Below are 71,687 nucleotides of genomic sequence, written 5' to 3'. Positions count from 1 at the left end.
GTATACGAAAAATATACAATGTGCATGAAAAAAAGTACTCCCTCCATCCCAAAATTCTTTTCTTAGATTTGTCTAGATACCTTTTTTTGCGGGAAATATTCCGATCTATTCATCTTCAATCATGACAGTACAACGAATACCAAAAATGATAAAAATTACATCCAGATCCGTAGACCACCTAGCGACGACTACAAGCACTGAAGCGAGCTGAAGGCGCGCCGCCGTCATCGCCCCTCCATCGTCAGAGTCGGGCACAACTTGTTGTAGTAGACAGTCGGAAAGTCGTCGTGCTAAAGCCCCATAGGACCAGCGCACCAGAACAGCAATCGCCGCAGATGAAGAATAACATAGATCGGAAGGATCCAATCCGAAGACACACGAACGTAGACGAACACCAACGAGATCCGAGCAAATCCACCAAAGATAGATCCGCCGGAGACACACCTCCACACGCCCATCAACGATGCTAGACGCAGCACTGGAACGGGGGCTAGGCGGGGAGACCTTTATTCCATCTTCAGAAAGCCGCCGCTGTTTCGTCTTCTGGGCAGAACACAAACCCTAACAAAATTGAAAGAAACGACTAAAAACGAATCCCTCCCGCCGGCCTTGGCAGGATCCACCGCGCCTCCATGGCCCTAGGGCCACCGGAGACGAGGCGGACCTGCGTCGGAGCCGGCGAGAGGCAGAAACCCTAGTTGCTTTCTTTAGGAGGAGGAAGAGGCGGCGGCTGTAGGGAGTCCGTGAGGGAATGGGTGCCACACTAGGATGATGACCAGTGGCTTTTCAGATTTGTCTAGATACCGATGTATCTAGTACTAAAATGTGATTTGATACATCTGTATTTAGGCAAATCTAAGATAAGAATTTTGGGACGGAGTGAGTAGATATAAAAGGGTTCAAAATTTTACTAATCATGTATTTGGAAAAATTTAAATGTGTTTATAAAAAATATTCCTGAAGTATAAAAAATTTATGGAAAAGTAGGCATCTAAAAATATATGTTCTAAAAATGTTAATCATGTATAAAAAATATTAAATGTGTATATATAAAATTTTAACCATGTATAAAAATGTATCAGATATAAGAAAATGTGCAATGTGTACAAAAAAATTAGACATCAAAACATATATTTGAAAAAATGTTAATCATATATATATAGAAATATTAAACCTATATTAATAAATATTTATATTTATACAAAAAATATACAATGTGTATGAAAACAATAGGCATCGATACATTTATTTAAAAAATATTAATTATGTATTTGAAAAATGCTAAACGTCTATTTTAAAAAATATTCTTAATGCGTACTAAAAATGTACAATGTGTAACAAGAAATGTATACATGTGTTGAAAAACAAAAGGGAAAAAACTAAAGAAAACCAAATAAAGAAACGGATGAAATCTGAAGAGAAAAAGGAAACAAGAAAACTGGAGTAAAACAATGCAAAAAAGAAACCCCAAAATCAAGAAAGAAACAAAGAATACTTGAGTTTGCTTAATTTATTTATTTTGAAAATACTTCCCTCCCTTTATTAGCTTTTGATAACTTTTACATCATTCAATAAGAGAGGGAGAATCTCCGGCAGTGCATTGTCCACCCACAGAGAAGAATGTGCTCTCATAGCTATACTAGCTAGCTCATGAGCTACTGAATTTGCTAAGCTATTACAATGATCAAAATAAGTTTGAGGGAATTCGCAAGCCAGATTGTAGCAATCATCAAAAATAGCTGCCGCTACTCCCATTGAGCGACCGCCATTATTCATCGTTTTCACCACCTCTAGATTATCTGAATTCAGCATCAGTTAATTGCATCCCATCATCTGTGCCAAATCTAGACCCCTCTTTAGAGCCATTGTTGTAGCCGACAGAGCATCAGCACAATGCTCAAGTTTCCAATTCCCTGCAGCTATAAAAGATCCGGAGGAGTCCCGTAGCACTGCTCCAGCCGCCCCTGTGAGAAGTTCCTGGTCGAACGCTGCGTGGACATTGAGCTTGATAAAATCAACAGGCGGCTTCATCCATCCCTCCGATTTAGCTACTGCATTTGGCGCCATGGAAGTTACGAAGTTTGCTGTAATGGCTTGAATTGATGACACCATGTTCACTGCACTCTGTGTGACCTTGTCGTAGACCACTCTCCTTCGTTCCCACCAAATGTACCAGGTAGTGATAGAGATTAGCTCATGTACATTAGCCTGGCCGATTAGTCCAATGTCCTTCACTGGGGTTTGCATTAGAAAATCAAAGACAGACTCACCTGCTCTATCCACACTGCATGCTTTCTTAATAAAATTTTCAAGTACCAGGAGGCGCCAAACTTCTGTTGCTCTCTTACATCTGAACAGGAGGTGTGTCACATCCTCAGCTCCACAGTTGCAGACTGGGCACTGTCCCGATACTTTGATGTGGCGGTTTGCTAGATTAACCCTACATGGAAGAGTCCCCCTGAGTGTTCTCCAAAGAAATACTTTCACCTTTGCAGGACATCGCAATTTCCAGATTTTGTCCCAGATTCCATTATGACCCATAGCTTCAACACCATTTATTCGTCTTAGTTTCCTTCCATGTTGATGGTTCCATTCCACGTGGTAAGCTGAGCGGACAGAGAAAAATCCACCTTTGTTATAACTCCATGCAACGAAAGCTTCCATTTCATGTACTGGTAATGGTATAGCCATGACCTGATGCACATCTACAGACCAAAAAGTCTGATTAATTAGCTCCTCATCCCGTTGCCTAGTGACCGGGTCGATGAGATCACCAACCTTTGAAATGATATTCTGTCCCCGGGGTGTGATGACTTTTCGGTCCGCCGAACCTGGTACCCAGGCATCCGACCAGATATTAATTTTTGTACCATCTCCCACCCTCCAAATATATCCATGTTTGAGTGTATTCACCCCTGACACTATGCTCTGCCAAGTAAATGAGGCACCCTTCTTTAGGTTTACATTGAGTAAATCACAGTCCGGAAAATATTTTGCTTTTATAATTGTTGCACATAGTGAGTCTGGATTGTCTACTAGCCTCCATTGCTTAGCCAACAACGCAAGGTTAAAACAATGGATGTCACGAAACCCCATACCTCCTTGCTATTTCGGCACACACAACTTCCACCAAGCCATCCAATGCATCTTTTTCTGGTCATCACTGTCACCCCACCAGTAATGCGACATTGCGTCAGTTATTCCTTTGCAAGTTTGTTTAGGAATTTTGAAGACGCCCATAACATATGATGGAATTGCCTGTATAACCAATTTAAGTAGAACCTCCTTTCCTCATGCCGACAACTGTCTTTCTTTCCATCCATTAATCCTTTTGTTCACTCTATCAAGAAGGAATTGAAAACAATCTGTTTTGTCCATGCCAACAATTGCTGGGAGGCCCAAGTATGTATCATTCAATGCCTCGGTTAATATATTGAGGGTTGAGCACATCTCAGCGCGAATAAGCACATCCGTGTTAGGGCTAAAGAAAATACTAGATTTCTCCACACTCACCAGCTGTCCTGATGCTGCGCAGTACGAATCAAGGATGCTTTTAAGGACCTGGGCATTCTGATTGTTTGCTTTCATGAGTATTAGTGAATCATCAGCAAATAACAAGTTTGAAATAGATGGTGCCTCACGACACACTTTGACTCCTTGTAGATCTCCCCTGTCCTCATGATGCGCCAAGAGTGCAGTTAGCCCTTCTGAACAAAACAAAAATAAATAGGGAGATAGTGGATCTCCTTGTCTCAGACCGCGTGTTGGCGAAAAGGATTCTGTTTCCTCAGTATTGTATCTAACACGATACTCCATAGTGGACACGCACTGCATAATCATCTTCACCCAATTAACATGAAATCCCATCTGCAACATAATTCCTTCCAAGAAAGCCCACTCGACTCGATCATAAGCTCTGTGCATATCTAGCTTGACCGCACATAGTCCCTCCTTCCCTGATCTTTTATTTTTAATTGTATGAAAACACTCATATGCCACAAGGAAATTATCAGTGATGAGCCTACCAGGAACAAATGCACTCTGTGTTGGACTAATAATTTCCGGGAGGATTACCTTTAGTCGGCCTGCAATCCTCTTGGAAATAACCTTGTAACTTCATTACAAAGGCTGATAGATCTGAATTGTGTTACCTTTTCTGGTGTGTTTATTTTTGGGATCATCACGATTGCGGTGTCATTCCAACCTTCCGGTATAGTGCAAGTATTCACTGCCAAGAAAACCTCCTCAAGGAGGTCATCTCCTAGCATTGGCCAAAATCGCTTATAGAAAACAGCGTGTAGCCCGTCTGGGCCTGGCGCTTTCAGGTCGCCTATATTAGACAGGGCTTTGCGCACCTCATCAGCAGTGTAAGGCGCCAGCAAGGTATTATTCATCTCTGGTGATACACACCGTTTAACTCGAGAAATTACATTCTGATCTACACCGTGCACTTCGGAAGTAAACAGTTTAGCAAAATAATCAGTAATGTGTTTGTTTAGATCTTCTGTACCTTGACGCCATACTCCAGTGTCATCCAACAATTTTCTAATGTGATTCCTTTTCTTCCTCGTAGTGGCTGCATTATGGAAAAAGTTAGAGTTTCGGTCACCATGTAACAGCCAGTTGGCGCGCCCTCTTTGGAGCAAATAGATTTCCTCCTGGTCCAGTAAGTTTTCAAACAAAACACGGATTTCCTTCTGCCTAGCTCTATTGTCAGCATTATTCAATCCACAACGAATATTTTCCAATTCCGTTTTCAACTTTTTGATCCTTCTCTTTGGCCCATGTAGCACCTCCTTATCCCATTGATGAAGATCTGATTTGACAGCACGAGTTCGGTCGGCTAACAATGGACCCAAGCCAGCAAGTTTGGCCCGATTCCATGTTGTATTCACAATCTCTTCCACTGTTTCCTCCTTCAACCACTTAGCTTCAAACTTTCGGCCTCCTGTCGTCTTGCTGAATTGAACACCCTCCTCGTACTCGGTGTCAAGTATAATTGGCCTATGATCCGAATGGACATGACTCTCATTGATCAACGCCACTTTCGGAAATTTGGTAGACAACTGCGAGTTACACACTGCCCGGTCCAATCTCTCCCTAATCTCTCCTCTCCTCCAAGTGTACAAGTCTCCCGTATAACCCATGTCCTCCAGTCCACACTCCACCAAGCAGTCCCGGAAAGCTTGCATCATATTGTTCGGTCAAGGATTACTTCCCTCCTTTTCACTTGCAATCAAAATCTCATTGAAGTCTCCTATTATAGCCCGCCGATGGTTACCCATCTTATGAAGATCACGTAAGCAGGTCCATGACAGGTGTCATTGGTCCCATGCTGGGAAGCCGTAAAACCCTGTTAATCTCCAATCTACCTCATCCCCCTCATAGAAACAACATCAATAAAAGAGGGCGAGGAGTAATTCAAAACCACTTTGTTAATGAAATTGCAAAACAGAACTAACCCTCTTGATCCACCATCACTTTCTTGCACATACATCTCACCGAAACCTAATTTACGCCGCACATCATCAGCTTTTTCCTTATTCATGTGAGTTTCCGAGAGGAAAATCACGTCCGCCCTCACTCGCTCCTGTAGCTCCAGGAGCTCACGAACTGTCGTGGCCAAGAGCAAGCTGCGGCAGTTCCAAGCGATGGTTTTCATTGCTCCCGGCGATCACCCTCGAGGGGTGTCGCCGATCCTGCTTCATTTGTCATGTTTAAGTTACTGTCCACCGCCTGGCCTTCACTTCCTCTCAGCTTCTTTCTGTTTGCGTTTTTTGGGGTGTACCCACAAGGGTGGATTTGTCTTCCTCCTCATCTGTTTCTCCTTCAAACATGCTAACTTTTTCTGCCACTGTCGCTGTTTCAGGGGTAGCTTCTGATCTAGATTCACAATAAGAAACAAGGGCCGTCCCTGGCACCAAATCAGATCCTGTTGTCATCTCAGAAGAAGCACCCGAATTACTATCCGCTGCTAACCTCTTCCCCAAAATATTTTCCGAGGCCATTGCCGTCCTCACATCCTGGCTATTAATAATTGGGCCAGATCCCCCTCCAGCCACAATTTCTAAACCTGCACTTGCATTATGTACAGAGTTATGCCTCCAACTAACATGAGTTGTTCCCTCATTGTTTGGATTAGCAGGGTGACTCTGGTCCATATTATTTGCATGTTCTCGACCAAGTCCTCTTCCAGGACCCCTACCACGGGTACTGTAGTTCTCATCTCCACTCCTCTGACGATCGCCTGAGTTTCGACCACCACGGCCCCCTCCTCTGCCTCTCCTTGTGGCAAGTAAAAAACTCCCCCATTCAAACTTACTCGCATCATGCTCTCTTGTGCCACATTCTTCGTGCCAGTGTCCCATCAAACCACAGGCATTGCAAAATGTTGGTAGTTTCTCAAATTTTACTAGATACTTCTCTGTTGCTCCACCCTTTGTTATACCAACGGCCCGAGTTAATTTTTTGTTTACATCAAGCTTAACTCTAGCCCTAATGAACTCCCCCACAAATCCATTTGGCAGAGTAACGCACCTCCTCAACTTTACCAATACGGCTAGCAAGATTCTTCAAAGCACTCTCGCTTTTCAGTACTCCATCTGGTAGTTTATGGATTTGACACCAGGTTTCCGGCCTATCCAATCTTACTTTCTCTGGATTTGAGAATCCATCATACTCGGCCAAAATCAAAGCAGCTCCACGGAAGTCCCATGGCCCTTGATGCATAGCCTTGTTCCAGTCCCCTAAACAATTGAATTGAATTGAGAACAAATTTGAATTAATCCTTCTCCAAACCACTGCTTGAGCAGAGTTTCATGCAGCTTTCATGTCCGCGATCAGCTCTGACTGAAGCTCTTGCCTGTCAGGAGGCGACCAAGGGCAAGCCACTTAGGTTTAATCTCCTGAGCATCTATCTCATCCTCCCACACCAGATCATCGGCCTCATCATCCTCAAGGTTGAGCCTTTCCAGGAGCTTTCCAGTATCCTCCACGGCCAGCCCTGCTAATCCGCTGCCCTCTTCTGAAGCCATGACCGAAAACACCACCGGGTCATGTGCTTATACAATTGCATCAAGCCCCGGCCGGGGTAACAGTTTAACTATAAGATACAAAACATACTCAATACCATCAACGTACAAGGTAAGTCTCTAACCCGTACTCCCTTGCCACACCCGCTGTCTTCTTGTTACTTGTACATCTCCTCACGTCGAGCACCCCCGAGTTTTCCATGAACCCTGCGACTATCTTCATATCTGGACCGGGGAATGCCACAAGTTTATTATGTAACCTAATATATATATCATGACGTAGCCACAAGTACGTCAGGAAGAAGACGAATCCTTGAGGAGGGCGATCGCGCGGCACACATCCACCATGGTGGGCCGCGCCGGCGGTGAGTGCTGAGTGCACGCGATCCCAAGGTCCATCAGCTCGATGACGACGTTGTTCGCTTGTGCCACCGACAACATCGCGTCCGTGGCCGCCAACCATGGTCGTGCGATGATGGCGGTGAGGTCATGAGGGTGGTGCCGCCTCACCCAGCCATGCAACGTGAGCCCCTCTTGGAAGAGCACATCGGTCGGGCGCTTCCGGGTGATCATCTCTAGTAGCATCACGCCAAAGCTGTACACGTCGCCTTCTGTCGAAGGATGGCCTCCTAGTCCGTACTCTAAAATCATGCAACAAAAACGTCATGAAATGTTAAGAGAAGAATGTTGATCAATGCACACTACTCATGTGCTATTTTGATTCGATTGTCATGTAAATTACCTGGTGCGATGTAGCCCACGGAGCCTTGCAACAATCCGGCAGTGGAGTTGCAGGGATCAGCAGAGCCTGTGTTGTCGTCGTCCCCCATGTCCTTGACCAGCCGCGCGATGCCGAAGTCGGCCACGACGGCCATCATGTCGTCATCTAGGAGCACGTTGCTGGGCTTAAGGTCGCAGTGTACGACGCGGACGGGTGCGTAGTGATGCAGGTAGGTGAGCCCCTCGGCTATGTCGCCGGCGATGGCAACCAGCCATGCGAGGTCCATGCCACGTCCGGGGCCGCCGTCACGCGGGTAGAGGTGGCTCTCGAGGCTACCATTTGTCATCAGCGGGAGCACGATGGCGTGGAAGTCCGGCTGGGTGCACGTGGTGACCACGCGCACCAGGTTCCTGTGCCGCGTCCGCCTCAGCACACCGCACTCCCGCTTGAAGCTCCGGGAGACCTCGCCGCCTCCGTTCTTTGGGTCGAGCACCTTGACGGCGACACGCGTGCCGTCACGGAGCGTCCCCTCGTACACGCGCCCGAACCGCCCCCCGCCGATCAGCCTCGACTGCTCGAACCCGCCAGTCGCCTCGTAGAGCTCCCGTTGAGAGATCCTCGGGTAGTCCCCCCTCGTGTTGGGTTCGCATGGTAGCAGCGGTGAGCGCCGCCTGTCTCGTCCCACGGCGCGGCACACGGCCAGCCCAATGATTGCCATCGTGAAGCTCGCGACTATGCCGACGACGAGCAACACCACTTGCCGGTTATGGAGATGGTTGCGCTTCGCGCCGCTGCACCTTGCCAACCCAGGCGTCATCGACGCTGTCCCCGCACACAGTCTGTCATTGCCGAGGAACGCGTCCGCCCGAAACCCTGCAAAGGCCCCGCCGCTCGGCACCTCGCCCGAGAAGTCGTTGTATGAAAAGTTAACACGCACCAGCGACGCCACCTTCTCCAAGGATTGAGGGAGGGTCCCCGTGAGGCCATTGCAGGACACGTCGAGGTACTTGAGCTCGATGCAGCTGCCGAGCTGTGACGGGATCGTGCCGGAGAGCTTGTTTGAGGACAGGTTAAGCAATTGCAGCCTAACCATCTCGCCCAGGGTCACGGGGATCGCGCCAGACAGCAGGTTGCCGGCAAGGTTGAGGTTGAGCAGTCCGCTCAGCCTAGACAAGCCAGCTGGGATCTGGCCTTGCAACATGTTGTAGGAGAGGTCAAGATTTTGCATCATCACACACTGCACTATGCTCGGAGGAATGGCGCCGGTGAGCCGGTTCTGCGAAAAATTGACGTGCCCGAGCCATGGGATCATGCCTAGGGACGACGGGATATCACCGGAGAGCAGGTTGTTTGAGAGGTGCAGCCGCTCGAGCTGCCGCATGTTGGTGATGCCCTGTGGGATGGAGCCGTTGAGGAGGTTATGTGAGAGGTTGAGGGTGTTGAGGTTAGTGAGGTTGGCGATGTTTGCCGGGATCGGGCCAAAGATTCTATTAAGTTGAAGGTGGAGCTGCATGAGGCCGGGAGAGAGGCGACCGATGACAGGTGGGATCGTGCCGGCAATGTTATTCCTAGCGATGCTGAGCTCCTTTAGGCCGGTGCAGTTGGTAAGTGAGGCGAAGAACGGCTCAAGGTTGGTATTGTTCCGCGAGTTCGCGAGGAAGTTGGACGATAGGTACAAATACTCGAGGCTCCTCATGCCGCTGAACATGTCATCCGACGGCAGCTCGCCGGTGAGGAAGTTCGTCTGTAGTAGCAGCCATTGGAGCTTCGTCGAGTTTGACAGCGAGCGGGGGATGCTGCCATTGAGTTTGTTGGACCACAACACAAGGGACGTCAGCTCGGGGAGTGGGCAATCCGCTCGGATGGGGATCTCGCCGTCTAGAAAGTTGGACGACATATCAATGTAGTTCAAGGCAGAGAGGTTGCAGAAGATAGCAGACGGGATATGCCCGGAGAGGTTGTTGTCGCCGAGATTGAGGTATAACAAGTGCTGAATACGCGAGAGCTCCACCGGAATCGATCCCTCCAACTGGTTTCTGTTGAGGCTGAGTTGCGTCAGCCGAGAAAGCTTCCCGAGCTCCTGCGGCACCACCCCGGAGAGGACGTTCTCGGAGAGATCGAGGATGCTGAGTCTCGAGAGGTTGCCGAGCTCCGGTGCGACCATCCCGGTGAGCGTGTTCGACGACACGTCTAGAAACTTGAGGCGGGATAGGTTGCCGAGCTCCGGAGGGACCGCCTGGGTGAGCATGTTCGACGACATGTTGAGAAACTTTAGGCAGGAGAGGTTGCCAAGCTCCGGCGGAACCGTCCCGGTGAGCGTGTTCGAGGACACGTCCAGAAACTTAAGGTAGGAGAGGTTGCCGAGCTCCGGCGGGACGCTTCCAGTGAAGTGGTTGCCAGAGAGGTTGAGCGTCCTGAGGTGGGAGAGGTTGCCAAGCGCGAACGAGACCTTGCCAGAGAGCTCTTGTTCACTTAGTATTAACTTGACAACATGATGCTCCGTGTCGCAAGCGACACCGGTCCAGTTGCATACGTCCGGCGAACCCCAGCCAGCGAGCGCTCCCTTGGGGTCGCCGGACACGCCGGCCTTGAAGACTAAAAGCACGGAGCGGTCATCCTCTTCCCCGACGAGAGCCGGGCTTGCGGTGTGGAGGGAGAGGAGAAATGTGAAGATGAGGACCGTGATTGGTCTGGCGGCCATGGCCATGAGAGCCCGCGCCGGGTAGCTTGGAGCTGGTGCTCGATCTCGGAATCAGATCGGAGCTAAGCAAAATGGGTTGGTGATGGTGAGTGCAAGGTTTGCTGCACAGCTCGGGTAGGGTTTTATAAAGGTTGGTGATCGAGCGCCGTGCCTAACTAATTAGGGTTTGGATACGATCTGCATGCATGGTTTTATAAAGGTATGTCATGTGGGGTCTGGTGGTTTGGATACGATCTCATGGGATATCTAATCCACGGATGAGACTAATTAGCGTACAAAAATGCTACAATTAGCGTCTCAACGGCTAATCATGCATGCATGTATGTGTATGCCTGCGTGCTCATGGTGATTCCATGGATATATGTAAGCTTAAACTCTACTCCCCTTCCCCCAAAATATAGGATTTTCTTATGGCCTTCTACGTATGACTTTGACTACGTACAAGTCTTATGGGGGTAGACTTGACTTATCAATGATATTCAGTATCTAAGAACTAACCCTAGTTAGTGGTTAGATGGTTAGGAGGACAGTGGTATTCCTAACATATTAGGGTTTAAATTCTAGTGCTCACATAATTTCTGGATTCATTTCAGGATCTCCAGCGATGCGCGTTCGGTGGGAGAAGAAGTTCTCAAGCTCTAGTAGGTGCTTGTAGGGGTAGGGTCTGCGTGTGTGTTCATAGAAATAAGTGTATGCATGCATATATGAGCGCATGTGTCTATACTGTGTTCTATAAAAAATGATATTCAGTATCTTACCGATGTTTATGCTTTCCTTTGAGATATGCAAAGGGGTAATGAAAAGATTGGATTATTGTTGATCCAGATTTTTCTGGCAACGTGATGTAAAGGAAAAAAGTAAAAAGTAACGAGCTAAGTGGGATAGATATCGAGGACCTCGAAATTAAGAATAAGTGCCTACCTACTACTTCCTTCGTTTTTATTTACTTTACATATTAGCTTTGTCTCGAGTCAAACTTTGCAAACGTTAACCTAGTTTATACAAAAAAAATATTACATCCACAATATCAAATCAATACCATTAAAATCATCATTGAATATATTTACATACCATGTATAGTATTTGTTACTGTGAAAGTTTAGATTATTTTCTAAAAACTTGGCCAAATGTTTATAAAGTTTGACTCTTAAGTCAGCTAATATGCGGGTAAGTAAAAATGGAGGGAGTAAATGGTTGTTTAAGATGCTTAATGATGGGTAGGGAGGGGGAGTGTTTGGCATGAGTTGCTTTGTAACAAATACCTCAAACCAAAAATTGTGTCCTAGGTGATGCAAAGCCGATAGATTCACTTTTTGGAAAGGCTTTTTCAAGGCGGATTTCTTTAGACGAGGTTCATTCTCGGTTGGTAATGGCTTTCAGACGAGATTATAGGAGGACACATGGCTAGTTGATGCGCCTCTTGGCATTAGTATCCAAGTCTTTACAATATTGTGTAGCGCAAAGATATTTCTATAGCTTCGGTACTACAAGTGAGCCCCTTGAATACCGAGTTTTGTAGGCTGTTCACTAGGTATAAGTGGACGACTTGGTTATATTTAGTTTGTAGATTAATGTCGATCGATTTGTATCAAGAACATGATGTGTTTCTCTGGTGTTTTCTTCGTCAAATCCATGTATGTTGACCTCATCAATGATGCTTCAGTTTTTGCAAGCAATATATTTGGAAGATCAATATGCTGATAAAAATTCCTTGTATGCTGACATCATCAACGCCGATCTAGTTTGTCGCAAGCAATACATTTGGAAGATCAAAATGCCATTAAAAACAAGATTTCCATGTGGTACTTGGACAGAAATGTGGTTCTCAGAAAATATAATCTAGGCAAACGGGGATGGAGGGCTCCAAGAAGTGTGAGCTTTTGTGATAATAAGGAGGAAATCGCTCAACACTTATTTTTGACATGTCCTTTTACCACCATACTCTGGCCTACCGTCCATGTGGCCTATAATTCACCCGCTTCAACAAGTATACCAAATTTGTTTGAAAACTGATTGGCCGGGGTTGCGCTTTAGTTTGGGCCATTTGGAATTGCCGGGCTGATTATTATTTTTAACATGTCAAAACTTCCAACGAAAATTGCAATTATCCTTGGAGCTACCAGGTGGATCCATATGTGGTGTTCCCTGCATCGTGTGGAGGCCATTGCATTTTGGTGTAGCCAATAAGAGATGGTTGCTTGGCTTATGTTCATCCGGCTTGGATGATGGTCCTGTAGTAGGATTTGTGAATGAGTCATGCAATCCTATTGTAGGCCGATTGTGGCACCACTTGTTTTTTCTTTTATTGCAAGACTGTACATATGTTTAACTTTGTTTTAATAAGATAGTTGTGTGCATCAACCTATGAAGAGGTTGGGAATATCCCTTTCCGAAGGAAAGAAAAAGTCTAATTAAGATTTGATCGTTAGATCATTATTTGTGTGGTTGGCACTCTACTACCTTTCCCTATCTTAATAACGAGGAGGGAATCATCTTTCGGACGAAAAAGAACATCGGAGAAATCAAATGCATCAGATATGAGTAATCTGATAGCGTTAGTTACCATCACATCAACCTTTGCTTATTGCTTCTCTGCCTGCAACAATCCCCAAAGTACCTTAATATGATGTGTCATGATAGCATGCATGGTCAATATTCCAATGTTGCGTCAGATACTAGGCTCAAAGTTTTTCTTTCGGTTAAGTTAATGATGCTTGGGTCACAATCTAAGTCTGAACAGATACGCACACAGATCACACTTTGGCATCATCAGGTAGAATTGTACTCCCTCCGTTTAGGTGTGTAAGTCACCTTACGAAAACCAAATAATCCCAAAACACTTAGGCACGGTACATTAGCTCCCTCCTCGTTTCTTGTTTTGTGACATATCAACCAATAAGAGATGTGGGCCGTGCATGCTTTCAATGACTTGAGACTACCAAACATGACATGCAGTATGGTTAGCTCATTGCATGCAATGCTATTAATTAGTAAAAAGACATTAAGTTTTCTCGTTTTCCTCTCCGCCTTGGTCACGGCGCACAACATAAGATGACTTACACACCTAGACGGAGGGAGTACATCTTATGTTAATATTCTGAAGCCCCTTTACTCCTGTACATTCAGGTCAAAATTGAAAAACTCCATAACTTTAGTAAAATGGTTGAGGTAACAATCTTTCTTGAGCAGAACCAGTGTGTGTTGACTGCTTTCTGCTACATATCCTGAATCTTTTTACGACCGCTTTCTGCTACATATCCTGAATCTTTTTACGACCGCTTTTTGGTACATATCCTGGATCTGACTTGTTAAAGCTAGCAAGCGTGTTAATGGAAAAGCCAACCGAATACTCTTTTGTGGTAAAGAGTATTGAAGTTCTTATCAAATCTACAACAACACTAAACAACATTACTGGTCGTGAAAGGAGACGATCAATCAAATCATCAGATGCAACAAACAGTGCCGAGCAAAGTTAATTAACTTGTTTATGTCAATTTGGTCGTGAAAGCACCGAAATAATGACCTGACTCGAGATCCTTTTGCTTTTATCTTTGATGAGTGATGATGGTCGGGCATGGCCGGCTAATGGACTCCAGCATGCATGCTTGCTAAGGGCATGACTGGAGGATTAACAACTCAAAGAATTCACAGGTAGTCGTTAGTAGGCAATCCCCAACCATCAGTAAACTAACTAATGTTCACCCTGTCTAAAAACAATAATTAGTAAACTAATGTTGTATTAACCACCGAGGGGTGAGATGAGAGAACACCAAATGCGCCACGAGGAATTAACACAGGACCGACTAATCAATCGAGCGCGTGCTTTGGTATTCCTTTTTCCCCTCGATTACTTTCTGTGTAGTAGTCATTGGTCAATTCTTTGGGTGTTAATTATTAACACGAGTTGGAAGACAGCTTTGTGGTCGTCGTTGACAACAATCGGTCATGGAAGATGACGTCTGTCGGCCCCATCACATATAGTAGCGTCACGCCGATGAATGCTCTTCAATTCCGTACCCAACACCCGGGGAAATTAGCAGTTTATCACACGATTAATGTAAGATTCATACATAATATATAGTACCATATCGATCATGAACAGTTGCATGCCACGTGACATAAGATGTGTCTATTCTACTTGCGGATACGTGCATATATGCACACTCTTGTATTGTACCACCTCTGTTTTTAACGTAACACGTTTTGGCAGTTCAAATTTGAATTGAACTGCCAAAACGTCTTACATTTAGAAATAAAGGGTGTGTGTATGAATGCATATGCATATGCACGCTTGCATGTGTGTGCACGTCACGTGCTAGGTGCGACGATGTAGCCAACTGAACTTTGCAACAATCCTGGTGGTGATGGAGCGCAGCAGAATCATCGCTAGTGTTGGTACTGGTTTCGGTTTCTGCCTTACAGGTTTCTTAAAGCTCACCTATGAAAATGTGCAAAGAAGTTAATGGTGAAAACAATGATTCTTCCAACAACAAATCCTTTTGACATGGGCAGTCACATATAGGCATCGTTTTCATGGTAAACGCTTTAATTTTCCTTGGTAAAGCGGTACTTGTGCGACTTGACATGTATACCTTATGGTCAGCGTGTATGATTGGGCTGAATTTTTTTGCTGTTTTTATGGGTACATTCCATGTTTATGATTTTCCTTAAATTTCCTGAATTTCATGGTCTCTCGAAGGACATATATACACATTTCAATTAATTTTGAACTTAGATGATGTTTGTGTAAAAAGAATCAGAGATAGGTTTGCATGTTTTTTTGACAATATAAATTTTCTAAGAAATTTGGCAGTTTCCTCCCAGTCTCCCAAACTCACATGGTGATCTCCCCGTGGTGCGAGAAGATCCCGGGCGGCCATGGAAATCTCCCTCGAGGGGATCAGAGCCCTGGGATACTTTCCCCTTACAACCAAATGAGGCCTAAGCGGGAGATGGTTCTTGCGTATGAAGCACAACCCACGATGAAGACAGGATCGATCTAGGCCGATGCCGCATAGAACCAGCCGACCAAGCCAATGGTTGAAACCAACCCGAGGATGGTCTCGACCATCCAAAGGTGGTTCCTTAGGAAAATGAAACACATTTTTTTCTTTAGAAATAACAGAAAACACAAAAATGATGAAGACTATGAGACGTTCTTTTTTTGTTGTTGAGAAACATGTGAGATGTTTCCTACTTGCCCCTTATTGAGGCAAGCTGCCGCTGAATCGCATAGGTAGAGCGATTGGGCCGACCCGTTTAGCTTTTCCAGCTTTCATATATTTTTTGAACCTTTCGGAGGGGTTGGTTTGGTTCAGTTCTTATTTTGTTTTGTTTTTTTCATGTTGTTTCTTTTCACATGTTTTCTTATTTTTCCTTTTCAAAAAACTTTTCTTTTTACAGAATGCTCAGGAATTTCAAGATTGTTGCTTTTTAAGAAAATGTTTGAGTTTTAGGAAATTTAAAAAATGTGCATGTTTTATAAAAATGCTTGCTTTTATAAAAAATACATTTCTCATTATTCAGAAAATTCAAAATTTGTTCATCTTTTCAAAAAAAATGTGTGCAAAATTTAAAACAGTTTTGTTTTAAAATATGTTCAAATATTTGGAAATAATGTTGCATTTTCAAACAATTGAAGACGTTCATGTTTAAAAAAAATCAGGAAATTGTTCGCTTTTCTATAAATGTTCATTTGAAAAAAATCATGTTTAAAAACAATAGAAGCTTAGATATTTTTCCAAAACTGACTGGAAAACCGCGCGCTACGGTGCTTATGAAAGGAAATGCAAAATAAGGCAGGTGGCTTCATGAGTTGGTGCTTTGATCCCTCTAGACTGGGGAGCTCCTTATTGGCGATTTCAGCGCCGGTCTGTTTCTCTTTCTAGCTCCACTATGCATGATAGTGGGCTAAATCTACTAGGCCCAACTGGTGTTTGATCGGTTGCGTGACTGTTTCGACTGAGACCTTTTTCCATTGTTTCGTTTGTCTCATTCCCTTCAGCATATTGTTTCCTTCTAATGCTTGTTTTAAAACGTCCATTCTACTTGAAGATGGTAATAAAACTAAGAAGTATATATCCAGTCAAGATAATTTGGAACTCGAATGCGTGGTTGACCGTTCGAAAAAAGTTCACCAGCATGCGAAAAAGTTTGCGAACGCCAAAAATATTCATGAATTAGGAAAATCATATATTCAAGAAATTTCATAAATTTGACAATTTCGCAAATTTCAAAAAATGTCACGAATTTAAAAATAATAATTTATTCAAAAAATTCCACGAATTCAAAAGTTTCGATTTTATTTCATTTTTTTTCAAACGTTTATTTTTTTTAAATAGTTAAGAAACTTGGAAAAAGTTCATGAGATTTAGGGAAAAAAAATGCAAAAAATGTTTATTTTCGAATTTGAAAAAAAGTTTAAGACCTGGGAAAGTCATAATTTGAGAAAAGATACAAAAATTTAAAAAAGTTAACGAATTTGAATTTTTTTCACAATAATTTGATTTTTTTGAGTAATTTGAAAAAGATTTCATGAATTTGGGGAAATTCCACAAATTTGCAAAAAAATCCAAATTTTTATAAAGTTCATGTATTGGGAAAAATGAAAAATGAAAAAAAGTAAACAAAAAGAGAAAAAAATGGACAAAACCCGAGTGAAATAAGAAAACCGGGAAACCAAAAACACATTAAAAAATGGTTGGGAAGCTTCTGGGAGGTTGCCAGGGTAAGACCCATGGATGAAGTTGACAACCCATACCCCTACCCATTCGGATCGGGTGCTCATGGGCGTGTGAACCCATGCGTCAGATTGCGGACTTGAAGTGAGGGAGTGTGCGCCAGTTGTAGATACCCTGTTTTTGGCGCATAAGGCGCCGAATAGGGTTTGGGCCCAGACTGTGAGGCAAGAGTCTGTCGGAGGAGGCCCATCCACGCAACTGGAGACCCAGTTTCTAGTCGCTGGAGGCCCAGCACGCACGCGTCGCGTCGTTACCGGATCCTGGCCTGGCCGGCCCGCCACGAAGGAAAGAAAACGCGCTTCTGCAGGGTCCTCTCCGCAAAATCGCCTTCCTCTTTCCCCGTCGTCTCCACCAACGCCCGTCCAAATCCAAACCCGAAGGAGGAAGAGAGGCTCGCTAGGGTTCCGCCTCCCGCCGGCCGGAGAGAGAGAGAGAGGATGACGACGGCGGCGCGGCCGACGTGGGCGCCGGCGAAGGGCGGGAACGAGCAGGGCGGCACGCGCATCTTCGGGCCCTCCGGGAAGTACTCCTCCCGCGACCTCGCCGCCCACACCTCCCTCAAGCCCAGGTAAAAATCCAGTCGTCAGTCTGCCCCGCGGTCCGACTCCGATTCCAATTCTGTGCCCCCGTGGCTCGAATCGCGCCCGTCTGGTTAGAGATTTCGCGCCCGCGCTTTAGTTGGAATTTGGGGTGGGGGAAAGGGTTCTAGGGTTCGTCGCTACTGGAGACCTGGGCTCCGTCCAGATCGGGGCGGCTGGCCTCGTCGATCTCGGTGCGGTAGAATTGCTCGGCGACATATGGCCATCGCTAGCTCCTGCCTCGGCGCAGGCTGGGGGTGGTTGTGTATCGCCAACTCCGTATAGTGGTTTCTTACCCTGCCCCGCTAATCGCTTGGAAATGGACGCAGCGTCTGCTATTCTGTGTGGGGTTGCCGGGGTTAGGTCGTTTTCTGTACAATCTGACAAGTAAAGGCACCACTTGTTTACTGCAACAACGGAATTAACTAACCAATATTTACATACATACTTGGCTTAAGAAAGTCTGGATGCGTGTGGAAACCTGCAAAGGTCAAACAGAATGTAGCCGTTTGCTATGTTGGTAGGTGGTACACAGAACAAAGCACCATTTTAGATGTTTGGAGCTGGGGAGCTTACTTAGCACCAAGTGTTAATGTTCTACAGCACTACCTGAATCATGTCTGCTGCTGCAGCGTATGGAGAATAAATTTAACCACCGTAAGCAAATGGTTCATCATGGTGCATATGTTCCTCATTTGGGGTCTATTACCTGTTAACAAGAACCAAGGACCAAGTGGAATTAATCCACTCAGGGATTAGGTTGATCCACTTGCTGTCACCTAAGCCCCACTCGTCTCGTCACCTCTTGTTGTGGATATGTTCCACTAGTAGGAGGAGATTCTTGCAGCCCCCGTGGAAAGAAGTGGATAAAAGTGGTTTGAGCAGGGCATATCCACACCATGCCGAAACCGAACAACCAAATTGATACCCACGGGGAACATATCCCGGCTGAGATGGACCACGTGGTTTGGGCGACGATCACCAGCAATCCACATAGGTTAAACCGTAACTAAGCAAGGCCTTATGTGGTTAAACAATTTGTTCAGCCTTCACATGATTGTTTTATTTATTGTCCCTGGTTAGGGTTCGTCTCGAGGGACTTGGGGTTTCAAGTCCTTACATTGGCTCCGGTTGTGGTTGGTGTTTTGCCAACTTAGTAGCTATATTGCTTCTGTTTAGGGCCTGAATAGGCCATTACAACCGGCTTTTCTCTGCCAATCTTTGCAAATAGTCTGCTACTTGGTTCAAGGTTGCCAGGATTAGGTCGATTTCTGTACAAACCCAGACACTTGTTTACTGCACCAGTATTAGTACTCCCTCCGTCCCAAAATTCTTGTCTTAGATTTGTCTAAATACGGATGTATCTAGTTACGTTTTAGTGTTAGATACATCTGTATGTAGACAATCTAAGACAAGAATTTTGGGACGGAGGGAGAAGTTAATTAACAATACTGAACACACCTGACCTAAATAAGTCCGGTTATGTGGAAAAACCTGGGAATATCAAACAAAATGTAGCTATTTATCACAAGGGCAACCAACTATTTGCATTTTGGAGCTGCAGTAGCTACTTAGCACCAAGTGTAACTTCAACGTTTAGCATAATCACCTGAATTTGTCTGCTGCTGCTGCTGCTGCTGCATCAAGAGAGTAAATCTATGAACAAATTGCTTACCATGGTTCATATATTTGGTTCCTCATCTGGGGTTTATTACCTGTTAAACAAAACTTAGAACACCATATATTGCCAAACTATTGCTTCAGCCTTACATGATTGTTTTTAGTTCTTGACACCGAATCCTTAACAAAATGGGCTGGCAGTTCTTTGATGTCTACATACTGACATTCCCGCTTTATGTGCAGAAAAGAGGGACAACAAACTCAAGAGGAGGTACAGAAGAGGAATCTTAGGGATGAACTTGAGGAGCGTGAACGCAAGCACTTCTCATCCAAGGATAAGTCCTATGTTGGTAATACCTCTGGATCCATCTGCTCTTTCTCCCTCATTTGGGCAGATAGTGCTTGCCATATCCTTTCTTCCGTGATTTTTATCTATTGTTGTTTTATTGTATCTTTGGAATTGTAATTGATTAGTTCAACCACTTCTTTCCCGCAGACGAGAGGGACCGGCGAAAAAGTTCAAGCCTGCTCTTAGAAGGTCGGTGACACTACTTTACCAAAGTATTTTTAGTGCCTAGCTTCAAGGCAGCATAATAATTTACTTGGTTCTTCTGGTAATCACAGGTTCAAAACGGGATGAGGATAAGATAGTTCCACGTGAAATTGATGCAGATGACTCTGATGTGGAACTCAAAAGTGATGATGAAAGGTCTGTTTAGTTCTTGCTCAGTAGGTTATTAATCACACCCGTTCAAAATGCTGATGAGACTCTTCTTTCTGTTACATTATATGGATGGGATCGATACATCTTCTATCTGCATGAATAAATTTGTATCCTAAATTGGGGCCGAAACTGTTCACTATGTGTTATCTACCATAAACTTTGGAATTGGGTGATACACATTCTTATGCTGTCTAGCATGCTTTTCATTGCAGTCGGATTATGTTTATGTTTACAGGAAAAACATATGGTAAAATAGCAAAGAAGAATAATGCAGCAATTGTCCTGATAGTTTTTGGGACAGAGCTGTTAAGCTGGGCCCACTTTTGTAGTTCAGTTGGTTATCTCAACTTATTTTATGTCTTACTCATCAAATTGAATCTTTTATTCAGCGACGATGATGACGACGACGATGACACTGAGGCACTAATGGCGGAGCTTGAAAGGATTAAAAAAGAAAGAGCTGAGGACAGGCTTAGAAAGGTTTGTTGTTTTCTTCTCTGCATTATCATTTTGAGGCGCTCTTTTTCTTTAGGTTTAGAGAATTAATGTGAAGTCATGTCTGTTTGCTGCAGGAGCGTCAGCAAGCAGAAGAAGAGGCCAAGATGAAGGAGGCTGAGCTGATGCGAGGAAACCCACTGATCAATATGAATAACTCCGGTTCCTTCAATGTGAAGAGAAGGTTAGGACAGTGATGCGTGTATCATATTATGTGCTTCTTTTATGTTGTGGTGCCCTTTTTTTTGAAAAAGAATGCCATGCTTTATGCCGAGCTTAATCCTGTTCATATATGTGTTTGTCGCAGGTGGGATGATGATGTTGTATTCAAGAACCAGGCTCGTGGAGAGACCAAGACACCGAAACGGTTCATCAACGATACCATCAGAAGTGATTTCCATCGCAAGTTTCTGCATAGGTACATGAAGTGATTTCCACAGTATGCATGCTGAAAGAGCCTGTGATGTTTCTGTATTCTGAAGATCGATTTGTATGACATAACTGTAACAGCCACGTTATCTTAATGTGATATCTTTACCCTGTTCCTAAGAGTAAAGAAAAGAACCCACTGCTTGTGTATTACTGATGCTTCGCTGAGACCTCAGGATGTTTCTACTGGTACATTGACCTGGAAAATATGTATGCTTGTCGTGTACTCAGTTTGTTTGACTGCCCAGCAGTGTCTTGGAAAGTTCATTGAGTGGTTGATACACCAATTTTCTTGTCGGCCTTCTCTTTGGGAAACTGATTTTAGCAACCAAAGTTCCTTCTCTATTTGATTGTTTTCTGGTTTGGCTAGATGGACAGTTAGTGAGAATTTACCCGAGCAAATTGGCAGGTTACCCTTTGCCTCTTTCTCATGGCATTGGAGTCGTTGTACTGCTCAGAGATTTATATCCTGGTTCTCCAATGTTGGCTGGCCACTTTTTTCATGGCTGGTCGGGAGGAGCTAGGGGACATTTATGTTCTCTCCTTGTTTATTTGGTCAGTCAGTTCTGCTTGCATGGTTGCATTTGCTGTATTCTTACTGTTCAGAATCTGCATAGAAGATATCTTGATTTTGTCGATTGATGTTGAGATAATGTTGCTTGTCATCGAATTCGAATGAAGTAGCTTATTTTCCTTTCTATTTCTTCTCTCCTCTACTTTGGATTTATTGTTTATTTGGTCTTTTATGTTGCATGCAAATTGAATTTCTATTTTCTTGCTGGCTCCTTAGGGGGAAATGATCTTACTTAGCCTGCAATTGAAGTTGTGTTTTTGGTTTGTGGTTCTCACTGTTTTATTAATGTCTAATGTCTAATTTGTGATTACTCTAGTAGTAGGGAGAGCTTTAGCCGAGCAAAATGGCAGGTTACCTTATGCCCCTGTTTCTCATGGCATCGGAGTCGTTGTGCTGCTTGGAGATCAATCACTCCCTGGTTTTCATGATGTTTGCTGGCCACTTTCCAGGGGCAGCTGAGTGAGGCTGGGTGAACATATTCTCTCTTTGGTTGAATTAGTCAGTTGGCCTCCTTGCTCTGCAGTTTTCTTATTTTCCAATGATGTGATCTGGTTTTGTCGGCCATGGCTGAACTTATCTGCTGGTTCTTTCTATTTTATCGGTTGATATTTTCAGATTGTGGCCTGTTTCTTATTGCTATCTACTCCCTCTGTTTCTAAATATTAGACTTTTTAGAGATTCCAGTATGGGCTACATACGGAGTAAAATGAGCGAATCTACAGTCTATATACATCCGAATGTAGTCCATATTAGAATCTCTAAAAGGTCTTATATTTAGGAACGGAGGGAGTACTACCTAGGCCTGCTCCTCCTGACCATGCTTTTCTTTTGATGATTTGGGTCTGTTCAACCCTTTGTTAGTTGGTTGATTTCTGATTAAACTAGACTGAAGTAGTGAGAGTTTAGCCGAGCAAAATGGCAGGTTACCCTATGCATCAGTTTCTCATGGCATTGGAGTTGTTGTGCTGCTCGGAGATCCATCACTCCCTGGTTCTCATGTTGTTTGCTGGCCACTTTCCTGGGGCCGGTGAGCGAGGCTGGGTGAACATAATCTCTCTTTGGTCGAATTAGTATGTGCGCTCTCCTTGCTCCTGCATGTTTAGAGTGATTGAGATCTGTTTTTGTTGGCCTTGGCTGACTCTGTTTTATGCTCCAGAGAAGATATATGATACTCCCTCCGTCCTATAATATAAGAGCGTTTTTTACACTAGTGTAGTGTCAAAAACACTCTTATATTATGGGACAGAGGGAGTACTTATCTGCTGATTCTTTTGATTTTGTTGGTTGATATATGTTCAGACAGTGGTTTGCTGTCTACAACTGGAGCTGCTATTCCTAACCTGCATTTCTTCTGTTTTTTAATGGTTTGTTTGACAGTTGGTTAATTTGTTGATCCCTTATTAGACTAGACTGTAGTAGGGTGGGAGGAAAATGGCAAACTACTCTTTGCTGGCGTTTCACATGGCATTGGAGTCGTGCTGCTGTTGGGAGGTCCATCACTCCTGGCCCTCCAGTGTCCATGCCCACTCTATGGGTTTGGTTGAGACTCGAGAGGGCCTAGGGTCATTGTGTTCAGTCGATTCTGCGTGTATTGGTGTTTGGCTCGAGATTGAGCAAAGGATCTCTGAGCTGGTAATTCTCTTGTTCTTGATGTTCAGATATAAGTTGCTTGTTATTCAATCCAATGTAGTGTATGTTATTTTTCTGGCCTGTGATCTTGAACTCTTGGCAAATAAGATTGAAAGGGCTTGGTGCTCCTCCTGTTACGGTATTTTGAGGACTGATTTTGGCAATATGTGAATCTATGGTCTTGGTTTTCTTTTGGGGAGAGCAACATTCTTATTATCTTGAGAAAAGAGGAAGCCCCTGTTTGATGGAGGGTTAAGGAAGGTTGCTGATGTATGCTGTGTCCCAGAAGAATTTTGTTGTATTGTCCATAGAAGAAATGAAGATGAATCAATGAACCCAGTTACAAGTGTAGGAGAGTAATAAATCGTAGATAACTCTTGTTTTTTTTCCGTTATTAATTGTTTTTGTCCGTTGAGATGTAAGTATCGTAATGTCAGCCGCTTCACAGGAAACTAGGTAAATGCACAGAATAGGGACGAGAGGAGATATGTACTGTACATCCAAGTCACGTCACAGCGACTGTAACTCTGGCCATGATGATGAAGAAGAAGAGATTACACGCGCACCTCACAAATACGCATCCTCTCGAACCCTGTACAGTCGCAGCGCAGCCGTCCACTTGAACCTTAGACTGTCAGCCACCGTATATATAACGGTGCCTACTCTCCGACGCCTTTTATCACCCACGTCTGCTGCGGCGGCAGTTAAGATCCATCAATCCACCGATGCAGGACGGCGACGCCGGATCCCTGCCGTGAGCCGGCGATCGCCTGACTGAGACTGACACACAGGCATAGTCAGCACACACATTGATTCATCCATCTCACTTCATCTTTTGTTCTCTTGTTCGGCCGGACTTGCGGATTTACTGCCAAGTTTGGCCTCGGGCCGCGCTGATAATCTGCAGTCGTGCATGGTGGACTCAGTCATCAACGACGTCTCCGTCAAATTGACCGAATCCGGCCGGGGTTATCTGATCTACGTACCTCTTCAGACGTGAAAGGTGAAATTCCCCCTGGCTCATCATTTACAAGGCGTACAGCATACGTGTCTATCTTCTTGCTGAAAACTGTTTCTTATATTGTCCTTCTTGGTTGCTAATATGTACTAGTCAAATCCATAGATCTCCTGTCTGTAAAAGGTGTGTGTGTGTGCTGAATTTCAGATCTTCGGAAAAAATTCCTGATTTTTACCAGCAAATGATAGTATGATATGATTGCTGGTGCAGTGGGGAATAGGTACACTGTAGTTTGGTGGTATCCTGCCCAAACCTTTTAGACTCGCTACAAACAGAAAGTGGAAACAGCCCCCCAGCCCAATATGATCTTCTAAATTTTGCTATGCTCATCATCAGCGTTTCTTGTATATATATGAACCTTTTTCCCTGTAAGATTAGGCCCTGCTCTGCCTGCATCATGCCTTACTGAAAATTGTTTCTTGATATCATTCTTGGTCGCAATAACCGTTATTCATAAGCTTCACATCATAATGTATACAATTATGTCTACATTGTGAGTTATCTTTTTAGTTGAAAACGTAGATGGCTATCTCAGCTTACTGTTCTTCCATATGAGATTTAGTTGCTTATTTTTAACATTGTAATAAAATAACATGTATTAGTCTTCTCTTCTATTTAACATACGAGCCCCAAATGCATTTGTAGAAATGCACCTGCAAATGGTTAGACAAGATAGCTTTCAAAATTGTTTGGAGTTTATGTGACTGAGAATGTATCCTGTGCACCAAGCCAATTTGTGCACCCAATGCACTGGTGGATTCTGGGCCCTTAGATGAAAAAGAAACGGGCTAGATTTTGGTCAAAAGTTGGACTATGACTTTTTTGCAGAGACAACCTTGTACTTTGCAGTAATTAACCCGCACTCAGAAGACCACACTCCCATCAGAAATCTGCATGTTTATTTTTTTGGCCCAAACACAAAATGATTCATATATTTTGAACCGAATATTCGATTCTAGATCCGTTTTGACTGCTATTTTTTTCTTGACGAGATATTTGAAATAAGATCAATATCGAATTTCCAATTTTTTTTTTTACTTTTTTCAAACTTGACTGAAAACTTGATGTACTAGAAGCATGTTGCACACGAGACCAACGTGTAAGAGAGGCGGATGTTTCTCATAGACGAATTACAAAGCTTGTAAATGTTCTTTTTTCCAGTCAAGTTTTGAGTTAAGTTTCAAAAGGAAAAAAATGAATTTTCAAAAATATACCTAATATTAATCTTGATTCGAAGATCTCGTCAAAGCAAAGAAGGCAGTCAAAACGTTTCCGAAATCATATCTAAAATTAAACACACAGAGTTATTTAGAGGGGAGGGAGATGTGGGTCGATTTTGATAAAATAAAAGGACTGTTCTGCAATGTTTCAACAATCCACCTACCAACCTGATCGTATAGCAACGGAGCATTCAGTGCATGAATTGAGTTGGTGCACCTGATACGTTCTCTTATGTGACTAGTCAGATTGGACGGCGAGATAGATGTGGGTGGGCCTCTTGGTTTAGGAGGTCATGTAGCGCCATTCGGTGGATGGCATGCCTGATCGGGCCAAGGTACGTGGGGCTTGGCGACCGGGATAGATTTGGGGTGTCAGACCTTCTATGCCTGGTGGATCAGATCTAATGTCGTGCGATCGAAAGTGGCTAGAGTGTCGGGGAAAAAATATGCCATCAAATGTCACATGGCGAGAAATAATAAATGTGCATATGTGTAGATCAAGGCATTAGTATCCTTGTGTTTGAGCATGTATTCGAGGAACACAAAACATGTGGAGCAAGGGAAGGTTTATGCGGGTTTGTCAACCAAAGTTAGTCGAACATGCGCATATGAACATAGGTATGATGGTGGGCAAAGAGGAGGAAATATAGTGTTAGGAACTAGATGTAGGAGGGGGCAAGCAAAGTTGAGAATGTAGGTACCAGTTTGTAAAGCTTCAATCGAGAATTAAGGGGGAGGGGGGAAGCAGTAGGACAAGTAATGTGTCTTTTGTAGTACGAATGAGCCGCTTGGTATTTCCATTTTGAGGTGAAGCGTAGGGACAATAGAGGCGAACAGACGCACCATGGCGAGAAAACAACACGCCGGGGGAAGTGGTGAGGGATTCACTCTTTTTTCACATTGCATGCACTTGATGGGAACATGAAATGGAATGAGAATGTTGGTGAAGAAGCGATAGAGAGTAGTAGAGATGTCGGATTTGTGGCGTCGAGAGTAATTCCACAAGTAGTGGGAGAAATCATCATATGGACAATGAGATAATATTGGTAACTAAGAAGCTACAAATAGGTAGGTTAAGTTCACAAATCACAATGGTTAATTGAGAAGGCGCGGTAATAATAGAAGACGTGGAACAAGAACAACAAATGTGGTGTGTTTTTACATGATTCACAAGCATGTGGTGGCGAGTTATCTTTATTACATGATTGAAGGTTTTTGCCCAAAGTGGAAAGATATATTGCATGGTGTATTATGGTTCTCAAAAGTAAAGCCAAGTATATTTTTGCATGGTGTATTATGGTTACAAGCTTTTTTATAATTTCAAATATTATGCATCTAGTGATTTGCCAATGGTTCAGAACCTATATAATAATAAATATATAAATACAAAATCACACAAATCAAATAACACATAACTAATCTGGCCACACAAATGCACGTGTCATACTGCTAGGTTTATATATTTGCAATGACATACCAATGTCAATGTAGTCATATTAAATATCGCTTAGCTAGTTGCATCTACACAAATGTCAGAACAAGCATATATAATCAATCTAGCTAGCCGTGCAAATGTGCAGGCCATCGTACTAGTTTATCTCCCTTAGCTAAGCACAATTGAGCATATCTTCGATACCGTCTGAGACATACAGATAATTAGTTCTAGATCTAGTGGAAGAAAATCATTCGACAGAAACCATGGAGGTATATACAGCCGGCTAGAACTTGGAATACACCTTGCTATCCAGCTTTGTATAGAAGAAACGCTGGAAGTCCTTGAGAATTGCAGCCTCTATGGACATGGACAGGCGCACGCTGCCATCCCCCTGCGCGCCGTTCATCATGAGCACGAAACCTCCGCGGTTTTGCTCGGCACGCAACATAGCCAACGGCTTTCCCCAGCCGAAATCCACATCGTACAAGGGCATGCCGAGCCAGCTGACCACACACAGGTCCGTCGCTGGCAGAACGCCGATAGCCGGGCGGTTGTCCCTCTCTGCCAGGTCGAGCTCGAGGTAGTCGACCGCCGAACGCACCAGCTCGTCGTTCACCCGGCCGAGGGTGTCTCTGATCCGGTGCGCGACGTAGGCTAGATTGCCCGAGACGACGTCCCACGTTTTGTCGGCGACACTTACTTGCAACATCGCGTTGCCGAAGTAGACGTCCGGGAGCGGTGGCGCAATGCTGCGTCGGAAGTTGACCGGGAACTCGAGGCGCGTCGTGGAGTCTGGAGGCAGCCGCCGGGCTAAGCACATGCACCGCCACATGTATGCACTCACGGCGCTGAAGGTGCTCACGCGGCCGCCACCACACATGTGCTTAAGAGCGGAAATTTGATCCTTGCGAAGGGTGAAAACCTCGTTGACGACTACAGGCCCCGGCGCCGGCGGCTGGGACAAGTTCGTTGTCTTGAGGCGGAATAGGGAGAGGGTGTCCGGATGAATAATGGGTGGGTCGCGCGCACATAAGAGTGTGCGGTCAAGGTAGGGGAACTTCACCACATCCCGGTCGCCATCCCTGGAGAAGGCTGACCATGTCTGGAAGAAGTGAAACGCGGCAGTGCCATCCATAGCGCCTTGGTGCGTTGCCGTCCCTAAGGCCACTCCACCACACTTGAAGAATGTCACCTGCATACATATATAGATTTGCATGTCGCACATATTACTTGCTTGTTGTTACCATATGTAAGCATGTTTGTGCTATTGCAATATAGTAGTTGATTTGGTGGAGTTCATTGCATAAAACCACCATATTTCGGGCTTCTTTTGCAAAAAAAAATCACATGATCCCTAATCATTTGTAAAAATCACCGCGCACTCAGTAAACTTTTTGCAAAAAACACTGATCAGGTGATTTAGCCCGTTTAATCACTTTCTGACAAGTGGGGCCGGAATGTAAGGAGCTGACTTGGCAACATATTAACACACATACCCCTACATCTAAAAGAAAAACGCAATCAGGCCCTCCCCTTGTGGATACCACGACAGGGCCTGGGCACGCCGCCGGCCTTCAAGGCCACGCGAGCAGCAGCCGCACTCGCGCTGCTTCCGGCAGATGGCAGGGCCACAGTGGAGCGAGCGAGCGTCGGATCCGCCACCTGCATGTCCAGCTCTTCGCTCGGCTCCGACGTCCCGGCGGCTTCGGTGAAGAGCTCGGCGGCCACGGCAGGTTCGGTGAAGAGCCGGTGACCACCGCTGCCCCGTGTACCATCTCCTTCCTCCTCCCTTTTCTTTCCTTCTCCTCTGGGACGACGCGTACCTCGCCCCTGCCTAGCCCAGCCGCTGCCGGCCACAGTCGGCCCAACCACGACCATGTTCACGGCGACGGATTCTGCGGCGGCCCGCAGCCCCCACTGCTCTCCAACGTGCTACCCGCCACGCACAGGTGCGCATGAAGGAAATATACCCTAGAGGCAATAATAAAGTTGTTATTTATATTTCCTTATATCATGATAAATGTTTATTATTCATGCTAGAATTGTATTAACCGAAAACTTAGTACATGTGTGAATACATAGACAAACAGAGTGTCACTAGTATGCCTCTACTTGACTAGCTCGTTGAATCAAAGATGGTTAAGTTTCCTAGCCATAGACATGAGTTGTCATTTGATTAACGGGATCACATCATTAGAGAATGATGTGATTGACTTCACCCATTCCGTTAGCTTAGCACTTGATCGTTTAGTATATTGCTATTGCTTTCTTCATGACTTATACATGTTCCTATGACTATGAGATTATGCAACTCCCGAATACCGGAGGAACACTTTGTGTGCTACCAAACGTCACAACGTAACTGGGTGATTATAAAGGTGCTCTACAGGTGTCTCCGAAGGTACTTGTTGAGTTGGCATAGATCGAGATTATGATTTGTCACTCCGACTGTCGGAGAGGTATCTCTGGGCCCTCTCGGTAATGCACATCACAATAAGCCTTGCAAGCAATGTGACTAATGAGTTAGTTGCGGGATGATGCATTACGGAACGAGTAAAGAGACTTGCCGGTAACGAGATTGAACTAGGTATTGAGATACCGACGATCGAATCTCGGGCAAGTAACATACCGATGACAAAGGGAATAACGTATACTGTTATGCGGTTTGACCGATAAAGATCTTCGTAGAATATGTAGGAACCAATATGAGCATCCAGGTTCCGTATTGGTTATTGACCGGAGATGAGTCTCCGTCATGTCTACATAGTTCTCGAACCCGTAGGGTCCGCACGCTTAACGTTTGGTGACGATCAGTATTATGAGTTTATGTGTTTTGAAGTACCGAAGGTAGTTCGGAGTCCCGGATATGATCACGGACATGACGAGGAGTCTCGAAATGGTCAAGACATAAAGATCGATATATTGGATGACTATGTTTGGACATCGAAAAGGTTTCGAGAGAGTTTGGGCATATACCGGAGTACCGGGGGGTTACCGGAACCCCCCAGGGAGTATAATGGGCCTTATGGGCCTTAGTGGAGAGAGAGAGGGGTGGCCAGGGCAGGCCGTGCGCCCCCTCCCCTCTGGTCCGAATTGGACTAGGAAGGGGGGGGGGGGCGGCGCCTCCTTTCCTTCTCCCTCTCTCCTCCTTCCTTCTCTCCTACTCCTACTACATGGAAGGGGGGAGGGGGAATCCTACTCCCGGTGGGAGTAGGACTCCCCAGGGCACGCCATAGTGGAGGGCCGACCCTCCCCCTCCTCCACTCCTTTATATACGGGGGAGGGGGGCACCCCATAGATACACAAGTTGATCATTGATCTCTTAGCCATGTGCGGTGCCCCCCTCCACCATAATCCACCTCGGTCACATCATCGTAGTGCTTAGGTGAAGCCCTGCGCCGGTAGCTTCATCATCACCGTCATCACGCCGTCGTGTTGACGAAGCTCTCCCTCGAAGCTCTACTGGATCGTGAGTTCATGGGACGTCATCGAGCTGAACGTGTGCAGATTGCGGAGGTGCCGTACGTTCGGTACTAGGATCGGTCGATCGTGAAGACGTACGACTACATCAACCGCGTTGTCATAACGCTTCCGCTTATGATCTACGAGGGTACGTAGACAACACTCTCCCCTCTCGTTGCTATGCATCACCATGATCTTGCGTGTGCGTAGGAAATTTTTTGAAACTACTACGTTCCCCAACAACGCACCACCGCCGTCTCCTCTACTCCATTAATCCATGACAAGGAGGGTGGAAGTCGGGGACGAACTCTAGGTGCAGGCCCGAGCCTCCGGCGCGCGTCGACATTGCCCGCTCCTGGTTGCCTGGGACACCATGGTCGTCTCCCCATGTCGGCGCCGGCCACGTGGCTTGGACGGCGAGTAAAGGGGGCCGCAACCTGCTAGTCCCGCGTGCGCACGCCCAGGCGACTCCGACACAGGTGGCGCAGGGGTCGGCCTTGGCTGGCCAGTACCGCGCACGCACCTCGCCGCCGAGCTCTTGGTTGCCGGCCACGTGCTCACCTCACTGTCGGTGACGAGGGACCGAGCTCCTGTTCTGGTCGAGGTCGGGACGAACTGCAGATGGTGGGGTCAGCGTGCGCGGAGGAGGGGTTGATTGCTTTTCTATTTGAGATCCAGGTGTGTGTGTGTGTGTAAAGTTTTTGCTGTTGCTTTTTTTTAAATCCAGGAAGGTATATGTCAATTTGTTGCCAAATCAGCTCCTTACATTCTGGCCCCACTTGTCAGAAAGTGATTAAACGGGCTAAATCACCTGATCAGTGCTTTTTGAAAAAGTTTATTGAATTCGCGGTGATTTTTGCAAATGATTAGGGACCAGGTGGTTTTCTGCAGAAGAAGCATGAAATGTGGTGGTTTTATGCAATTAACTCTCATTTGGTGAGAAAGAAAGAAAAACTAAGGGCCTGGTTGGATTGAGGATATTTCTTTGTGTGCTTTTGCTCTTTCAGTGCCTACTTAAGAAAGAATCAAACCTGGGTGGCGCACAGGATGTCCGATGAGTCGTCCATGCGGGGAACAAACAACCTCCTTAGCTTTGATGATGGCTTCAAGTCGCGGAAATCATTGATGGTGAGACGAGAGTAGGCCATAAGAAAAAGCATGCCCTTACCGTTGCAGTCGATCTCCAACCTGCCATGGGCGCCCACCCTGAGCCGGCCGGCCATGGGGTAGAAGGCCACAAGAGCCTTGCCCAGCGCAGTCTTCAACTTAGTCACGTCAAAGAAGTCTTGGGCACTGGTTTCGTCGACACAAGGACGGTAGAAGTGGACGAGAGGGGTGTAGCCTCTGCTGGCCAGCATGATGTCGAGTGGCGAGAGCCAGAGCGCTTTTCTAGGCGTGTCTACGGCCGGGGTTACAAAGCACGACTCTACCACCAGCACCTCCTCCTCACCGGCGGCCATTCTTCTTCTTTCTTGCTCTCCTCCCCCGTTCTCTTTCTTTCTTCTAGTGCTACTCTGATGGAAATGGGCACCGAGCAGCAATGATTTAAAGACAAAGATTTCTGACATATGACGATAAAAAAAGTCAATACAGCTCGGCTAGATCGGAATTGTGGGTCCAATCCTTACGCCATGACAATGAGATGCTTCTTCCTTAAAATAAAATAAAAACAAAGGTAGATAAAGGCTGCTGGAGCGTCGTTTTCTTCCCTACAGCGATGACTCGTATTAGAGCATCTTCAGTAGAAAGTGTAGATGTAAAAATACCTAATTTTTGCATCTTCAAAGCCCAAAAACCCCTCTCCAACAGATGATGTAGATGCAAAAGATTTTACATCTGTGTCTTTCGGAGATGTAAAATACAACACCTTGCGTTGCAAATTTGCATCTCCGCTGACCGGAGATGTAAAAAGGGCAGCCGCGCGCCAACCGCCAACTACCGTTCCATTTGCTTCCCCCCACCCATCTTCTTCGTCCCGCCGCCCAGCCGCACTTCCTTCCACCCGCCCACCACACCCCGCCGCTGCCGCCCCACGCCAAATCCATCCCCTCCAGCACCTCCGTCACCGGTTCCCGCATGTTTCGACCGCCGGCCGCCGCCCCACGCCACGTATCGGGCGTTTTTACCATCGCCGCTTGATTCCGCCGCCGCCACTTAATTCCACCACCACAGCCGCCCCACCCACATCCCCACACTGTCGCCGCTCATTGGACCTCCGCACTGACAGCCTCGCTCGCCGCCCTGCCCCACCGCTGCCTACAGCCCTGCCCGCCACCCCGCACCACTGCAGTCGACCCGCACCACCACACTGACCGTTGCCTGCCGCAGAAGAAGCTCCCGAAGAGCAAGACGGGTTCTTTCGGCATGCGGGCGAAGCCATCCGGCCATTTTGGCATGGAGTTCTCCGATGTCGGCCACCGCTCTGGCTCGGCACCAACCCCACCGTCCATGAGGCTGCGCGTGCCTATGACGTGGCTATGTGGTGTAATCAAGTAGTAGTTGAATTTGCTATGTTTGAATTTACATGTTTCAAATGAAGTAGTAGTTGAAGTATAGTTTTACATCTCCATTTGCATCTTCTATTAGAGTTGCTGTTTTACATCTCCAATATACATTTTCTGTTGGAGTTGCCCCTTTTTTGGAGATGTAAATTTTTACATCTCCAAAATTGCATCTTCTATTGGATGACAATCAAAACACATGCATGGTGGCCCGTCTCCCTCAACATAACTGATAAATATCACGTGGAAGTAGATCTTATTAGGAGCTTTTACCATTTTGAGCGAAGATCTTGTTAGGAGCTTGTTTCTACATGCATGAATGCATGACATAAACACATGGATGAATCATTCAACATTATTACATAACCACATGTTTTTTTAGCCTGCACGCATATTTGTTGGATAACCCTTATGATTGGATCTTATGAGGATTCTCTGGTGGCTCTATAATGGGAAGCCTTCAACAACAACACCCCCCCCCCCCCCCCCCCACCCGCGCCACCACACTAGATGTGCCGCTACCGGGTCCATCAAATTTTCCTCTTTTACTCTCAGTGATATGTTTGTTTCCCTAGCATACTTGAGGACTTAAATTCTGTACAGCATTTCACCCGCGACAATTCTTACACCATTAAAATTTTACTCCTTAGGTTTTACCATGAAGGATCTAGCATTTCGGAAAATCATCATGAGATCCAGTAGTCACGATGACCTCTATAAGTCAGCAACTATCCTCCAACAAGTCTCTCCTTCGTTGGCGACTTCCATGTTCTACATTACCCAAAAACTTCCTTCACTCACGTAATAAAGACACCTAGCCTCCTCTTGTTTGTGAATCATGTCAAATAGGAAAACAACCATGTATGCTATTTCCCCGTTCCACGTCTATTACTACTGCACCTTTCCAAATAATTCATTGTCATTTCTGGACTTCGCCTAGCTATTTGTAGGTACTTGGGCTACCAATATTATCTTATTCTCCTTGACGATTTCTCCCAAAGAAAAGGAAATGTTTCAAGATTATATGCATTTAATTATTTTTCACCTTCTTGGATACCACCCACTGAAAAAATAGTGCGCTATAGCGTGTAGAGAATTGTCTCGCTAAAGAAATCAGTATACAATCTCTTGCTAATAGCAATTCTATAGCACGCTATAGCACACTAATAGTGTATTTTAAGGAGCGGAGCTATTTTGTATAGCACGCTATTTTATTTTACCCTGATACCACCCCATTCAGTGTACCATGTGAGCTTAAAGATAGTCTCAAGCAAAAACGAGTACAAAACTTTACAGATATATTCTCTGTCACAGTGGAGCACAATAGTCGTCGGAGTAATGCTACACATACATAGATTTATACGGGTTTTACAAACAGATGAGTTTTGATTGGAGATTATGGGGGAGGAGGGGCCCACCCCCATGAAAATCAGGGGGGAATGGTTAGTTAGATAGAAAGAATCCTAGCCAGCGTGTAATTGCGTGCAACTGTTTATACATTAGCATTATTGTAGTCATCGGTGGAGTATCCTTTTCAGATGTACATGTCTCCTCCCCTCAAAAAAATAAAAAATAAGATGTACATGGCTCCACATTGGCTGGATAAGTCACCGATCGATATGAGCATATTTTACTCACTACACCTTGCTAACCACCCTCGTCTCTTCTAGCTTTAAAATACAGATGATCAAACATCTTGCAAGTCTCTAAAAAAATGATGAAGTCTTCTTAATCATGATTAAGCTCTGGCCTCATGTGAGTTCGATGGTTGGCCCGTCCAAGTCTCCACCAACTCTTTAGGAAAAAGTAAGCATCTTCTTGGAGGCTGGCCTTTCAAACATCATACTCTCCCCGTCCTAAAATGTAAGATAAAAATGATCTTACATCTTGGGATGGGGAGAGTAGTTCATTATAGAGGCCAACAAGTTAAGTTGTGTCTCAGAATCTTACATGCCCAGAAAAGAGAAAGCAAGAAAAAGAAAGGTTTTGTATGTAAATGGCATGAACCTTTTTATCCTTATCGGTTGAAATGAGGAGTAGAGAGCTATTTTCATATTAAAAGATCAAACAAACAGACAAACAGCTCTACACAACCTTTTGTTCCACAAAAGCCCCACCGACGAAGCGACGAACAACCACTAGCTGAAATCCCCTTCCTTCTCAGCCCCTTTCTCCTCAGTCCACAGAGAAACAAATGTAGAACCGGTGACGACAGTTCATCACGGAAGAAAGAACAAACGACGAAGTTTACCACTAGCTGAAATTAAGGGGCTGCTACCCAAAAAAGAAAGGTTAGGACCGCTAGTTCCGAGCTTCATTTAATGGCTCTCGTTTAAATTTTGGATCTAAACACATCTAGTTCAATTGGCATGCACGAGCAATTTACTTATTACACATTTGAATTTCAGTTGTGATAAATACTTTTTAGGAGTGAACAGTTTCTTTAGTTTTAAACTTATTGGAGTAACGATGGAGTTATGAATAAGTATAACTTGAAGTAAAAAAAAAACAGCATCTCAAGACTCAAGTTGTTGGCTCACTGGAATCTGAGTCTTGAGGTATATTCAATTTAGTCTTCTTGGATACCACCTCATTGATCAGTGTACCAGGTGAGATTAATGATGCTCTCTGATCTCGGATGGTTCAAAATGCAAACAAAAAACTAGCATTGTGTCCTTTTCAGACGTTCGTGGCTCCCCATTGGCCACATAAGTCACCGATGGATCAGTTGATCTGCCATATTTGAATCACCAGACCTTGCTAACCACCCTTGTCTATAGCATGATCAAACATCGTCTCGCAGGTCTCTAAAAAAACATGGTCTAAGTCCTCGTATTTAGTCCATTGAGCTGCGGCCTCGTGTGAGTTGGATCATTGGCTCGGGTGAGGACGGCCTTTGGAATAATGTAGTAGTTCATTCAAGACGCAAGCAAGTCAAGTTGTTTTTGAGAACGCTATAAAAATGGAGTACAAAAATGGTTCAGTACGCAAGTGATCCATTCACCAAAGACACATAGACAAACAAACAAACAAACAAACAAACAGCTCTACACAGCCTTTCGTTTCACAAAAACCCCACTGTTGAACTTTATCACTAGTTAAAATTAAGGGAGTGCTAGTCTTGGGTTTTGTAATGGCTCTCATTTCTTTCAGATCTGGTCACCATCACATGGCAAATTTACAAATTAACACAGCAGAGGAGCCATCCTATTCCTTGTCTCCACTGCCGCTCTTCCCAGCAAATTTTTTGCCACCGAAAGGTGCTCCTTTCGAAATGTCCACTTCAAGGCTAGCTGCCGCTGGCTTTGAACATATGCAAACACCAATTCCACTTGCTCCGGTAACTAGTTCGCACCCTAACCGCATCTTATGGCATGAAAATTAGCATACGGCTGGGTGTTGTTAAGACATCGTATTGTTGCATATTCATGCACGATCTCCTCTAACCGCATAGGCTGGTGGTTGACTGATCTAGGAAAACAGCAAACGGGCCAGCTCCATAGCGTGCGGGAAGAAAAGGCCCAACTGCTTGAGGTGCAGGTTGTCTAACCGCATCGTGAGACCGGCCTAGGACTAGCGATAGTTAGCTGGAACTAACTGTACGGGAGAGGTAGCACAGGCAAGAGGCTTAGGTGCCTAAGATTTTGGGATTTTTGGAAAAAGCTTGGGTGCCTAAGATTTTAGGAAGGAGTAACTCACAAACCTTTTTTACAGACATTAGCGTATACAATATGATGTTAAGCTTCCGAACAGTACCTGATCTTACAGGGAAATAGGTACTCCCTCTGTAAAGAAATATAAGATCATTTAGATCACTATATTAGTGATCTAAACCATCTTATATTTCTTTACAGAGGGAGTACATATACAAGAAATGCATAAGAATATGGGGCATAAACAAGCCAATTTTAGCAGACCACAATGAAGAATGGAGCTGTTTGAATCTTTGTCTCTATGGATTCTAAAAAGTTTTGATTGGATATCAGACCTGTGTAACTACTCACTAGTGCACCAGCGATCACATAATATTATGGTGAAATTCAGCAAGCATACATACCTTCTATACACAATAGATTTATTATAAACAGGATAACAATATCTGGATTTGATTAGTATGTATGAGTAAGTAAAAGCCAATAAGGAGACAAGGCATGGACTAGTGCACACCTTGGAGATGATGAACTGGGGATCTTCCCTTCCACGTCTAAACAGATAGATGCATCTTTAGTCAATCATACCCCTTGCCAGAAGAGTACCATATACGCTGATTGAATAAACCCGGCCTGATTTGATAACTTTGACGGAAACGACACTGACGGCTGATGACACCATGTACTTCTCCAACTTAGGAATTAGATTGCTATCAAGAGGCGGCCCAAGGCCAAACTTAACTGTAAACAAAGGGCAAGAGACACAAGTCAGAACCAGCCAACAAAAGATGCCTAGTTCATCGTTCATTACATCCCTCCATTACCATCCAGGCATCCACTAGCCACAACTAACCTGGGCAGAAATTCTAGGGCACGACCAATCAAAACAGAGGCTCGTACTTAGGGCAAGTATAAGCTCGGGGTATACTGGCCCCTCTTGTTAAGACATGTTTTGCCATTGGTTTGCACAGGATGGCAGTCCATGAAACCTTCACTTGCATCTCCCAGGCGCCGTGACTGCAAACTTGCTCTTCAGCAGGGTATGCTAGATTGACCACGGTGCCTGCATCCTCATCATCATCAAGGAAGCGAACATAGACGCCAATTTCATCTTCTTCATCATCCGGATCAGGGACAGCTATCAGGTTGTGAGTTAACACAATAGAGGAGCGGCACTTCGTATCTCTACTATCATACAAAATCATCTGAGAGCAGCTCCAGCCGCGTCCCCAACAGGCCCCCCTAGACGATTTTTTAGCGCCGACGTCCAAAAATCGGCCGAAACTGGCGCCGGCGGACCCAGGCCAAACCCGACGCGCTGGGGGGAGGGGGGGGGGGGGCGCCCGGGGGCGCCGGGGCAAGCGATTTTGGCGCGAACGAACTGCAGGCCCGCCGAGTCAGCGACCCCCACCTTGTCGTCCTCACAACACATCGGTTTCCATGGGGAATCAATGCCAAGGCTGCCGGCGGCAGCCTTGGCATTGATTCCTCACGGGCGGCGCGGCGGCGCGGCGACGCCCCCCTCCCGCCACGCGTACACACGGTGCCCACCCCCGGCCGGTATATAAAGCAGCGCCTTCCCTCGCCTGTGGCCGCACCTCGCCCACAGCCGCCGAGCTTTTCCTCTCTATTCCCGTGCGCAGCCGCCACCGACGTTCCTCCCCTCTCTCCCCGTGCCCAGCCGCGACGATGTGCGAGAGGTTCCCCGGTGATGGAGCGGTTGCACGAGTGGGAAGCCTACCCATCCCCCCGCTGCCCGACGTCGCCGCACGCGCCGACTACTTCGGCGATGAGGTCGACCACGTGCGGGCGTCGCTGACGGCGGAGCAGCGGGCCCTCCCGCAGTACGCCGCCGACAACAATGAGGCGTGGGCGGTGTACTTCCAGTGCCGGCAGGCGGAGCGGCTGGCCTCCACCAACAACGCGCCGGTGGTGTAGAGGGGACCAAGAACAGCGAAGGCCGCCGCCTGTGGTGGGGCGCCCGCGGCCGCACGCTCCACGCCGTCCTCCAGCACCTCGAGGGCGGCAACGAGCCGCCGATGATGTACCCTACCGCCCCGGTCCCCTGCCGGAGCGGCGACCAATGGATGCTGGGGAGGGCCGGCTCCTCTTCTTCCTCCTCCCACTCCTCCTCCCACTCCTCTTCCCACTCCTCTTCCCACTCCTCCGGGTCGCCGGCGCTGTTCAGCGTCAAGCCCGCGGCGGCGCCGCTCGGCCGGCGCACCCACAACGCCGGCATCGTCATCAACGAGGGCGGGCGCGCCTCCTCCTCGGTTCCTCCCCGTGTCGTCAAGCGGAAGACAGAGCCGGGTCTCGCCGCCGTGAAGACGGAGCCAGGGCTCGCCGGTGTGAAGACAGAGCAAGGGCTCGACAACGCGGCGGCCTTGAAGTGGGCACGCGAAGACTGGGCGCGGATGGAGCTGTTGCGCCAGCGCCTCGCCCTAGAGCAGTTCGCCGCTCGGCGCCGTGGCCGCGACGAGGGAGGCGTCGTCGTCCTCGACGATGACGTGCCGCCACAGGTCCGCTAGGGCGACCCCGGGCAGGGGTCCAGCAGGGCGGCCGCGTGAAGGAGGAGAAGGACGACGAGGACAACGGCGGTGGCGGTGATGACGGCGACTTCACCTCTCTCAGCGCGTTATTCGACCTATAGTCGCGGCCTCTTGTGTTTTTTCCTAAGTATTTTATCTATGTATAAAACTATTTCAGTTCGCCGAACTATACTGTTTCGCCGAATATTTGTCCTGGTTCACTGAATTTTAGTCGAAATAATGTTCAAAAAAGTTTAAAACAGACGCCTGGGGCTGACCCTGGGGCGTCGGCTGGGAACTCGATCATCCCCCGGCCTATTTTAGCGCCGGTTCACTCCCAGGCGGTGATTTTTGGAGCCACCTGGGGCCAACGGCTGGAGATGCTCTGAGTCATTGGTTTTTAACTAGTCCCAGCACATGTTTTGCCACTGAAAGGCGCTGCTCCTTTCAAAACGTTGACTTCAAGGCTAGCTGCCACTGGACTTTCAACAGGTGCAAGCACCAGCTCCACTCTGCTCGGCAAATTTGACAATTTTGACCTCGGGACGAAATCAAATCATAGAATGAACTGTCCGTGAAACTATTTCACGCCACTGACCTTTTTGTGTAGCGCCCGCCACGCAGGCGCCACACCCTACGGTGCAGCGCCTATCTCGGGGGCGTTGCACCTGTGTCCACCGTGGCAGCCCCTGGGCCCGCACCCATCAGTGCAGTGCATCCGAGCTAGGCGCCACACATGTAATGTGCAGCGCCTAGCGCTCGGGCACTGTACTGTCTGTTACTACTTGGCTGGACCCCCCTCCCCCACTCCCCCACCCCACACACCCCACCCCCATAGCATCCGACCCGAGCTTTGCCCCCTCTCCCCCTCTCTCCCCCTCTCAAATCCTCTCCCAAATCTTGCAAATTTAAAGAATTTGTCCGTGGATTTCGAAGTCAAACCCTCCCTCAAGGTAATCTTCTCCGATCCCCTTGTTTTGATCCAAGTAATGTTATCAAATTGCTCATTTGTTGCTAGTTTGGGGAAACCCTAGTTTTGTATGGATCTAGAGATTTGCATGGAGATGTGAGATGTTTGTTTGCCAATTTCCTATGATTAGACTTGTTATATGTTAGGGTTATTCTTATGGGTCTTCTTATGTTGGTGCTAGGGTTAGGGTTAGGGTTAGGGTTGCTGTTTCATATATATTTTAGGGTTTGTATTCCGTGTTAATCCTTGGATTAGTACTCATGGAAGCAATGTTACGTTGTGTTTTTTGAATGCTTATAGGGATGGGAAGAACATGTGTGTTTATTCATCATGGGGACAAAGACGCCTTCTTGAAAGGAAATATTGAACCAGATCCAGATGAGCTTGACATGGTGTTTGATAGTAGTCCTAGCTATGCGGAGCTCTTGCAACAAGTGAGGAAAGATTTGAATTGGATGGACCCTAGTGATATCGTTGAGTTGGAGGGAAGGCATAATATAGGTTTTGGAATGCACATCTGTTGGAAGACAATGCGTGTCAACTCGGAGCAACGTTGGATTGCATACAAGGAGACGGTGGCCGAATCACTAGACAAGGCTCTTGAGTTATTTGCAACGAAGAAGGTTGATTCAAGTTTGCATTTGGACTTGAACCGGAACCCCTCCCCTTTGGTTGCTAGTAGCCCCCCACCCATGAAGCGAGATGAAATTGTTGAACCTCTTTTGACCCAAGAAGTGAGGCCAACATTGAGCCCGTTTACAAACAACCAAGATGAAGCTTTGCAAGAGGAGAATGATGAGTATGCGGACGATGACAATGAAGTTGTTCTCCATGACAACAATGTGGGTGATCTCGACAAGTATCATTTGCAAGAGACAATGGACCATTCCATCCCTTATTCCCGTGGCTATGCATCGGATTCAGATAACGAAGGTCCCGATGAACAAGTTGATGAGGAGGGGTTCACGGTGAAGGAGGCCGAAGCTTTCGAGAAGGTATTCGGTCGCAATCATCGGACTACATTGTTCAAGGATGTTAGTCTCGCGGATGAAGCCGTGGTAGATGGTGGCCAAGGTATATCTCTTGGGGTTAGGCCAAGATCTCACCGTGATTTGGATGACGGCAAGAACGGGATTGCTAAAGGGTCTAAGTTCGATACCTTCTTGGAATTGAAGATGTGGCTCGACAACTATTCGGTTACGCATTATCGTCCACACTATGTGGTGAACTGGGACGTCAATGTGCGCTACACGGTTGCATGTGCATGTGAAGATGAAATATGCCCGTGGATTGTGCGTGCAAGACCATGGAAAGGAGGTCCCACTTGGCACGTAGTGAGTTGTGTGCCAACTCACATGTACCGAGGCAAAAGGGTGGATGGCAAGGTTGTGTCCCAAGACCACAAACAGCTCATGTCCGAGTTCATCGCTTACAGGCTCTCCAACTCAATATCCACACTTCCAACAATGAGCATCCAACATGTCATTGACCTTGTGAAAGCCATCTTTCATTACAAGGTGAAGTACGGCAAGGCATGGAAGGCGAAGCAAGCCGCATTTAAGATGTTGTATGGTACTTGGGAGGAAGCATACAACCGAATCCCTAGGTTGTTGTTAGCCATGGCCGCGACAAACCCGGGCATGGTTCATGTGGTCGAGCCTCATGGGGAAAAAACAACGGTTCATGAAGGAAGGAAAGTCCGAGTATTTGGCCGTGCATTTTGGGTGTTCGAGCAATGCGTGAGGGCTTTCGAACACTGTAGGCCGGTCATCGCCATTGATGGCACATTCTTGAGCGGACAATACAAGGGCACCTTGTTGGTTGCGATAGCAAGTGATGCCAATAACCGGGTGTTGCCATTAGCATTTGCTTTGGTTGAGGTGGAGAACAATGACAACTGGGAGTGGTTTTTGCGTCTTTTGAGGACGAAGGTGTTACCCGCTCAGAGGGAAATTTGTGTCATATCGGATCGGCATCCAGGAATTCTTAACGCGGTGGAGATTGACATTCTCGGGCATGCTCCGTTGCACCATCGATGGTGCATGAGGCACTTTTGTTCGAACTTCTATAGGGCATGTGGCCTTAAGGAGTTGGCCGATGATCTTCAAGATTGTTGTCTCGCTTTCTCCGACAAACGGTTCGCCGCTTTGTACAACAAACTGCTCGCACACAAAAAACTCGATCCCGGGGGTCAAGACTTTCTCAATAGGCACATTGAATATCGGAACAAGTGGGCACATGCTTTTGATGAAGATGGCCGGAGATACGGTCAAATGACAAGCAATATGGCCGAATGCTTCAATAGGGTGCTCAAAGGTGCACGTGGATTACCCGTGACGGCAATAGTTCAATACACATTTGACAAGATGAATGCGAATTTTCTAAAGTACTCGATGGAAACGGATGCACAGATAGCGGGTGAGAACAAACGCAAGTACAAGTTCCCACCCAAGGTTGCTGAATGGTTGGAATTTCAATCACGGAAGGCGGACTCGGAAGAAGCTATACTATATGACAACGAAGAGTGGAAGTATGAAGTGAAAGAGCCAGGAGGAACCACAAACGATGGCCGCCAACATGGAGGTCGGACTTTCAAGGTGTCGTTAACACGTTGTGATTGCTCTTGCGGGAGGCCATTGTTGCTTCATCTGCCATGCTCACACTTGTATACCGTCGGTCGAGTTAGCAATGTGGACATCAATCACCCCCTCACCGTGAGGGAGTCGGAGTTCTCAATCATGACGGTCAAGAAAACATGGGCTCCCCGCTTTCACCCATACTTTGACCAATCACAATGGCCGGAGTACCATGGAGTTCAACTATGGCCAGATCCGGAGTTGAAGGTTGTTAAACGGGGTAGACGTAAGACAAAGCGTCTTAGAGGCGACATGGACAGATGGGGCCATGGTGGCCACCGCGAAGTGGGCAACGACCAATTCCAAGAGCCTCGTGAGAGCTCCCGTTGTGGGCAATGCAAAGGTCATGGCCACAACAAAAGAAAATGTACGAAACCAAGGAAAAGGTCGAAGAAAAATGATGCAAGCACAAGACAACAAGGAGCTACACAAGGGAGCCAACCAAGTGGTAGCCAACAAGTGCCAAGGCATCCAAGTGGTAGCCAACAAGTGCCAAGGCAACCAAGTGGTATCCAACAAGTGCCAAGCCAACCAAATGGTAGCCAACCAAGTGGTAGCCAAAGAGGATCTAGGCAACAAAGAGGTCGGCAACTAGGACTTACAAGAGGCCGTGGTGGTGGTAGAGCTCGTGGTGGTGGTCTAGGCCGTGGTGGTGGTCAAGGGCAAGGTCGTTATAGAGGAATGTGTGGATACCTTGATGGACCATTTTCGTATGTTGCTCACTAACTATAATGTTTCATATGTTCTTGTTTTTCATATGTTCTTATTGTCTTTACTAACCATTATGTTTCACTCATTGTAGGTATGGCGGCTTCTCAACCCAACAAACCAACAATGAAGGAGGATGGCGAGAATGAGATGGCGGGATGGTGGGAGAAGGCTGCGAAGAAGCTGAGAGAGGAGGATGCAGCCGCACTAAAGAAGAAGAAGGAAGAGGAGCTTGAAGAGAAGAGGAAGGAAAGAGTGAGAATGGCTAATGAGTGTCGCGCTAGGGAGCAAGCGTTGGTGAGGAAATGTGAGGAGGCACAGAAGAAGCGTCAAAAGGATTTTGAAGAAAGAACCATGAAGCTTTGGGCAATTGCAGCTGAAAAGAGAGAGAGGGAGAATCAGATATTCATGGAGAGTGTGGTTAAGGAGGCTCACCGCATAAGGAAAAGGGAGGACGAAGAGGAAGAAGAGAGGAAGAAGAAGGGAAAGGGGCCTTGCTCTACGCAATAGAGCTATGTCATCTTCAACTATGTGTCATGAACTACTATGTCTCCTCCTCGATTTGGTTGTAAACTACTATGTGTCGTGAAGTACTATGTATTTCCTCCGCGATTTGGTTGTATGAACTACTCCTCAAGTTGAAGTACTATGTGTTATGAACTACTATGTGTTATGAACTACTCCTCATATGTTGTCTTCACAGTTTGTTTGCTTGCTATGTATCAATCCTACTTCACATCATTGTACTATGTGTGCATATGCCAAAAAATTCGCTAAGTCCAAGAGCAACGCCTGGGCGCTAGGCGCTGCACTACTCGTTGTGGCACCTCCAAGCTAGGCGTTGCACTGGTCTGTCACTCTTGCAAACCTTCTATTGCTCTCTGGACAGCTCTTCACGGGCGTGCAACGCCTCCGAGCTAGGCGTCACACTGCTACGTGTGACGCCTAGCTCGGAGGCGTTGCACGCCCGTGAAGAGCTGTCCAGAGAGCAACAGAAAGTTTGCAAGAGTTACAGACCCGTGCAACGCCTAGCTTGGAGGCACCACACCGAGCAGTCGCTGGCGCCGCACTGCTACGTGTGACGCCTAGCTCGGAGGCGTTGCACGCCCATGAAGAGCTGTCCAGAGAGCAACAGAAGGTTTGCAAGAGTTACAGACCAGTGCAACGCCTAGCTTGGAGGTGCCACACCGAGTAGTGCAGCGCCTAGATCCCAGGCGTTGCACTGTACAGTGTGTCGCCTCCCTGCTAGGCGCCACACCAACACTTAGTGTTTTTTTGGCCCTCAAACTGGGTCATTTTCAGGCACATATAGTAGCATCACAGAATAAACAGTAATGATCTTTAAGTTCAACAAAGACAACATTTCCTAGAGTGACCATCACAACAAGTTACAATCACTTCAAATTCAACATAGAGCTACCACCACTCCAAGTTCAATGACATAACAAGTTCAACATTACTAAGAGCTACCACCACTCCAAGTTCAACGACATAACAAGTTTGACATAAGCAAAATGCCCACTAGGTTCCTCTCCCCTTCTTGCTTGCTATCTGCTTCGCCTTGAGGACGACGACTAGTTCCTTGAGCGCTTTCTGGCTCCTCCCCCTCCCGTTGGCTATCTTCTTCGCCTTCCTAGGAAGAGCAACCCGCTCCGGCTCCGGCTCCGGCTCCGGCTCCTCCTCGTCATCCACATAGTCATCCAAAGCCGCCATCCGCGAGGTGCCGACCATCCTTTTGCCTCTTTGGGTGAAGTCTTCAGGTGTGTATTTATTGATTCCCTTCCTAGGCTTTAACTCCTATGCAGACCGAACTTGGTAGGTCCCCAAGGTCATATCATCAGCAACCTATTACAAAAACAAAAGATATGGAAAGACCGTGTGTCAGGATATAGTTAGCAATGCATCAACAATTGAATACATGCTCATGCCATACCTCTTGGATGACCACACCCACATCCTCATCCTCCAAAGGATCAGCATGGCCAGAAGTGGGATCTGATGGTGTCGCCGACCTAGACCGTTCTGGTGATACATACTCGGAGTCACGACAACCGAAAATGTTTGATAGCCGCCTTAACCTTTGGCCCTGGCGCTGCAGCATGTACAAGTGAATGAGACATCGAACGTAGCAACACATGTTAAGTGCTAGTTTGAAGGAGATGTGAACCTTAATGAATGCTCGAAGTGCACCTTCCCCATCGCTTTTGCCAGCCAGGGTTGTTTTTGCAGAATAGTCTCGGTCGCATCAGCTGCTTTCTTGATCTGGGCACGCTATGAACAAAAACGGCATTAACGTGTTAGGCAAGCGAAGATGTGAATAGTGCGAATGGAAAAGCAAAAAGGGTAAATGCCACAAAGTTCATCATTGGAGCTGAAGGGACTGAGTTGTCTTTCCTGACTAATGCGTTGTACTGGTGCTGGGCTAGCTCATCAAAAATGTTGGGATCTTCCAAAATCTCCTCAGCATACGCCGGCTTGCATACCTCCACACGGGTACTTGCAAGAAACCATGTGAGATAGTTGTTGAACGCGATCGGGCAGTGCTCACGAAGCTTGGCTCGTTTTCCAGCCCTAGCTTGCTCCACACTAAGAGCGAACTGTACGACATACTTTCTGTGATGCTTGCCCCAATCCTTGATCTTCCGCTGCTTTTTCCTATCCAACCTGCAAGTTAGAAACAGAATATTAGCACCATCGAAACCGTCGAGAAGCTGCTAAGTGCTGAAGGTTAATTATATCTTACGCGTGTAGCAACTTGTCCGTGTCCTCCCACTCCATTGGGTGTGGCTGGAACAAACCAAACTGGCGGTACACCCGATGTGGCAGGTGAAGCTCAACCGCCCAGTTGCATATCAGTGGGCACCGCATATGCCAGAGATCCCTATCCCTAGTGCACATCGGATTCAGCCTGAACTCTATAGGGTTACCAAAATTCTCCCCTCTTCCATACGGCTCCCATTCCACCTACAAAATAGCATAGAATGCAAAATTGATTTCGAGTTACGATAGAAGCATGATAATAACTTATGCAATGTCGAGTCACCTGCTCAGCCGTGATCGTGTCCAGCTCGCTCTTGTACAACTTGTACATGACCGACGGATCATCCGTCATCTCATTTAACACATCCCACTTGTAAGCCCAACTGGGGAGCCGTAGTGGGTCGTCTTTGTGGTCCCAATCCTCGTACTTCACGGTCTTCGGTCGTCCAACCGGCAAACGCTCCCAGCTCCATATGGAAAGTGCGAGCATACAACCACCAATACCTCCAGATGGCCTACAACATGCTTCGTCCAACTGCACATAAAAGAGAACATGGTTGAATTAACAGCAAGATCGCATTGATAATGTAGCAATGAAGTGAAAAAGAAACAACTTCATACCTGTCTATGTTGGGGAACGTAGTAATTTCAAAATTTTCCTACGCACACGCAAGATCATGGTGATGCATAGCAACGAGAGGGGAGAGTGTCATCCACGTACCCTCGTAGACTGTTAAGCGGAAGCGTTATAACAACGCGGTTGATGTAGTCGTACGTCTTCACAATCGACCGATCCTCAGTACCGAACGTACGGCACCTCCGCGTTCAGCACACGTTCAGCTCGGTGACGTCCCGCAAACTCACGATCCAGTAGAGCTCGAGGGAGAGTTTCGTCAGCACGACGGCATGGTGACGATGTTGATGATGCTACCGTCGCAGGGCTTCGCCTAAGCACCGCTACGATATGACCGAGGTGGATTATGGTGGAGGGGGGCACCGCACACGGCTAAAAGATCAATGATCAATTGTTGTGTCCATGGGGTGCCCCTGCCCCCGTATATAAAGGAGCAAAGGGGGGGAGGCGGCCGGCCAAGGAGGAGGGCACGCCAAGGGGGGAGTCCTACTCCCACCGGGAGTAGGACTCCTCCTTTCCTAGTAGGAGTAGGAGAAGGGGGAAGGATGAGGTGGAGAGAAGGAAGGAGAGGGGGGCCGCCGCCCCCTTCCCTTGTCCAATTCGGACTGGGGCAAGGGGGGCCGCGCGCCACCTCCTGGCTGCCCTCTCTCTTCTCCACTAAGGCCCAATAGGCCCATTACATCCCCCGGGGGGTTCCGGTAACCCCCCGGTACTCTGGTAAAATCCCGATTTCACCCGGAACTCTTCCGATGTCCAAATGTAGGCTTCCAATATATCAATCTTTATGTCTCGACCATTTCGAGACTCCTCGTCATGTCTGTGATCATATCCGGGACTCTGAACTACCTTCGGTACATCAAAACATATAAACTCATAATACCGATCATCACAGAACTTTAAGCGTGCGGACCCTACGGGTTCGAGAACTATGTAGACATGACCGAGACACGTCTCCGGTCAATAACCAATAGCGGAACCTGGATGCTCATATTGGCTCCCACATATTCTACGAAGATCTTTATCGGTCAAACCGCATAACAACATACGTTGTTCCCTTTGTCATCGGTATGTTACTTGCCCGAGATTCGATCGTCGATATCTCAATACCTAGTTCAATCTCGTTACTGGCAAGTCTCTTTACTCGTTCTGTAATGCATCATCCCGCAACTAATTTATTAGTCACATTGCTTGCAAGGCTTATAGTGATGTGCATTACCAAGAGGGCCTAGAGATACCTCTCCAACAATCGGAGTGACAAATCCTAATCTCGATCTATGCCAACTCAACAAGTACCTTCGGAGACACCTGTAGTGCACTTTTATAATCACCCAGTTACGTTGTGACGTTTGGTAGCACACAAAGTGTTCCTCCGGTATTCATGAGTTGCATAATCTCATAGTCATAGGAACATGTATAAGTCATGAAGAAAGCAATAGCAGTAAACTAAACGATCAAGTGCTAAGCTAACGGAATGGGTCAAGTCAATCACATCATTCTCTAATGATGTGATCCCATTAATCAAATGACAACTCATGTCTATGGCTAGGAAACTTAACCATCTTTGATTCAACGAGCTAGTCAAGTTGAGGCACACTAGTGACATTCTGTTTGTCTATGTATTCACACATGTACTAAGTTTCCGGTTAATACAATTCTAGCATGAATAATAAACATTTATCATGATATAAGGAAATATAAATAACAACTTTATTATTGCCTCTAGGGCATATTTCCTTCAGTCTCCCACTTGCACTAGAGTCAATAATCTAGATTATATAGTAATGATTCTAACACCCATGGAGTCTTGGTGTTGATCATGTTTTGCTCGTGGAAGAGGCTTAGTCAACGGGTCTGCAACATTCAGATCCGTATGTATCTTGCAAATCTCTATGTCTCCCACCTGGACTTGATCCCGGATGGAATTGAAGCGTCTCTTGATGTTCTTGGTTCTCTTGTGAAATCTGGATTCCTTTGCCAAGGAAATTGCACCAGTATTGTCACAAAAGATTTTCATTGGACCCGATGCACTAGGTATGACACCTAGATCGGAAATGAACTCCTTCATCCAGACTCCTTCATTTGCTGCTTCCGAAGCAGCTATGTACTCCGCTTCACATGTAGATCTCACCACAACGCTTTGCTTAGAACTGCACCAACTGACAGCTCCACCGTTCGATATAAACACGTATCCGGTTTGTGACTTAGAGTCATCCGGATCAGTGTCAAAGCTGCATCGACGTAACCATTTACGACGAGCTCTTTGTCACCTCCATAAACGAGAAACATATCCGTAGTCCTTTTCAGGTATTTCAGGATGTTCTTGACCGCTATCCAGTGATCCACTCCTGGATTACTTTGGTACCTCCCTGCTAAGCTAATAGCAAGGCACACATCAGGTCTGGTACACAGCATTGCATACATGATAGAGCCTATGGCTGAAGCATAGGGAACACTTTTCATTTTCTCTCTATCTTCTGCAGTGGTCGGACATTGAGTCTGACTCAACTCCACACCTTGTAACACAGGCAAGAACTCTTTCTTTGCTTGATCCATTTTGAACTTTTTCAAAACTTTGTCAAGGTATGTGCTTTGTGAAAGTCCAATTAAACGTCTTGATCTATCTCTATAGAGCTTGATGCCCAATATGTAAGCAGCTTCACCGAGGTCTTTCATTGAAAAATTCTTATTCAAGTATCCTTTTATGCTATCCAGAGATTCCATATCATTTCCAATTAATAATATGTCATCCACATATAAGATTAGAAATGCTACAGAGCTCCCACTCACTTTCTTGTAAATACAGGCTTCTCCAAAAGTATGTTTAAAACCATATGCTTTGATCACACTATCAAAACATTTATTCCAACTCCGAGAGGCTTGCACCAGTCCATAAATGGATCGCTGGAGCTTGCAATCTTTGTTAGCACCCTTTGGATCGAAAAAACCTTCTGGTTGCATCATATACAACTCTTCTTCCAGAAATCCATTCAGGAATGCAGTTTTGACATCCATTTGCCAAATTTCATAATCACGAAATGCGGCAATTGCTAACATGATTCGGACAGACTTAAGCATCGCTACGGGTGAGAAAGTCTCATCGTAGTCAACCCCTTCAACTTGTCGAAAACCTTTTGCAACAAGTCGAGCTTTGTAGACAGTAACATTACCGTCAGCATCAGTCATCTTCTTGAAGATCCATTTATTCTCTATGGCTTGCCGATCATTGGGCAAGTCAACCAAAGTCCACACTTTGTTCTCATGCATGGATCCCATCTCAGATTTCATGGCCTCAAGCCATTTTGCGGAATCTGGGCTCACCATCGCTTCTTCATAGTTCGTAGGTTCGCCATGGTCAAGTAACATGACCTCCAGAATAGGATTACCATACCACTCTCGTGCGGATCTTACTCTGCTTGACCTATGAGGTTCGGTAGTAACTTGATCTGAAGTTTCATGATCAATATCATTAGCTTCCTCACTAATTGGTGTAGTTGTCACAGGAACCGGTTTCTGTGATGAACTACTTTCCAATAAGGGAGCAGGTACAGTTACCTCATCAAGTTCTACTTTCCTCCTACTCACTTCTTTCGAGAGAAACTCCTTCTCCAGAAAGGATCCATTTTTAGCAACAAATGTCTTGCCTTCGGATCTGTGATAGAAGGTGTACCCAACAGTTTCCTTCGGGTATCTTATGAAGACACGTTTCTCCAATTTGGGTTCGAGCTTATCAGGTTGAAGTTTTTTCACATAAGCATCGCAGCCCCAAACTTTAAGAAACGACAACTTTGGTTTCTTGCCAAACCACAGTTCATAAGGCGTCGTCTCAACGGATTTCGATGGTGCCCTATTTAACGTGAATGCAGCCGTCTCTAAAGCATAACCCCAAAATGATAGCGGTAAATCAGTAAGAGACATCATAGATCGTACCATATCTAGTAAAGTACGATTACGACGTTCAGACACACTATTTCGCTGTGGTGTTCCCGGTGGCATGAGTTGCGAAACTATTCCGCATTGTTTCAAATGTAGACCAAACTCGTAACTCAAATATTCTCCTCCACGATCAGATCGTAGAAACTTTATTTTCTTGTTACGATGATTTTCCACTTCACTCTGAAATTCTTTGAACTTTTCAAATGTTTCAGACTTATGTTTCATTAAGTAGATATACCCATATCTTCTCAAATCATCTGTGAAGGTGAGAAAATAACGATACCCGCCGCGAGCCTCAATATTCATCGGACCACATACATCAGTATGTATGATCTCCAACAAATCTGTTGCTCGCTCCATTGTTCCGGAGAACGGCGTTTTAGTCATCTTGACCATGAGGCATGGTTCGCAAGTACCAAGTAATTCATAATCAAGTGATTCCAGAAGTCCATCAGTATGGAGTTTCTTCATGCGCTTTACACCAATATGACCCAAACGGCAGTGCCACAAATAAGTTGCACTATCATTATCAACTCTGCATCTTTTGGTTTCAACATTATGAATATGTGTATCACTACTATCGAGATTCAACATAAATAGACCACTCTTCAAGGGTGCATCACCATAAAAGATATTACTCATATAAATAGAACAACCATTATTCTCAGATTTAAATGAATAACCGTCTCACATCAAACAAGATCCAGATATAATGTTCATGCTTAACACTGGCACCAAATAACAATTATTCAGGTCTAATACTAATTCCGAAGGTAGATGTAGAGGTAGCGTGCCGACGGCGATCACATCGACTTTGGAACCATTTCCCACACGCATCGTCACCTCGTCCTTAGCCAATCTTCGCTCAATCCATAGTCCCTGTTTCGAGTTGCAAATATTAGCCACAGAACCAGTATCAAATACCCAGGTGCTACTGCGAGCTTTAGTAAGGTACACATCAATAACATTTATATCATATATACCTTTGTTCACCTTGCCATCCTTCTTATCCGCCAAATACTTGGGGTAGTTCCGCTTCCAGTGACCAGATCCTTTGCAGTAGAAGCACTCAGTCTCAAGCTTAGGTCCAGACTTGGGTTTCTCACTTGAGCAGCAACTTGCTTGCTGTTCTTCTTGAAGTTCCCCTTCTTCCCTTTACCCTTTTTCTTGAAACTGGTGGTCTTGTTGACCATCAGCACTTGATGCTCCTTCTTGATTTCTACCTCCGCAGCCTTTAGCATTGCGAAGAGCTCAGGAATTGTCTTATCCATCCCTGCATTTTATAGTTCATCACGAAGCTCTTGTAGCTTGCTGGCAGTGATTGAAGAATTCTGTCAATGACACTATCATCCGGAAGATTAACTCCCAGTTGAATCAAGTGATTGTAGTACCCAGACATTCTGAGTATATGTTCACTGACAGTATTCTCCTCCATCTTACAGCTATAGAACTTATTGGAGACTTCATATCTCTCAATCCGGGCATTTGCTTGAAATATTAACTTTAACTCCTGGAACATCTCATATGATCCATGACGTTCAAAACGTCGTTGAAGTCCCGGTTCTAAGCCGTAAAGCATGGCACACTGAACTATCGAGTAGTCATCAACACGCGACTGCCAGGCATTCACAATGTCTGCAGTTGCCGGCGCGGGTGGTACACCTAGCGGTGCTTCCAGGACGTAATTCTTCTGTGCAGCAATGAGGATAATACTCAAGTTACGGACCCAGTCCGTGTAATTGCTACCATTATCTTTCAACTTAGCTTTCTCAAGGAACACATTAAAATTCAACGGAACAACAGCATGGGCCATCTATCTACAATCAACATAGACAAGCAAAATACTATCAGGTACTAAGTTCATGATAAATTTAAGTTCAATTAATCATATTACTTAAGAACTCCCACTTAGATAGACATCCCTCTAATCATCTAAGTGATCACGTGATCCAAATCAACTAAACCATGTCCGATCATCACGTGAGATGGAGTAGTTTTCAATGGTGAACATCACTATGTTGATCATATCTACTATATGATTCACGCTCGACCTTTCGGTCTCAGTGTTCTGAGGCCATATCTGCATATGCTAGGCTCGTCAAGTTTAACCCGAGTATTCTTGCATGTGCAAAACTGGCTTGCACCCGTTGTATGTGAACGTTGAGATTATCACACCCGATCATTACGTGGTGTCTCGGCACGACGAACTTTGGCAATGGTGCATATCAGGGAGAACACTTGTACCTTGAAACTTTTAGTGAGAGATCATCTTATAATGCTACCGTCAATCAAGCAGAATAAGATGCATAAAGGATAAACATCACATGCAATCAATATAAGTGATATGATATGGCCATCATCATCTTGTGCCTTTGATCTCCATCTCCAAAGCACCGTCATGATCGCCATCGTCACCGGCGCGACACCTTGATCTCCATTGTAGCATCGTTGTCGTCTCGCCAACTATTGCTTCTACGACTATTGCTACCGCTTAGTGATAAAGTAAAGCAATTACACGGCGTTTGCATTTCATACAATAAAGCGACAACCATATGGCTCCTGCCAGTTGCCGATAACTCCGTTACAAAACATGAACATCTCATACAATAAAATATAGCATCATGCCTTGACCATATCACATCACAACATGCCCTGCAAAAACAAGTTAGACGTCCTCTACTTTGTTGTTGCAAGTTTTACGTGGTTGCTACGGGCTTAGCAAGAACCGTTCTTACCTACGCATCAAAACCACAACGATAGTTCGTCAAGTTAGTGTTGTTTTAACCTTCTCAAGGACCGGGCGTAGCCACACTCGGTTCAACTAAAGTTGGAGAAACTGACACCCGCCAGCCACCTGTGTGCAAAGCACGTCAGTAGAATCAGTCTCGCGTAAGCGTACGCGTAATGTCGGTCCGGGCCACTTCATCCAACAATACCGCCGAACCAAAATATGACATGCTGGTAAGCAGTATGACTTGTATCGCCCACAACTCACTTGTGTTCTACTCGTGCATATAACATCTACGCATAAACCTGGCTCTGATACCACTGTTGGGGAACGTAGTAATTTCAAAATTTTCCTACGCACACGCAAGATCATGGTGATGCATAGCAACGAGAGGGGAGAGTGTCGTCCACGTACCCTCGTAGACCGTTAAGTGAAAGCGTTATAACAACGCGGTTGATGTAGTCGTACGTCTTCACAATCGACCGATCCTCAGTACCGAACGTACGACACCTCCGTGTTCAGCACACGTTCAGCTCGGTGACGTCCCGCGAACTCACGATCCAGTAGAGCTCGAGGGAGATTTTCGTCAGCACGACGGCGTGGTGATGACGTTGATGAAGCTACCGTCGCAGGGCTTCGCCTAAGCACCGCTACGATATGACCGAGGTGGATTATGGTGGAGGGGGGCACCGCACATGGCTAAAAGATCAATGATCAATTGTTGTGTCCATGGGGTGCCCCCCTGCCCCCGTATATAAAGGAGCAAAGGGGGAGAGGCGGCCGGCCAAGGAGGAGGGCGCGCCAAGGGGGGAGTCCTACTCCCGGTGGGAGTAGGACTCCTCCTTTCCTAGTAGGAGTAGGAGAAGGGGGAAGGAGGAGGTGGAGAGAAGGAAGGAGAGGGGGCCGCCGCCCCCTTCCCTTGTCCAATTCGGACTGGGGCAAGGGGGGCCGCGCGCCACCTCCTGGCTGCCCCCTCTCTTCTCCACTAAGGCCCAATAGGCCCATTACATCCCCCGGGGGGTTTCGGTAACCCCCCCGGTACTCCGGTAAAATCCCAATTTCACCCGGAACTCTTCCGATGTCCAAATGTAGGCTTCCAATATATCAGTCTTTATGTGTTGACCATTTCGAGACTCCTCGTCATGTCCGTGATCATATCCGGGACTCCGAACTACCTTCGGTACATCAAAACATATAAACTCATAACACCGATCGTCACAGAACTTTAAGCGTGCGGACCCTACGGGTTCAAGAACTATGTAGACATGACCGAGACACGTCTCCGGTCAATAACCAATAGCGGAACCTAGATGCTCATATTGGCTCCCACATATTCTACAAAGATCTTTATCGGTCAAACCGCATAACAACATACGTTGTTCCCTTTGTCATCGGTATGTTACTTGCCCGAGATTCGATCGTCGGTATCTCAATACCTAGTTCAATCTCGTTACCGGCAAGTCTCTTTACTCATTCCGTAATGCATCATCCCGCAACTAACTCATTAGTCACATTGCTTGCAAGGCTTATAGTGATGTGAATTACCGAGAGGGCCCAGTGATACCTCTCCGACAATCAGAGTGACAAATCCTAATCTCGATCTATGCCAACTCAACAAGTACCTTCGGAGACACCTGTAGAGCACCTTTATAATCATCCAGTTATGTTGTGACGTTTGGTAGCACACAAAGTGTTCCTCCGGTACTCGTGAGTTGCATAATCTCATAGTCATAGGAACATGTATAAGTCATGAAGAAAGCAATAGCAGTAAACTAAACGATCAAGTGCTAAGCTGACGGAATGGGTCAAGTCAATCACATCATTCTCTAATGATGTGATCCCGTTAATCAAATGACAACTCATGTCTATGGCTAGGAAACTTAACCATCTTTGATTCAACGAGCTAGTCAAGTAGAGGCACACTAGTGACATTCTGTTTGTCTATGTATTCACACATGTACTAAGTTTCCGGTTAATACAATTCTAGCATGAATAATAAACATTTATCATAATATAAGGAAATATAAATAACAACTTTATTATTGCCTCTAGGGCATATTTCCTTCAGTCTATACAAGTAAGCCAGTGTCGCCGAACCCCAACTCCATTTGCTAGCGAAGACGGTCAACGCCTTCAGCCACATCCTTGGAGCATTCTTGCCTGTGCCATCAGCAAACATAGTCCTGGATATAACATACCACACGTAGACACGAGCATATGTCTTGACCTCATCCTCATTAGCTTCCTCGGGACAAGTACCAAAGTGCCATGCAATCCACGCGAAAGGAGCACCGGCTGCGACTCTTTCCTTCTTCTTGTCTTCTGCTTCTGGTTCCCGAGGCTCCGGAGGAACCATACCGATAAGGGCATGCATCTGCGCGCGCCACCCATCAGAATCGGTGTTCATACATAGAGGATTCCCGTTGATAGGAAGACAGGTGATCATAGCAATGTCCTGGAGCGTCACGATCATCTCCCCGGTCCGAAGATGGAAACTGTGTGTCTCCGGCCTCCAACGATCAATAAGCGCGGTGATTGCTGCAGCATTGGTGGGTGGCGTCGACCGGCTGACCAACTGAATGAAAGGGAGAAGTCCTGTCTCCCTTACATACGGTGCATATCGCTCATCGTAGCGCATCCCCCCAAGGTTGACCCCGTGAGACCGAAGCTTCAGAGGTGCAAGATCCTACAAACAAACAAATAATAAAATTACATATGGGCCATTTGTGTTTGAAATAAACACGAAATTCATAACATCGGGCACTTCCATTATTACCCGCTGCTCCACCGACATAGCGTACGACCGGTGTTGATGGTCCCAGTGATCATCGAGAAGCCAAACCATCCTAACAATTTCAAACAAAGCTTTCTTGTCAACACGATTATCTTTTGAATACAAATAAACTAAAGTATGCCTACTATATGCCAAATTCAAAGCATATGTATCCAAAGCATTCTTGTCAATACGAATATAATTTGAACACAAATAAACTAAACTATGCCTACTTCATGCAAGATTAAATACACATCTCTTTTCCATATAAAAGAACATGTCAATCTATGTATCCAAACCATATCTTTTCAATAAAATCAACTAAACTAGGGTTGCAAAATTAGGTACATGCAAGATTCTAATACATGCAACATTCTAATCAAATCAAATCAAACAAGGGTTCCCCAAAATCTTCAAAATAGCATACATTATATGGATACAAAGAAGGGGATCGGAGGAGGGTACCTTCTAGGATGGATTGGTGCAGGAATCCACGGACCAAATCGTCAGATCTGAAGGATTCGGGAGAGGGGATTGAGAGGGGGAGAGGAGAGGGCCGCTGCCGCGGCTTCTTCTGTAACTGGTGCAATGGGGTGGTGGGGGAGGAGAGGGCCGCGGCGGTTGCATCTAAGTCACAATGCAGCGACTAAGGGCTAGGCGCTGCACATTACATGTGTGGCGCCTAGCTCGGAGGCGCCGCACTGCTGGGTGCGGGGCCCAGGGCTGCCACGATGGACAGAGGTGCAACGCCACAGAGCTAGGCGCTGCACCGTAGGGTGTGGCGCCTGTGTGGCGGGCGCTACACAAAAAGGTCAGCGGCGTGAAATAGTTTTACGGGCAGTTCATTTTATGATTTGATTTCGTCCACAGGTCAAAATTGTTAAAATTGCCACTCTGCTCAGCCAAACTACTCAGCACCCTTGTGACTGGTTCAGGATCGTAGGGACCAACATGGAACACTACAACACCTTTGCTAAAATCTTCGTCGCCAGCATCACCTTTCACCCTCAGATTCAACTCAAAATAAATATTATCTAACTGAACTAATCTTCGCTGTGGACCTAGCTATCAATGTTAGCATATCATCCTGCAAAATAATTTAGGATAGGTTAAACATGTCTCTATGTAGTAAGTAGAGCAAGCTGTGTGGTAGAAGTAGGACATGCTAACCAAACAAACCTGACTAGTCACACAAACTCCCATGGAGTGAAGCAATTAATCAAACCACAGTGTAGAAAATACGCAACTATCTCACATGAAGTTAAAAGGCAACAAGTTTTGAACAAGTGAAAATAACTAAATGGAGAAATCTAATAGATATATGAACATGCACCAAATTTGATGAAATAGTAGTGTCTACTAGGGAACTACATTGACAAAACATAGCTTTGACATCAAGCAAGAATAGCAAGCTAAGAAAGATAGCTACATCATGAGATAAACAGTAAGCTACAATAGCTACATCATCAAGAGAAGTAAGCTGTAATAGCTATCAATGTTTTCAATCAGAATTGTAACTCACAGATCAAAATGGTATCCAATATGATGTTAAGCTTCTGAATAGCTTCTGAATAGTGGTAATTGCAACCAAGAATGACAAGAAACGTTCTTCAATAAACACGGACACATAATGCTGGCAGAGCAGGACTTGTTCTTACAGGGAAACATGTAGATATACAAAAAATGCCGAAGTTACATGGAAGTTACATAGTGCTGGCAGAGCTGTTTGCATTCTAGTTTGTATTTGGTCAAGAAAGTTTTGATAGTATTCCAGACTAGTGTAACTACTCACTAGTGTACCAGCAATCATACAATATCATATGGTCAAATCAGCATACACCTTTTATATTACACAGCATATTATTAGAAGAGGATAACAATATTTGGATTTGATCAGTATATATGAGTAAGTCAAAGCTAAGGAAACAAGGAATGGACAAGTGCACACCTTGGAATTGATGATCTAGGGATCTTTCCTTCCACGTCTGAACAGATAGACACATCCGTAGTCAATCGCACCCCTTGCCAGAACAGTGCCATATACACGGAAATGACATTGACGGCTGCCGACACCATGTACTTCTCCAACTTGGGAGTTAGATTGCTATAAAGCGGCGGCCAAAGCCAAACTTAACTGCAAATGAAGGGCAAGAGACATAAGTCAGAGCCAACAAACTATGCCTAGTTTATCATTTACCACCAACGGAAGAAACCATAGTTTAAATAGCCGGCTCTAGCCTCGCTATAGCCTTTTCAACAGGGAGCCGTTAAATGGTCTCATGTACAAATAGCCCGCTATAGCCTGCTATAGCCCGCTATAACTGATTTGAAGGTCTGCTGCTATTTAGCATAGCTCGCTATTTAAAACTTTGAAAGAAACTTAAGTGAAATCCACACTCATCAGTCTCTGCATGTTTAATCAATCAATCAATCAATGCCCAGACCAATGGAATGAGTGTAAGTGTACTACTCACACTCTCTATCAAGGTCGAAGTTCCCTATACTGAAGCTACAGAAAGCGGGTATGGACCCAAAGATTCTTCCTGGGATCCAACTCGGTGAAGCTTTTGACGTAGGCAATGTGAAGCTCCTGCAGCTTGGCCTTTGTCTTGAGGTCAACCACGCGATCGTCATCGCCGTCCCACACTGGTATCTCAGCCTCCTCAATAACTTCCTCCTCGATCTCCTCCTGCTCGTCCTTGTCGCCGATTGGGCTAGCTGCAATCTCCATAGGGGCTTGCCCCACGGCCTCAGCGATGCAAACAATGACCGGACTGCCATCGCGGGCTATACAACAATCAAGAAATCCATGGTGAACAGCTGAAGTAACTTATACAGTTACAAAGAAAAGAATAAAGGAGGGTGGATGAAGGAGACGGGGACCTTCTTTGTCGCCTGCGGCGGCGTCCATGCTCCAGCACCGCTTCGGACCGATCTGCGCCGGCACTGGCAGCTAGGTCTCGCCCTGGAGGAAGAAGCAGAAGATGGTGTGAAATGATCGACGGCGATCGACGTGGACGGCGGCGGAAGCTATCTAGCTAGGGTTTGGGACGACGAAGATAGCAGGAAAGATGTGTGGGCCCATTAGGCGTTGATCGTTTATCTTGTACTTTCCTCATGTTGTTGGGGTGCTCTTATTAGGCGCCTGCCGCCTGAACTAAAGGGACCACTTGGGATGATTAAGGTGTCCCTACCCGTCGCCATGGCGACTAGGGTTTTCAGTACTCCGGCAGCCCTGGCGCCGTTGAGTTTTCCCCTACGGCCGCCATTGAGTTTTCCCCACTTGTCCAGTACAGGATCCGTGCTAGTCTCCTAGCGCCATCCCTCGGGCTGAACAAGGGGACGATCGACTGGTCCGTCTGCCCGGCCTTGGGGTGTTGGCGGCGACGAAGTCGACGCTGGTGTCAGATCGCATCGGAGGTTTTCATCTACGTGGTGTTTTGATGCCATGATTTCTTTGGGATTGGGTCCAGCAGGGGATGCAAATCGGGCCGCTTATCCTGCTGTGGCAGATAGAGCAAAGGAAGATAAACAACCGATTGATGCCTCTGCAACTAAGTCGGGTTTCAGGAGAACATCACAGGAGAACTTGCACCTTCCCTCATCGTCAGCGAACCTGCCTGATGGAGATGAACTTGACACTACATCCAGTGCTTTGATCGAGAAGGATGTTGAGAAGAATTTGCCGGGCTCCGAGCCGGAGCGCCGCCAGTCATCATTGTTAGAAGGGAGAGAGAGGATTGGTGGAATAGTTCAATGTATTGCTTGAGCCTCGTGGGCATATATATAAGAGTACAATGACCAACTTGGAGTATAAGAAAAGGCAGGAACAAATCCTAGTCTATCCTATACTTCCTAATATACATTATACTTAACATCCCTCCGCAGTCACAACGGTAGCGACGCAGACGGTGAGACTGAAGAAGAATCCGAAGGCAAGCCGACGAACACCACCCCCACCCCCCCCCCCCCCCCCCCCCCCCCAGTCGTAACAGTCGTTGCATCGCGAAAGTCGTGGCTGGAGTGGAAGCCGACAAGGTTGCTCAAGCAAGGCGGTAGCCCTTTGTGCCGATGTCGATGTAACCGAGAGTGTGGGTGGTGTAGCCGTGGTCGAGGTAGCCGTGTGAAGAATGCCGTGCGAAGAATGCCGTGGTCGATGTCGAGTCGGGGTAGCCGGTGTCGAGGAAGTCGCCATGGAGCCGCGGGCGCAAGGGGGCGCCGAGTTAGCATGGGCGCAGTGGTGTCGAAGTAGTGGTGCGCCGGGAAGAAGACGTAGTTGATGAGGCGTCGCGCCGGGTTTGCCAAACCCGGGGACACGTCGTAGATGAAGGCACACGTCGGTGTTGCCAGCACCGGGCATGCGTAGACGGACGAAAACGAAGTTGACGAAGCGCCGCTCCAGGCTTGCCAGACCCGGGGACACGTCGTGGACGAAGGCACGCATCGGTGTTGCCAGTACCGGGTATGCGTAGACGAGGGACCTGCACGAGTTGTACGCCATGTCGGAGAAGTCGGAGAAGCCAGTAGAGAAGGACTCGACGACGATTGCGGCACCAATCGGTGTGGGGCCAATGTCGCCCGCGGTTGTCGGAGTACATGAAGCGGTCAGGGTAGATGACGGCGACGCTGGCGACGAGCTGGTGCTGGACGAAGACGAAGGGGGTGGACGTCGGCTGCGGCGGCTAGGGGGTAGCGGCGGCAGCGGACGAAGCAGAGCGGCGGCGGCGGCCTAAGAAGAGCCGCGACGGCGGCCAGGTTAGAAGTGCGGCTGCGGTGTTCGAAGTAGGCGAAGAACCCTGACAGCGTGACGAAGACCGGCGCGGACGGTGGCGTTCCCGCGCTAAGGGAGACGGCGCGACGCATACCATGGGAGGTCAACGCGCGGTGACGGCGGAGTGGACCGCGGGCTGCGGCGCTACGGCCCGAAGGGGTGGTGCAGCGGCGGAGCGCGGGTCGGTGCAACCGCGGGGGACGGCCTCGGGGCGGCGGTGGGGACCGCGTATCACGGCACTACGGTCCGAAGGGGCGACGCGCGAGTCGATGCAGCCGCGAGGAGAACCATGAGGCAGCGGCGCTGCGGCCCGCCAGGGCGGTGCAGCGGCAGCCCAATGCTCAATTGGTGGAGTGGCGCGTGTACTCGGTGACGATCTTCACAAAATCCCACGAAATCGTGCTCATCTACGGTTGATCAGACCGATGATACGACGGGCGAGAACGAGAAGACGCAGACTGGCGACGAGGTATCCACGACGTGCTTCGCAGCCGAAGATGGCAGAAGGCGCCTGCGGCCCTAAGGCACCAGCGGCGCGCGTCCGCGCAGCCGGATTATCCATGAGCGTGCAACTGCATGAGAGCTGATCGTATATGCACAAAAGCCAAAGCTGATCGTACTTGAACACAAGCAGCCCGCGGGATGCATCATCCGGAAAAAGCAGCCGTACGCGGAACCTGAGCAGCCAACAACACAGCGCAGACGCACGAGAATCGATCTCGCCCGCGTTGGGCACGTTAGCGCTTGAGTGATCCCGGGCGTATGCGGCCGAAGACGATGGCCAGCAGGACCGTGCGAGCAGCCGCAGGAGTAGCGGCGACCACATGGTGCGGGCCAGCGATCCGACGCAAATACGCAAGCTGCCGTCTCATGACCGACGAAGATGCTGATGGAGTTGACGCCAATGATGAAGTAGAGGCGCGTTGTAGACCACGAACGACGGCGGGCGACGCAAACCGATCGTAGATCGAAAAACAAAAAAAGAAACACCGATCAAGACGATTGGCAAGAGAGAGAAAAATCCGGATCAAGGGATCGGGAAAAAAACTCTCTAGGGCAGCCGGTCAACACGACCGGCGGACGAACCCTAGGTATGGGCCGCGCGGCCCCCGGCGGCGGTCATGGAGGCCGACCGCTCCGAGGGCGGCGTGGAGCGGAAGCGTCGGACGGTGGCTAGGGTTTGGATCGATTAGGCTGATACCATGTTAGAAGGGAGAGAGATGATTAGTGGAATAGTTCAATATATTGCTTGAGCCTCGTGGGCATATATATAGGAGTACAATGACCGACTTGAAGTACAAGACAAGGCAGGAACAAATCCTAGTCTATCCTATACTACTTAATATACATTATACTCAACAACCATGAATATCATTAGCTGGAACTATCGCGGGATTGGCAACGACACGACAGTCTGAGAGCTATGCACGTACGTTAGTGCAACGGTTTGCTCCCCGGTGCTATGCTTGCAAGAAACTCAAGTAGGAGGGTTACAGGCTAGAAATCTAGCATTTTCTTTTGGTTTTGGTAGGTGTTATACTGTTGGAAGTGATGGTAGAAGTGGAGGTTTGGCTATGTACTGGAATGATGATTTATCTCTTGAATTAATTCACTATTCACAATACCATATTGATATGATTGTGAGGAAGAATGGAGAGGAGCCATGGAGGCTTACCAACATCTATGGTGAAGCTACAGTGAGCGAGCGACAGAAAACATGGGATTTACTAAGATTTCTAAGAAGCGAGTCAGTGCGGCCATGGGTCCGCATCGGAGATTATAACGAAGTGCTCTCTCCAGAGGAACATTTTGGAGTAGGCGAAAGGTGCGCGAGGCAGATGACAGGCTTTAAAGAGGCAGTGGACGTTGCTGGCTTGTGTGACCTGGGTTTTGTTGGACCAATCTGGACATTTGAAACCAAGGTACGTGGAGGTACTTTCACTAGTCAGGTTAGACAGGGCGCTTGTCCTGCCAACTTGGATGGCTCGGTTTCTGACTGCGACGGTGAGGCACCTAACAACCGCGCGATCGGACCATTACCATATCATGCTACAGCTAGAAGAGCAGGCGCCCACGCAAAGAAGCACGCGAACTTTCCGCTATGAACTGATGTGGGAGACACACTTCCAGTATTTTATGCAGCAGTCTTGGGGATTAGTAGCACGGTCTGGCTCCATGCATGCATTGGGAGCAAAGCTCAATCCAATATCCCAAAAGCTACGGGGTTGGGATGGGGACGTGTTTGGTCATGTGAAGAAAGAAATTAAGAATCTGCAAGGGCGCCTAGAATTATTACAAGCTGATCCAGGTAGACTGGAGCCTTCGGATGAAGAAAAAGGAGAGAGTTGATAAGTTGACTGAAGAGTATAACAGAGAGGAAATTATGCAGAGACAGCGTTCACGCATACAGTGGTTGTCGGCTGGAGATAAGAACATGAATTTTTTCAGCAACAAGCGACTAGGAGGCGGAAAAAGAATAAAATTGAGCGTCTAGTTCTGTCGGACGGCTCGGCCTGCGAAGACTTGGAGCAGCTGAAATTTCATGCGGTCGATTTCTACAAGACTTTGTATACCTCTGAAGCAACAACCGGGATGGAGATGGTACTATCATGTGTGCCTGTCAAGGTGACAGTAATAATGAACGAACGACTTGATTCAACATACATAGCTGCCGAGGTCAAAACAGTACTTCTCCTAATGTACCCGACCAAGGCATGGATGGGTTTCCGGCTCACTTTTTCCAACGTCATTGGGACGTTTGTGACAAAGAGGTAACGCATGCAGTCCTTAACATTCTTAATGGTGTGGAGGAGATTGGAGAGGTAAAGCAAACTTTGCTCGTGTTAATCCCTAACGTCATGGGGGCTTATGCAACGTCGTCCTTAAAATCGTGTCTAAAGTGCAAGCTAACAGATTGAAGGAAATCCAGCCAGAAATTATTTCAGAAGAACACTTAGCGTTTGTACCTGGTAGATTGATCACACACAATATTTTGAGGGGATACAATCGTGTTTAAGAAGACTAGTTAGTTACCGTACCAGTGGGGTTAGTTTTTTTTAGGGGATACCAATGGATTAGTTTAATCCATTGTACAATTTATGTCCCACTGAGAAATTCTTTTTTTTTTGAAATGAAAGGTAGATGGGGTTCTACCTTATATATTTCAAAACAGGCGCAAGCCTGGGGACCAAAAGGTCTATTACATGAAGCTCATATTTAGCACCAAGGTGCCCTGGCTATGAGCGGCCAGATAAGAAAGGAGATAAAAGAGAGAAAAGTGGGAAAAGCAAAACAAGCCAACATGGAAGGCAAAGGTAGCAAGTGTGATTAATCAGGGGACAACCCACTAGTAAAAAAGAGCTTTCGTTCAGGCCTGGCCAGCCCATTAGTCCCGGTTCTGCCATGAACCGGGACCAATGAGGGCATTCGTCCCGGTTCGTGAGCCCAGGTGGCCGGCCGGGGCCTCGTGGGCATTGGTCCCGGTTCGTCTGAACCCATTTGTCCCGGTTCTAGGCACGAACCGGGACCAATGGGCCTCGTTCCTGGCCCACATCCATTGGTCCCGATTCCAGCCACGAACCGGGACAAATGAATTGCCTATATATAGCCCATCGCCGGCGAGCAGAGCACTCCACTGTGCTCTGTTTTTTGCCGGCGAGGGGAGGGCATTTGGGTGCTCTAGCTCACCTCCTATGCACATGAGGTGTTCGATGAAATGTCTGAGCCACACTAGTTAATATTTCTTCTCTTGAAACTCGACCTCCGAGCTCCATTTTCCCCGAGATTTTTCTAGGTTTAGCGGTCCGCCACGCCCCGTCCCCGTCTTCATCGCTGTCGATCGCCCGCGCCGATCTCGTCGCCGACACCACCGTGGTGAGCCTCTTGTTCTTATCTTCTTTCTGAAAGAAAAAAAATTCTTACTTCAGATAGATACTTGTCTAATTTTCTTACTTTTATTATTCCTTGTTATTATATAGTGCGATGGTTCTGGTATCCGCCCCCGTCGGCCCTCGTCCTGTCTATGATTCGGATGTGGTATATATTATCTTTTTATAACTATTTGGTTCATTTATTGTTTATGACAATTATGCCGACCAACGTGACATAGATTTTATTTATCTAGGAGGTGGTTGAACCGGAAATTCCAACCGACCCTATTGTCGAGAGGTTAAATTTAGTTGAAGAAGAAAACAATTACTTGAAGGAAAAAATAAAAAAATTGAGGAGGAGAAGATGATATTGGAGTTGCATGTTGCAGATGTCGTCGATGATCACAAGATCAAGATGGATGCAATGCGGTTGAAGATTAGAAAGATTAGAAAATATGCCATTCATACCGAGGCTTGGTATCATTATGCCGTTGGATCAATTGTTACCTTAGTTGTGATTATGATCGCATTTGTTGTTGCATTGAAAGGTTTTACATAGTTTCAATGTATGGTTTAACTAGATGCTCTGGAGAGCTATATGTTGTTCAATTTGAACTATGTATGTACTTTGGTTTTAATGTGATGATGAACTACTATTAATTTGGTCACTTATCTATCCATGTTCATTTGTAGTGCTTTTTAATTTCACGGTCATATAGCTCAAAAAAATCAGTAAATGCATTAAAAATAACAGATGAAGTCAGAAAGGGTTAAAAATTGATGATGTGGCTTTGAATGATGCATTTCGAACACACAAAAGGTCTGTAGTTCAAATAAGTTCAAAAAATGATATCCCGATTGTAACAGATGAGTTTTCGTCCGAAACCCTGATACTTTGAAAGAGATTGTCCATTGTGTATATGAAGTGCATCCAGTTTTTGCCCTAACCCTCTCAACTTTTTAGCCACATGCCATGTGGGTGAAATGATGACACCATGCCAACTTTCAACCTTTTCAGAGTTCATTTGCAGTGCTTTTCAATTTCACGGTCATATAGCTCAAAAAAATCAGTAAATGCATGAAAAATAACAAATGAAGTCAGAAAGGGTGAAAATTGATGATGTGGCTTTGAATGGTGCATTTTGAACACACAAAAGGTCTGGAGTTCAAATAAGTTCAAAAAAAATGATATCCCGATTGTAACAGATGAGTTTTCATCCGAAACCCTGATACTTCGAAAGAGATTGTCCATTTTGTACATGAAGTGCATCCAGTTTTTGCCGCAACCCTCTCAACTTTTTAGCACATGCTATGTGGGTGAAATGATGACACCATGCCAACTTTCAACCTTTTCAGAGTTCATTTGTAGTGCTTTTCAATTTCATGGTCATATAGCTCAAAAAAACACTAAATGCATGAAAAATAACAAATGAAGTATGAAAGGGTTGAAAATTGATGATGTGGCTTTGAATGGTGCATTTTGAACACACAAAAGGTCTGGAGTTCAAATAAGTTCAAAAAAATGATATCCCGATTGTAACAGATGAGTTTTCGTCCGAAACCCTGATACTTCGAAAGAGATTGTCCATTTTGTACACGAAGTGCATCCAGTTTTTGCCGTAACCCTCTCAACTTTTTAGCACATGCTATGTGGGTGAAATGATGACACCATGCCAACTTTCAACCTTTTCAGAGTTCATTTGTAGTGCTTTTCAATTTCACGGTCATATAGCTCAAAAAAATCGGTAAATGCATGAAATATAACAAATGAAGTCAGAAAGGGTTGAAAATTGATATTGTGGCTTTGAATGGTGCATTTTGAACACACAAAAAGTCTGGAGTTCAAATAAGTTCAAAAAAATGAAATCCCTTTGTAACTGATAAGTTTTCGTCCGAAACCCTGATACTTCGAAAGAGATTGTCCATTTTGTACACGAAGTACATCCAGTTTTTGCCGTAACCCTCACTTTTTAGCACATGCTATGTGGGTGAAATGATGACACCATGCCAACTTTCAACCTTTTCAGAGTTCATTTGTAGTGCTTTTCAATTTCACGGTCATATAGCCCAAAAAAATCAGTAAATGCATGAAAAATAACAAATGAAGTCAGAAAGGGTTGAAAATTGATGATGTGGCTTTGAATGGTGCATTTTGAACACACAAAAAGTCTGGAGTTCAAATAAGTTCAAAAAAATGAAATCCCTTTGTAACTGATGAGTTTTCGTCCGAAACCCTGATATACTTCGAAAGGGATTGTCCATTTTGTACACGAACTACATCCAATTTTTGTCGTAACCCTCTCAACTTTTTATCACATGCTATGTGGGTGAAATGATGACACCATTCCAACTTTCAACCTTTTCAGAGTTCATTTGTAGTGCTTTTCAATTTCGCGGTCACACAGCTAAAAAAAATCAGTAAATGCATGAAAAATAACAAATGAAGTCAGAAAGGGTTGAAAATTGATGATGTGGCTTTGAATGGCGCATTTTAAACACAAAAAAGTCAGGAGTTCAAATAAGTTCAAAAAAATAAAATCCCTTTGTAACTGATGAGTTTTCGTCCGAAACCCTAATACTTCGAAAGAGATTGTCCATTTTGTACACGAAGTGCATCTAGTTTTTGCCGTAACCCTCTCAACTTTTTAGCATAGGCTATGTGGGTGAAATGATGACACCATGCTAACTTTCAACCTTTTCAGAGTTCATTTGTAGTGCTTTTCAATTTCACGGTCACATAGCTCAAAAAAATCAGTAAATGCATGAAAATAACAAATGAAGTCAGAAAGGGTTGAAAATTGATGATGTGGCTTTGAATGGTGCATTTTGAACACACACAAAAGTCTGGAGTTCAAATAAGTTCAAAAAAATGAAATCCCTTTGTAACTGATGAGTTTTCGTCCGAAACCCTAATAATTCGAAAGAGATTGTCCATTTTGTACACGAAGTGCATCCAGTTTTTGCCGTAACCCTCTCAACTTTTTAGCACATGCTATGTGGGTGAAATGATGACACCATGCCAACTTTCAACCTTTTCAGAGTTCATTTGTAGTGCTTTTCAATTTCACGGTCATATAGCTCAATAAAATTAGTAAATGCATGAAAAATAACAAATGAAGTCAGAAAGGGTTGAAAATTGATGATGTGGCTTTGAAAGGTGCATTTTGAACACACAAAAAGTCTGGAGTTCAAATAAGTTCAAAAAAATGAAATCCCTTTGTAACTGATGAGTTTTCGTCCGAAACCGTGATACTTCGAAAGAGATTGTCCATTTTGTACACGAAGTGTTCCAGTTTTTGCCGTAACCCTCTCAACTTTTTAGCAAATGCTATGTGGGTGAAATGATGATACCATGCCAACTTTCAACCTTTTAAGAGTTCATTTGTAATGCTTTTCAATTTCACGGTCACACAGCTCAAAAAATCAGTAAATGCATGAAAAATAACAAATGAAGTCAGAAAGGGTTGAAAATTGATGATGTGGCTTTGAATGGTGCATTTTGAACACACAAAAGTCTGGAGTTCAAATAAGTTCAAAAAAATGAAATCCCTTTGTAACTGATGAGTTTTCGTCCGAAACCCTGATACTTCGAAAGAGATTGTCCATTTTGTACACGAAGTGTTCCAGTTTTTGCCGTAACCCTCTCAACTTTTTAGCACATGCTATGTGGGTGAAATGATGATACCATGCCAACTTTCAACCTTTTAAGAGTTCATTTGTAGTGCTTTTCAATTTAAGGGTCATTTATAGCTCATGAACTAATAGCAAAAAGAATGAATTAAAAATAATCAATTAAAATATGTTGTTATGATCAACTAAAACAAAACTGTAATATTCTTCAATAGCAAAAAGAATCAACTAAAAAGCTTTTATAAAACTCCGATAGCAAAAGGAATAAAAAAATCTTTTAGAAACCTCTAGTATTATTGAAACTAAAATTCTATAAAATTTATGGAACTAAAATTATCAAATCATTTTCTGTTCAAAACATTAAAAGCAAAAAGAATTTTCATAAAGAATGTTTTTGTTAGAAACTTTAATAGCAAAAAGCATTATCATAAAGATTTTTTTTGTTAGAAACTAAAATAACAAACTAGAATCATAAAACACAGTAATATTAAATAGCAGGAAAAAGAATCACTCGAAAATCTATTTTTATAGTAAAGTTAATCACAAACTAGTGATTCACACAAATTTCAAAGAATTCAAATTTTAACTATTCAAATTTGAAAACTAATGGCACTAACAGAAAGTTTATAATTTTTGTGACCTAAAAGCAAAAATAATTAAAAAATAAACTTTAATAAAATAAATAAAAATAGCAACAATAAGTATTTTGTTGTAAGTAGAAATAAAATAAAATAAATAAAGCAACAAAGAAAACAAAAAAAAGTGCCACCTACTGGGAAACCACGGCCTGAATACGACTAGAAACCCAACCATGGGCCAGGATTCAGGCCCGTAGAAGGCCCAGTAGGCCCATCAGGCATAGTAGTGACAATTAGGCCCGTAAGCCTGCAATCAAGAGGAGCTCGAGAGGGGTGCGGCAGTGGGGCTTATAAACCACTGCGCGCCCCTCTCAACTAGCGAGGTGGGACTAAAGTTTTGGCCACGGGCAACACGAGGACTTTGTTCCCGGTTGGTGGCACCAACCGGTACCAAAGGTGGGGCATGCGTACCGGTTCGTGGCACCAACCGGGACCAATGCCCCCCCTTTGGTCCCGTGGCACCAACCGGGACCAATGCCCCCCCTTTGGTCCCGGTTGGTGCCACCAATCGGGACCAAAGGCCTCTGCTTCCCGCCCTTTGGGCTGCTGAAAAGAGACCTTTGGTCCCGGTTGGTGCCACCAACCGGGACCAAAGGCCTCTGCTTCCCGCCCTTTGGGCTGCTGAAAAGAGACCTTTGGTCCCGGTTGGTGGCACTAACCGGGACTAAAGGGAGGCATTGGTCTCGGCTGGTGCCACGAACCGGGACCAATGCTCTTGGTATATAAGGAGGACTTGTGAAAATTTTCACTTCTCATCTCGCAGTTGCCGCCCCGACGACGCCGAGCTCATCGACGCCGCCAGGCTGCCGCCCCTGTTCGTCATCTCCGCGTCGCCGTCGCCCCTGCCCCGGCCTCGCCGCACCCTGCCCCGACCTCGACGCGCCCTGCCGCGACCTCGCCGTCGCCGCGCGCTGCCCCGACCTCGCCGTCGCCGCGCGCTGCCCCGACCTCGCCGTCGCGCACGTCGAGCGCCCTGCCCCGACCTCGCCGCCGCTCGCCTGCACTGTGAGCCTCACCGCGCCGTTCCCCCTCCTCTCCCCCTCCCCCCCCCCCCCCCCCGCGCCCCAACGCCGCCGCCCGCCCCGACGCCGACGACGAAGGCCCTGTTCACACACACACACACACACACACACACACACACACACACACACACACACATATATATATATATATATATATATATATATATATATATATATTTCTTCATATTGTAGTAGTAGTAGATGATGATGATGATGTATGTATGTTCATATGCAAAAGTTAGGATTTTTTTTCTGTTCATAGATTTTTTTGGTGATATTATTGTAGAATATGCAAATGTTTGTATATTCATATGCAAATAATGTCATTTTTTCCATAGAATTTTTATGATTTTTTCCTGTTGTAATTTTGTTCATAGAATTTTTATTTTGTTCATGTAATTTTTGTTCATTAAATTACGGAGTAACAATTTTCTATATGAACAATGCATTAGGCAAAACCTTTACTTTTTTTCTAATTTATATTTGAACATTTAAAAAAACCAAGCAATACTACTTCATGTATTTTTTTCAGAATTTTCTATCGTGCATAGACCGATTTTAGACCACGGGAGCACCCCCCACCCCCTATCGTTGCAAAAGTTGCTAAGTGATATTAAGAAGGAAGAAGAAGAAAAAGAAGGATAGGAAAAAGGAAAATAAGAAGAGGAAGAAAGAAGAAGAGGAGAGGAAGAAGAGGAGAAATAAATAAGAAGAGGAAAAAAGAAGAAAAAGAAGAGGAGAAGAAGAAAGGAATAGAGGAGAAGAAGAAAACATATTATATTTTCTATTTTTTCTTCTTCTCCTCTATTCCTTTCTTCTTCTCCTCTTTTTTTTCTTCGATCTTCTCCTCTATTCCTTTATTTTTCTCCTCTTTTTATTTCTTCTTCGTCTTCTTATTTTTTATCGGGTATGTCGTTGTCGATATACCCCCTCCCAATAACTTCAACATGAGGGGGGGGGAGTCGATATACCCCCTCTCCGATAACATTATTTTCCCATATATGTATGTATGTATGTCGTCGTTGTCGATATAACCCCCTCTCCCTGATAACTTCGACATGAGGGGCGGTCGATATATATACCCCCTCTCGATCGTGATAACTTATACCACGGGAGCACCCCCCCGGCCCTCTCGCTCGACCAAAACTCTCGAGGACACCCAAACCCTAGAAAAAAACGATGTCGGTCTCCTAGCCCCTCCCGCCGCGCCCCTACCCGACAAACTCTCTCGAGGCCACCCAAATTTACCAAGTTAAAAGAGCGTTGTCGTCGAGGCCACCCCAAACCCTAGAGAAGCGTCGAGGCCACTAATATGATTCCTTATTATGCTTAGCTAGCTAGTTCTACGTTTGCCACTAATATATCCATCTGTCATGTTTGAATAATAATTGCCATGTTGTAAATATTTGCAGAAACTATGGAGCACCCCCGAGACGAAGCAACCGAAGCGGTGTTGGGGGAGATAATCGCAGCCGGAAGTGATGCCGTCTTGTCGTTTCTCAACGACATATGCACCGATGGTCTGGAAGGACAGGGTGAAGAAGCAGGCTACGATGATC

At 45.9% G+C, this 71,687-nt stretch overlaps 3 protein-coding genes and 1 pseudogene across 3 annotated transcripts; 1 reads left to right on the top strand and 3 right to left on the bottom strand.

Annotated features, from left to right (window-relative positions):
* Nucleotides 1-7,325: 7,325 nt before the first annotated feature.
* LOC123494798 (uncharacterized) lies at nt 7,326-10,453 on the bottom strand. The gene is made up of 3 exons (XM_073503039.1): nt 8,450-10,453; nt 7,774-8,245; nt 7,326-7,672 (listed from the first exon to the last, which is right to left on the bottom strand). Exons 1-3 carry the CDS (start codon nt 10,451-10,453, stop codon nt 7,326-7,328), a joined length of 2,823 nt encoding a protein of 940 aa, XP_073359140.1.
* A 7,047-nt stretch (nt 10,454-17,500) lies between these two features.
* LOC109771859 (uncharacterized) lies at nt 17,501-21,265 on the top strand. Its single transcript, XM_020330553.4, has 7 exons — nt 17,501-17,761; nt 19,635-19,741; nt 19,888-19,929; nt 20,016-20,100; nt 20,505-20,595; nt 20,688-20,794; nt 20,918-21,265. Exons 1-7 carry the CDS (start codon nt 17,631-17,633, stop codon nt 21,039-21,041), a joined length of 687 nt encoding a protein of 228 aa, XP_020186142.1. The 5' UTR covers nt 17,501-17,630; the 3' UTR covers nt 21,042-21,265.
* Nucleotides 21,266-26,280: 5,015 nt separating this feature from the next.
* Nucleotides 26,281-32,041, bottom strand: LOC109771861 (putrescine hydroxycinnamoyltransferase 1). The gene is made up of 2 exons (XM_020330554.4): nt 31,409-32,041; nt 26,281-28,107 (listed from the first exon to the last, which is right to left on the bottom strand). The coding sequence occupies exons 1-2, from the start codon at nt 31,943-31,945 to the stop codon at nt 27,199-27,201; spliced, it is 1,446 nt and encodes a 481-aa protein (XP_020186143.2). The 5' UTR covers nt 31,946-32,041; the 3' UTR covers nt 26,281-27,198.
* Nucleotides 32,042-37,409: 5,368 nt separating this feature from the next.
* Nucleotides 37,410-58,929, bottom strand: LOC120968552 (uncharacterized; annotated as a pseudogene).
* Nucleotides 58,930-71,687: the final 12,758 nt, after the last annotated feature.

Source organism: Aegilops tauschii, chromosome 7 (genome assembly GCF_002575655.3).
Source record: "Aegilops tauschii subsp. strangulata cultivar AL8/78 chromosome 7, Aet v6.0, whole genome shotgun sequence".
Lineage (NCBI taxonomy): Eukaryota > Viridiplantae > Streptophyta > Magnoliopsida > Poales > Poaceae > Aegilops > Aegilops tauschii.
The sequence above is the reverse complement of the archived record's forward strand: the minus strand, read 5'-3'. Positions and strand labels throughout refer to the sequence as shown.

What these genes read in the sequence shown, in the direction of transcription:
- LOC109771859 (XM_020330553.4), top strand. Translation starts at nt 17,631, where the DNA reads ATGACGACGGCGGCGCGGCCGACGTGGGCGCCGGCGAAGGGCGGGAAC. An exon ending in CTCAAAAGTGATGATGAAAG is followed by an intron (nt 20,101 to 20,504) that starts GTCTGTTTAGTT and finishes TCTTTTATTCAG; the next exon opens with CGACGATGATGACGACGACG. An exon ending in CTGAGGACAGGCTTAGAAAG is followed by an intron (nt 20,596 to 20,687) that starts GTTTGTTGTTTT and finishes TGTTTGCTGCAG; the next exon opens with GAGCGTCAGCAAGCAGAAGA.
- LOC123494798 (XM_073503039.1), bottom strand. Translation starts at nt 10,453, where the DNA reads ATGGCCGCCAGACCAATCACGGTCCTCATCTTCACATTTCTCCTCTCC. An exon ending in TGGCAATCATTGGGCTGGCC is followed by an intron (nt 8,246 to 8,449) that starts GTGTGCCGCGCC and finishes GTCGCCGTCAAG; the next exon opens with GTGCTCGACCCAAAGAACGG. An exon ending in CGTGGGCTACATCGCACCAG is followed by an intron (nt 7,673 to 7,773) that starts GTAATTTACATG and finishes GCATGATTTTAG; the next exon opens with AGTACGGACTAGGAGGCCAT.
- LOC109771861 (XM_020330554.4), bottom strand. Translation starts at nt 31,945, where the DNA reads ATGTCAGAAATCTTTGTCTTTAAATCATTGCTGCTCGGTGCCCATTTC. An exon ending in ACATCCTGTGCGCCACCCAG is followed by an intron (nt 28,108 to 31,408) that starts GTTTGATTCTTT and finishes ATATGTATGCAG; the next exon opens with GTGACATTCTTCAAGTGTGG.